General features: G+C 41.5%; 3 protein-coding genes across 3 annotated transcripts; 1 reads left to right on the top strand and 2 right to left on the bottom strand.

Moving 5' to 3' along the window:
- Positions 1 to 715: 715 nt before the first annotated feature.
- On the top strand, positions 716 to 7,494 carry Pydc2 (pyrin domain containing 2). The gene is made up of 3 exons (XM_076564622.1): positions 716 to 814; positions 3,175 to 3,466; positions 7,442 to 7,494. The coding sequence occupies exons 1-3, from the start codon at positions 806 to 808 to the stop codon at positions 7,450 to 7,452; spliced, it is 312 nt and encodes a 103-aa protein (XP_076420737.1). The 5' UTR covers positions 716 to 805; the 3' UTR covers positions 7,453 to 7,494.
- Positions 7,495 to 26,668: 19,174 nt separating this feature from the next.
- On the bottom strand, positions 26,669 to 33,296 carry LOC143273375 (natural cytotoxicity triggering receptor 1-like). The gene is made up of 5 exons (XM_076572689.1): positions 33,202 to 33,296; positions 33,091 to 33,126; positions 29,921 to 30,348; positions 29,045 to 29,189; positions 26,669 to 28,917 (listed from the first exon to the last, which is right to left on the bottom strand). The coding sequence occupies exons 1-5, from the start codon at positions 33,233 to 33,235 to the stop codon at positions 28,667 to 28,669; spliced, it is 894 nt and encodes a 297-aa protein (XP_076428804.1). The 5' UTR covers positions 33,236 to 33,296; the 3' UTR covers positions 26,669 to 28,666.
- A 4,896-nt stretch (positions 33,297 to 38,192) lies between these two features.
- Positions 38,193 to 53,672, bottom strand: LOC143271919 (immunoglobulin alpha Fc receptor-like). Its single transcript, XM_076564616.1, has 5 exons — positions 53,609 to 53,672; positions 52,647 to 52,682; positions 45,347 to 45,628; positions 40,944 to 41,231; positions 38,193 to 39,252 (listed from the first exon to the last, which is right to left on the bottom strand). Exons 1-5 carry the CDS (start codon positions 53,640 to 53,642, stop codon positions 39,089 to 39,091), a joined length of 804 nt encoding a protein of 267 aa, XP_076420731.1. The 5' UTR covers positions 53,643 to 53,672; the 3' UTR covers positions 38,193 to 39,088.
- Between the last annotated feature and the right edge of the window lie 18,417 nt (positions 53,673 to 72,089).

Below are 72,089 nucleotides of genomic sequence, written 5' to 3'. Positions count from 1 at the left end.
CTTGGGTTGAGACCAGGCTGGTCTTTATGTTATTTTCTTAATGTGTTGTTCAGGGTGCAAGAGTGTTTACCAAGATTCTTCCCTCCATTGATTCATCAGAGAAATTGGTCCATGGGCCTTAAGTTTGTTGTGCCCTTGTTTAGTTTTCATGTCTGGATAAGGTTTTGAAGATTGAGTTGGTCTTGTTCTTTTCCTTCCTGGCTTGTGGCCCTATCTATCTATCTATCTATCTATCTATCTATCTATCTATCTATCTATCTATCTATCTATCTACATGTGTGTGTATGTATCTATATATGTGTGTGTGTATATGTATAATTTAAATTTGTTCTTTGACATGTTTATATATATAAACATGCATTCTGATTACCGTCCACCCTCTTGTCCCTCATATCCCTCCCACACACATCCTTTTTTCTTTTTTTAAAATTAAATTTATTTATTTTACAGCCTAACCAGTTTCCCTCCCTCCTCTCCTTCCATTCCCTCTCCCCAACCTCTCTTCCACCCCCATCCATTCTTCCTCTGTTTCTGTTCAGGGAGGGGCAGGCCTCCCATGGGTGTCAACAAAGCATGGCAAATCAAGTTGAGGTAGGACTGAGCTCCTCTCCTTGTATTAAGGGTGAGGAAATCCAGTATGAGGAATAGGTTCCCCAAGCCAGCGAAATCATTAGGAACAGGCCCTGCTCCCACTGGTAGGAATCCCACAAGTAGACCAAGTCACACAATTGTCACACATACGTAGAAGGCCAAGGTCGGTCCCATGCAGGCTCCCTGGTTGTCGATTCCGACTCTATGAGCTCCTATGAACCAGGTTAGTTGTTTCTGTGGGTTTTCTTGTGATGTCCTGGACCCATCTGGCTTCTACAACTCTTCTTCCCTTGAGTTCAGCCTAATGGTTGGCTATGGATCTCTGCATCTGTGTCCATCAATTGTTGGATAAAGGATCTCTGACAATTGGGGTAGTCACTAATGTGATCACTCTTTTTCCTTCTTACAAGTCCCTTTTTCATATCCATGTGTTTTTTAAAATTGCTGCTTTGATTGATATGGATCAATTTGTTGAACTTCTCAGTTTAACGTTGGTAGATCATAAGTAGCTAGGAATTTATCCATTTATATTGGAAATTTTAGTTCCTTTAAAATATAACTAGAAGGTCATAACTTGGTTTTTCTGATTTTTAATTGTGTTATTTGACAATTTCATGCACATCTATAATGTTCTGATTATTCTCCCACCCCTGACCAATATTCCTTCATCACTCTCAGTACTTTTTCTAGGTTAAGGACTTTGACTTCTTCTCTTTTTAAGTTTTCTATGTCTTCTATAATGATCCTCTGTATCTTATTGGACTCTGTATGCCTTTCCTCTTTAAAAGTTGGTAGTGGGTTAGGGAGGATTGGGAGGAGCTGGGAGAGGGAAACGTCTTCAGTTCTATTAATTGAATCTTCTTTATTTTGGTCAGTTTGGCTAGGCATTTGTCAGTCTCCTCACTACCCCCAAAGAATCAGTTCTGTTGTATAGTTTTCATCTCATTAATTCCTGCCTTGAACTTTGTTGCTTGTTATTGTATATTGCTTTGGGGTTGAACTTCTTTTTTTTTTTTTTTGAAAATTTTGAGGTATGTTATGTTGAAATATTTCTGGTTTTTAAATGTAAGCATTCATTACTATAAACTTTATTAAATTTCTTTATCAATAGTACAGAGGATAAAAAGTAGAGCCCTCTGAGCCCTGTCCCTTCCCTGACTGTTGTTTGGGCTGGTTTTATGTGGGTCCAGTGCAGGTAACTATAATGGTTAGTTAATGATAGCAGTTTTGTTGAGCCTAGAGAATGGCAGTGTGTAGCCCATCTGCCCTATCTTCTGGCTCTTACACACTTCCTGCCCCCTGCCAAACACTGCTAGAAAAAAAGAGTTGTTCCTTGGTACTCATAGGGCGCTGTCTCCTGGACCTGCCAAGACACGAAATTGGTGGCTGCTCAGGGCCTTTAAATGAGATGGCATGGCATTTGCATATAGCTGTATAATGCCCACTCATCATATTTAAGTTATCTCCTGCCTTCTCCTAGACACCCTCCTAGCATGGTTAGGATAACAGGTTGTGGCCCCACAGTCAGATAAAGCCTCTTTGTGAAGTTTCTTTTATAGCTGTGTTTTGGGAACATGATGAATAAAGGTGTTAACATACCTGTATCTTTTATTCAAGAAAACAATGACTCATTTAGGTACATACTTGGGAAAACAGTCAATGTCGATGTGTATAATTTACAACAGATGAAAAAAGATTTGGTGATGAGCCCTCACCATGTGTAACAATGTAAGAAGTCTTGAGTATTCAGCATCTGATTTTATTTTTAGCCTTAAGAATGTAATCACCATGGTAGGCAAGTGCTTAATATTCAGCCACATCCCTGTTCTAGATAGTTCTTAAATTAAAAAAAAATGAGTGTCAGAGTATGTATGCACACATACTGTGTGTAGGTGTCCACAGGGGCCAGAATATCCAATCCCCTAGAGGTAGAGTTACAAGTGGTTATGAGCCCCCACCTGATATGGGTGCTGGGATTTGGACTTGGGTCCTCTGGCAGAGCAGCAAGTACTCTTAACTACTGAATCATCTCTCTAGTTTTTAAAATAAATTTTTATTTATTGATATTTTTTTCAAGACAAGGTTTCTCTGTGTAACAGTTCTGGTTATCCTGGACCTTGTTTTGTAAACCTGGCTGGCCTAGAACTTGGAGATCTGCCTGCTTCTGCATGTTGTGATTAAAGGTGTGTACCACCACCGCCAAGCATATTTTTTATTTTTATTCATGTAAATGTATGTGCATCTCTCTGTATATATACGATGTCTAGTTCTATGCCCATAGTGGCCAGAAGAAGGCACTAGATCATCTGGAGCTGGAGTTACAGGCGGTTGAGAACTGCCTGATGTGGGTACTGGGAACTGAACTCAGATTCTCTGGAGGAGAATCAATCACTCTTAACCTGCCAAGCTTCACTCCAGCCCATATTTTCTTAATTTGGTTTTTATGACATGTTGCTATCCTTGGTACATCAATGAAATCTGGTAAGTTCTTGCTACAAGACCATTGATGTTTTATCCAATGATACTTATTTGATAACTGGCAACTCTTTTTTCTTTCTATTACCAACTTACCCTTTAATGCAGGAATCTGAGGTCCCATTCTTTGGCAATCTACAATTTCGTCAGCCAGAGTTTAATGTGAAGGCCTTTCTGGCAAACCTGAAGATTGATGAATTAAAGAAATTTAAATTTCAACTAAAGACCTTTCCAGAATTCAGAGAAGACTTACAAAAGTCCTCATGTTGTGAGGTAGATGAGGCTGATAATGTGAAACTGGCAGATATTCTGATCAAGAAATTACCAAGTGAAAGGCTAAAGTTTGTGACCCTGTCCATCTTGGACAAGATAAAGAACACTGAATTGCCTCAACCCTCAGGTGAGTGTGTTGATTGGTTGTGACAAGGGTTAAGAGTTCATGAGGATTTTCTTTAGAGATTTAGATTTATCCCTTATAGACCATAGGGTCTTTTTCATAACCATAATTTTTTTATTCTTAACTTTAGCATTGTCTTCAATTATTTCTATCCATAGTAAGTCAGTGAACATTTTTCAAAAATCTGTACTTCCTTGATTGACTTTCTTTTTAATTAAGAAAAATATTTCTATTCCTTTTTACACATCAATCAAAGATCCCCCTCTTCCCTTCTATCATGGTCTCTCTTTCATTGCTTCCCACTCCATCCCTGTTCCAACTCAACCATCCATTCCCTTATGTTCTCATCCCCTGTCCCCTACCCTCCATTGCCCACCCCTCACCCCCAGTTTACTCATGGAGATCTCCTCTATTTTCCCTTCCCAGGGTGATCCATGAGTTCCATTTTGGGTCTTATTAGCTAGCTTCTCTGGAGTTGTGGGTTGTTTTCTGGCATAATCATAAATTTTAAAAACTGGCACAATTATACAATTTTGGATCATAGCAATTGCACACCTTTCTAATTTGAAAATGGCCATTTGATGATGATATATGATGCATGTGACTTTGTTACATTAAAACCTTATTGTAGGCATTTAGTGCTATACATTTCCTGCTTAGTACTGCTTTTAATGTGTCCCAGACATTGTTATATTTTTACTTAAGTACAGGAATGCTTTGATTTCTTTATTCCCATTTATATTATGCAATTTATTTTAAAAATATCTGTTCTTTGAGAATCTCATACAGTGCATTTTGATCATATTTATCACCCCAAACTCCTCACATATTCTACCCATGCCTTTGATCACAGCACTTGAGAGTCAGAGGTAGGTAGATCTCTGAGTTCAAAGCCAGCCTGTTCCATATAAGTTCCAGGCCAGCTAGGGCTACATAGTAAGATCCTTTGTCAAATTGTTTCTTTATTCTTGAATATCATATATGTTTATGAGATAAAATCACACCACATTTCCTGCCTTCACCTCCCCTGTATCCTTTCTACCTTTCAGCTTCATGTATTTTTCTTTTTTCAATAGCCTACTAAGTCCAATTAATGTTGTCCATATGTGCATGGGTGTGGAGCCATTTTCTTTCATAAAATTCTTCCAATTCTTTGGGACTGGAGGGTTTTTTGCCTGCTTTTCAAAGTTTGGGAGGGCCTAGTGGTCTGATAGCCTCTTCATATTTCTCTTGTTGTAGTTTCATTTTCTTGCTGAAAATGAGATATAATAATGCCTCCTCCCCAGAGAAGGTATTGCCTAGCTATCCATAAACATGTTCTTTATATCTTATAAACAACTGGCCACATAGCCAGATTATAAAGCACTATAATCCTAGTACTTGGGAGGTTGAAGCCTGCCAGTTCAAGGCCAGCCTGAGCTACATAGGAAGATCCTTTCTCAAAATAAATTGATCATGTAACATGTAATGTACTTCTCATCCCTTTAGGGCCACTGATCCTATATTCTCAATTCATAGCAATTTTATCTCTCCATAAAGCCTGGGAAGATAATCCATGAGACTGGTTTCTCCTTTGGCATCAAGTACATACATATTATGAGCTGCATGGGATTTTCTTTATAACTTCAAGTAATATGTAACCTTGAAATAGCAACCTACTATACTTGCCTTTTGATCTTCAGTATGTCATTATTTTGTTAACTAAATAAAGACTTAACTATTGTGATTTTTATGCTGTGATGAAACACATCTGAAATGCCAACTCTTGTGGCTTCGAGAGCTGAGGATTGCAAGTTGAAAGGTAACACTAGGTTTACATAGGATACTATATCAACAAAAGATGATAGATGTGCTGTGACTGGGCTCCCATCTCTGTTCAGCATCCCCCAATTCATATAATGAAACTTAATTGTCAAAGAGATGGAACCTTCATAGAGATAAGTCATGACTGTGCAATACTTATGAATGGGGTAGCTACTTAGAAAAGAGGATGCAGGATGTCTCCCTTTGTTCAATCTGAAGCATCATGAGGCACCAAGAGGTCCATCTTTGCTCTCACCAAATAATTATGAAGTTATGGTTGTGCTATATTGTATTTTCTAGTCTCTAGAACTGAGAAAATTTTATATTCTCCATAAATTATCCAGCCTCAGGGAGTTTGGCATAGGAACGTGAATAGGCTAACATCCCCACAACCTCAAAGCTGAATTCAAAATATCTAGAGCTCTCTTTGACTTTATGGTATATGCCTTCAAGATAAAACTACATAAGAACATAACTACCTTCATTTTCAGAGTTCACATGGTTCCAAAAAAATTGGAAATACACATGAACAGAGAATAAAGAATCCAGAAAGGGGGAAACGGACTGGTATCAGCATCGCTAGGTGCTGAAATAATAGAAGGGTTTGGCTGCAATGGGCCATTTGCTCCAGTTACATCCCTTTCTGCACACCATCCATTGTGTCACCAAGAATGGCTTCTCAATGATGTCAGGAGCCTTTACAAGAGAAAGAACTTGGCCTCCTGGAAACCTAACAGTCTACTGTAGTGTGCTTGGGTCCAAGCACATGACATGTGTTATGGTGGTAGAAGCATATGAGCTAGAGCAGTCCTTGCCATAGCTGCTGTAAGACAATGCCCCAGGCCAGTGCCTTAGACTATGGAATTTTAAGCTCTTGCTGCTAAGAAGACTGGCAATGTAAGATCGGGTGTTAACAGGGTTGGTTTCTTCTGATACTGGCCTTGAGACTCAGAAGTAGGCTGCCTTGCCTTCTTGCTGTCTCCTCATATGGCCTTTTCTTTGTATGTGCGTGTAATGGCTTTAGTCTTCTTTGTTTATAGGTCCTATTGGCTCCATTCTTACACCCTTGTCTCATCACGGGTTCTTGTCAATACATCCTCCTGGAGGACTTAGTGCTTACTGTAGAGGTGGTCAGATTATCCTTGTTTTTAAAATGTTTGTTTTACGTATGCATGTGTGGGCCCATGTGTGTGCACACACATGCCTATGTTGGTGTGCACTTGCTGCAGTGTGCCTGTGGTCAGAGGACAGTTTGAAGTTGATCCTCATCTTCTATCTTGTGGTTTCTAGAGATTGAACTCAGGTCATTAGTCTTGGTGGCAAGTACCTTCACCCGCTGAGCCCTCTTGCCAGCACAAGACATAGCCCAGGTTGGTCATGAGCTTGTGATCCTCCTGCTTCAACCTCTTAGCACATCTTATTGATATGTACTACCACAACTGGCTCCATCCCCTTAAATAGCATGTTTCCTAATGGTTCAGAGTTTTTTTTAAACAAAATTACCATATACCTTAACCAATCTCCTAGGATGTAAGTCATCCCTGCCCCCCAAAACCTGAAAGACAGGTGTGAATCAAGAACTTGTCTATGGATATTTATTTAGGAGTGAGATTATTTGGCAGTGTGTAGGTAGATATAACCAATGATTATTATCCAATGACAAAAGGGAATGGACCACTAATGTGTGCTAAACCATGAACAAAAGCCAAAGATGGCCATCAAAAGGAAATTAGTCATAAAAGGTTTTGTGTTTTTAGAATTCCATTTGTACAAAGTATCCTGAATAAACGAATTTACAGAGACGGGATGGTGCTTCTTAGCTTCATGAAGGTGTAGAAAAAATGTATTACAATCACTGTATCTAGTGGGTTGCAAGCATTGGAACTAAACATTGATAAAGCATATTGTTGATGCACAAATACTATGGAATTACATGTTATTTTCCTTTTCAGTGTTGGGGATTAAACTCGGCTCCTTGCTCATGCTAGGCAGGCACTTTATTACTGAGCTACACCCAATTCAATGGTTGAATTCCAACCTTTAAAATACTACATCTTGTATGTGTTTACTGTAACCAAAGAGACTGTGCTAGAAGCTGCCTTTATTTAGAATAATGGCCGGTATAGGAGGTAAAGGAAACCTCATATGTCAAGCTTACATCTCTTTATTTTTCAGAGCATTTATAGACATTGGAAACAGACAACTCAGTGTTGGGAGATATAAGACGTTAGAGACAGAAGAGCTAGGTAGGTGTACAGAGTCTGTTATTATGGAACATACAAGGTTAAGCCCCTTCCTGCTTTTTTCATGTCTGGATCTGTATACTATTTTCTTGTAATTTATTTTTTTATTTTTTTCCTTTTATTTTACAATACCATTCAGTTCTACATAACAGCCACAGATTCCCTTGTAATTTTTATTTTTGAGAATTTCATAGCTGTATACAATGCATGTTGATCATATACGTTCCCCACACCCCCTCCAATTCTTATATCCTCCAGGGTGTCTCCCTCCCAGCTTCATTTCTTATTTTTAGTTACCTATTTAGTCCAATTAGTGATGTCCATATATGTACAGGTGTAGGGGAACCCGCTGGCTATTGGACAAGCTACTCGTGGCCATGGCCCCATCCCCAAAATGTGGCTCTCCTTCCTCAGCAGCCATTACAACTTGCCAATACTGCCTCAGCAAGGGGCAGGGCCTCGGCAAGGAGTGGGGCCTCATTGGCTTGTTCCCCATCCATTCTGAAATGTGGACTGGCTTGATCTTGTACAAGTAACTACAGTTGCTGTGAGTTCATGAGTGCAATGGCCCTGTCATGTCCAGAAGACACTGTTTCACACTGATTTCCCCAAATTCTGGCTCTTATAGTCTTTGTGCCGTAACTTCTGAGATGTTATCTGAGATTTTTCAGGAGAGAGGAGTATGATATAGATGTCAAGTTTATGGCTTAGCACCCCACCATAATGTATTCTCTGCATTTTGACCACTTGAGAGTCTATGTATTAACCTCTGTCCATTGTAAAAAAGCTTTTTGTGCTGAGAGCTGTACCAATCTACAGGTATTAAGATAAATGTTAAGAAGGCAGTTTGATGCTATGCCCGTATGACAAAATATCTTCTCCCTATGATTGTCCTCAAAATAGCTGCTTTCCCAGGTTTACATTACCAAGCATTAGTTCTGTCCTGTATGACAGGCCTTAAATCCCACCAGAAAGTCATTGGTTGCTCCAATAACATTCATGCCATTATTGCCACTATTGTGCCAATGGACATATTTTGTAGCGTGTTTTTAAGAGGATGCCAAGTCAACCAGCAACCCATTTTTTCCTATTGAATATCAAGGAGAAAAAGATGCTACAGCTGATGCTTCTGGGTGAGATGGTGAAGCACAACAGATACACACTGCAGTTCCTGAGGTAAGCTGCACAGTCACTGCTGTCCCCCAGGGTAACTCATTGTGGTGCTCTATGGTTGAACACATGGTGTTTTCTGTTCTCTGAGGAAAAACTCATGGTCTGTACTGTCCCATGGGGGTACAACCCATGGTCCATGCTGCCCTCAGGAGTAGAACTCATGGTTGGTGCTGCCCCCTGGGGGGTAGAACCCATGGTCAGTGTTGCTTGCCCCTGGGGCGTAGAACCCATGGTCAGTGCTGGCCCCCCTGGGGGATAGAACCCATGGTCAGTGCTGGCGCCCCTGGGGGGTAGAACCCATGGTCAGTGTTGCTTGCCCCCGGGCCGTAGAACCCATGGTCAGTGCTGGCCCCCCTGGGGGATAGAACCCATGGTCAGTGCTGGCCCCCCTGGGGGTAGAACCCATGGTCAGTGCTGCCTGCCCCTGGGGGGGTAGAACCCATGGTCAGTGCTGGCCCCCCTGGGGCGTAGAACCCATGGTCAGTGCTGGCCCCCCTGGGGGTAGAACCCATGGTCAGTGCTGGCCCCCCTGGGGGATAGAACCCATGGTCAGTGCTGGCCCCTCTGGGGGATAGAACCCATGGTCAATGTTGCCTGCCCCTGGGGCATAGAACCCATGGTCAGTGCTGCCCCCCTGGGGGGTAGAACCCATGGTCAGTGCTGCCTGCCCCCGGGGGGTAGAACCCATGGTCAGTTCTGCCCCCCTGGGGGGTAGAACCCATGGTCAGTGCTGCCTGCCCCTGGGGGGGGGGGTAGAACCTATGGCCAGTGCTGCCCCCCTCCCAGGGTAGAACTCATAGCTATTTCTAGAACTTTTAAACTGGACTGGTATTGTGTACGTAACTAAAGCTGCTATTTCATGTGTGTAGTAGCAGCCACATATATCCAGAGGACAGTATTTCACAGGATTCCTTCCTATCCTCTGGCACTTAGATTATTTATGCCCATCCCTCTTCCAAGATGTTCTGACCCTTGTATTGGAAAGATATTTGACCCATCTACAGTCTTGATAAAACCATGTTTCTTAATACATTGAGACTCCATAAGGATAGATGGCTGAAATAGAATTTCCTATCTCTGCTCATTTTTTGAGACAATTAAAATTACATCTTATAATTACTGGAGCAGATTTACAATTCCATTATAATAGATTAAGGCACAATTGGAGAAAGGTACTAATTTTGAAGAACTCCACTCTCAAATAGCCAATGGTCCACTAGGCACAGACATGAAGGGATTATAATCACCTCAATCACCTCAATCACCTCAATCACCAATAGGAATAACTTAATATCGAAAAGGTTAGGTGACTTGTGAAGAGTTTTGAACCCAAGAGGTAGAGCCATGGTTTCTAATTATGACCTTCAGTACACACTTGAAGATTTTAAATGTATGTTTGCCAAAATACCTAGATTCTAGAGCCAAATGTAATAAGTTAGAAATATTAAATTGATAACAAATAACAACATATCAAATATTAACATGACATTTTCATTTCCAACAACAGGGCAAGTCCCCAATTCCTTGTATCCTTACAACACCCAAACTGGATGTACTTTCAGACCTGGCTGCTTAAGCATCAATTTTCGTGTTTCTTGAATTTTGAAATTTCAAAATTCAACTTTTAAGGCTAGCTCTTTGAGAGTTGGAGCTTTTTGGCAGTCCATGGAATGGAATCGAGGGTTTCACAAATGTTAGAAAAGTGTCTCAATACTGAGCTACACTCCCATCACTGAGAATTACTCATTTTGGTCATAGAAGAGAATTGTATTCAAGATTAGTTTTTATTATGCTTGGAGATGAGGTTGTATGTTGATCAAATACCCTGGGAGTATTTTTTATTTAAAAATTTTAAATTCATTTTATATACCAACCACAGATCCCCCTCTCATCCCTCTTCCCACTCCCCCTGCTTCCTTCCCCCTGACCAACCCTGCATCCCCTTCTCTGAAAGTGTAAGGCATGGGAAGTCGAGAAAAGCCTGGTGCATTTAGTTGAGGCAGGACCAAGCCCCTCCCCCCTGCATTAAGGCTGAGCAAGGGCGTCCCACCATAGGTAATGGGCTCCCTTGGGAGTATTTAAATAGATGTATTTGAATAGGGAGCATTGGAAAGTATTTAAAGTTATCTTTAATAATGAAGGGTAGGGGTGGACATGTGAATTATAAGGAATGAAGATATGGTCTTCAGGGGATGGAGTCATAGTGAGCAGTTTACCCTTTATGTCCTCTGAGAATGCCTTGCTTCTGTTTATGTCACAGGCTAGGATCTTGTTCTGCCTCCATTCATCAATGGAATGACTTCTTGTTTCTCCATAAGAACCAGTTCCTGACATGTGTGGACTTCTCGGGCAACAAGCTCCTGGATGGGGGTGCCATGTTGCTGTGTATGACTCTGAAGTATCCCAGGTGCTTCCTGAAAAGTATTTTAAAAGTGCTGTATTTTCTCTGTTTGTCTTTAGACATGAGGCATAGTGACATCAGACTTGCTGAGTAACCAATATGGATCCAGCCACTGACACAGATACCTGCTCATGTTCAGTCTGTGGAAAGTGGTTCATGGATCTTCTTATTCTATCCCAACTATGTGATAAAGGATATGGGAATCAACAATGGCTTGAGCTTCTTTCATTAGGAGGCAGCTGAGAAGGCTATGCATTGGAAGGTGTTTTTCATCTGACCAGCTGTTTTATTCTTTTGAAGGATGGAAAACTGTCAACTCACAGAAACCTATAGCAAGGAGCTCTTTTCCTTTTTAATGGTCAGCCAGAAGCTGACACATCTGAGCCTGGCCAGGAAAAACCTCGGAGATGGTGGAGTGAAAATACTGTGTGAAGGCTTGTGCTCCCCTGATTGTAAACTACATGTGCTGGTGTAAGTCTTCATGTCTAGTTTCTTCCCCTACACCCACCCCCTACACCTGCCCCTCTCCCTGCCCTCCCTCCACGCTTGCATCCTAGGAAACCCCATATTCAGGAGCCGTGTGTTTCTTCATAGCAGAAAAATTTGATTTGATCCTCTATCACTTAGAGATAATTGTGCAGTCAATTTGCATGCTAGCATGTACAAATAAACCTGGTAGCATAAAGCTTGATGTTTTAAAGTTATTTAAAATAACTTCCCAGAGGTTATCGAGTGTTTCTTATTTTCTTGTTCTGCGGGATAAAGCACAACAACACAACCGCTCATGGAATCAAGCATATGTCAGGTGCTCTGTGGAGACTCTAACTTAACACAGTTGAACCTGGGTCTGAATATCATAGCTGCTGGACAGATGGTGTTCTGTAACACTTTAAAAATCCAAAATGCAGTCTAAAATGCCTAGGGTAGGTTTTGGTGTTTATTTTATTTTTTTTATTTTTTATTTTTTTTTTCGAGACAGGGTTTCTCTGTGTAGCTTTGCGCCTTTCCTGGAACTCACTTGGTAGCCCAGGCTGGCCTTGAACTCACAGAGATCCGCCTGCCTCTGCCTCCCGAGTGCTGGGATTAAAGGCGTGCACCACCACCGCCCGGCCTTTGGTGTTTATTTTTAGAGAGTTTGGAATCTTTAATTTCTTCTAGAATATCTCAGATTGCAGAAATATTATTCCTTTTAGATAAACTCCTCTGGGACTCAGTATAGGTAACTGACTGGGCGCTCACAACATTGTTCAGGGGCATTGAGGACATGGGTTGGGAACAGTTTACAGTGAGGTGAGTTTCTGGAAAACACTATTTCTGTTGGGATGCAATGACCAGGAAGCCTAGGTCCTGCCCCTGTTCAGTAATTGGGCAACCGAATGTTATACCACACCCAGAAAATGCAGTGGTCCCATAAAGAGCATGATAAACCTCATTTCCCTTCTGTCTTCCAAGTCTCAGCTAAACACAATTCAATGATGCAGCCTACTTTGAAGCCAGGGTTCTGGGAAAGAGAACCTGGGTGGTGAAATCATTTCATGACTGCAGAGATGAGAAAAGAAAAACAACACTAAAATTATAGATGCTTCTGTTCTGTTTTGACTGTGACTGGGAATTATTAACAACTTCTGTCAGGGTTTATATAGATCTAGGGGTGGACTGGCAGAATGATGTTTGTGTAAATAGCAACCTCCCTTGCCTAATAAGAGCAAAGGCAGCATGGAGTTGATAAGGGGGATCCATTCCCCTTTCCCTGCCTACCCAACTTTGTGATCATTAAGTTAAATTTGTGCAACTGATTTGTGCCAACTGTATACTCTTAGATGTATGGTCATTCACTGGAGTATGGTCAACCCTACATAAATTGGATGTATATATCACAATGCCTCATCCTAAGGTTCCAGGATCATTTTGAAAGAGGGTGCATATGAACTCAAACTGATCATTACAGTATGTACAAGACCAGGTAAAGCTCAAATCAGACAAAATCCAAGCATTGGAGACTATGGTTAGGGCTACTATTGCTGTGGTTAAACAGCATGACCAAAAAGCAAGTTGGGGGAGGGGAAGGGTGTGTCTGGTTAACACTTCTACATCACTGTTCATCACTGAAGGAAGTCAGGACAGGAACTCACACCAAGGCTGCGGGATCCTGGAGGCAGGGGCTGAAGTGGAGGCCATGAGGGTTGCTGCTTACTGGCTTGTTCCTCACAGATTGATCACCCTGCTTTCTTATAGAACCCAAGACCACCAGTTCAGGGATGGCGCCACCAACAGTGGGCTGAGTCATTCCCATCAACCACTAAGAAAATGCCCCACAGTCTTGTCTACAGCCAGATCTTCTGGAGGCATTTTTTCCCAGTTGAGGCTCCCTCTTCTCTGACTCTAGCTTCTGTCAAGTTGACATAAACCTAACCAGTACAGAGGGAGATGTGGTCATGAAGTCCCACCTCAAGTTGAGGATCAATTGACTATTGGTATCTTCTAGAAGGAAGAGTCGGTTTTCTTAAGTGAACCTTTTACTAGTTATGAGCCAAACACTTTATTGGCATGCACTTTCAGTTTGTGTTTTTTTTTAAATAGTTGGGTGTGAAACCTCTCATCACCTTGTGCATACTAGATAGCCACTCTGCCACTGAGCCATAACCCCAGCTTCTCACTAATTTCTCTATTGCTAAGACATGACTCTACCCCTTACTTGTGGATTCTAGGCAAGTGTTTCATCACTGAGTTACACTCTTAGCCCCTGAGCAAAACATTTTTTTTGAGATAGCACCTTAAGTAGCTCTGGTCTGGTTCCACATTTCTTTACTGCAGGATCCCTAGAAATACTATACAAGGCCTCAGCAGGAGATTACCAAGGAGTAAATGCTGTTTTTTTCCTTCAAGGCTCTGTGGATGCTCCATCAGTCCATTGCATCAGGAACTTGCCACTGCCATTGCTAGCAACCTGAAGCTGGAAACTCTCGACCTGGGCCAGAATATCTTGGGGAAAAATGGAGTAACAGTGACCTTGGATGCTTTAAAAGATAATACTGTGCACTTGAAGACAATCAGGTATGGCCTTTCTGTTTGACCTGGTGAATTTTCCATGAAGAGATTAATGTCTTGGGGAGCTTTAAGTGGGAGTACACACTATGGGATCCAAGTTAAGGCACCTTCCAATAGAATCAGTCAAGTTAGCCTTCTGATGATATCCTCTTACTTAGGAGAAGTTGATTACCTACTCTCCAAATGTAAAAAATATTCAATTCCAAGGAAAGAACATTTCCCAGAATACTCAGTGTTAAGAATACACAGATTGATGCCTTCCAGGGGTGTCCACCCTTTTGACATAGCAGTTGACAAGGTCATGTTGCAAACTTTATACTTAAGAACTGTACAATCAAATTACAAAATCACAAAATGTCTCAATATCCTAAGTTTATGATGTTTTTAAATGGACTTATTTTTATTTTATGCGAATGGGTGTTTTTGTCTGTATGTCTGTGCACCATGTGTATGTAGTGCCAGTGAAGGCCAGCAGAGAGCATGAGATACCCTGAAAATGGGAATCATGGATGGTTGTGAGCCACCATGTGGGTCCTGGGAATTGAATCTGGGTCCTCTAGAAGAACAGTCAGTGCTCTTAACTGTAGAACCATCTCTGCAGCCCCAAATTTATGATTTTTTGTATTGGCCTGTGTTTATAACATTCCTGAGGCACATCCTACAGAGTAGAAGCCTGAGTGTGCAGATACACACAAGTTCACATAGGTATTACATCATATACCAATGTGACTATGCAGTTATCCCCAAGGGAGCTCTAGGTTTCTGACTTTAAGAAACTTGTCCTACAGATGGACTGTCAACCTCATCTTATTTAAATATTCACTTTTGCATTATTTGGTTATATGCAGAGAACCCTAATATCATTATTTACCGTATTTTAGTGAGACAAATCTAAATTTAACATTTTAAGAAGACTGTGGGTGTCTATCTGCCTTTCCATTCAGACAGTATCTCATACTGTATTGCAGGCTGTTCTAGAGCTCACTATGTAGCTAGTGCAGGCTGGCTTTGAACTTATGGCAGTTCTCTCACTTCAATCTTCCAAGGGCTGACATTACAGCTTTGCATCATCATGCTTGGCTTTAAAATTTCCAAGGACCAGGCAGTAAAGAGAATAGGCTACTTCATGGGCAATATGTGGGCATTATGTTTTTCATAAAGCTTTTCTTAAAAACAAACAAATAAAACCAGGTAGGTTGCTGGCTTTCACCAGTCTTGCTGGCCTCTGCTCTGGTCCTTCATCACCTCTGCTTCCATTATTTCCAGATGGAGCACTAGTAGTGATGTGAGCCCAGGATTCTGTTGTATTTCTTACTACTCATGAAGCATTTCTGACGAACAGACCATTGTCATAGCTACTCAAAAATTTCATCACTCAATTTCTTGAATGTTAAAAGTGGCCTTAACTGGTTGCACTACTTTTCAGTTGCTGTGATAAAACACTGTGGCCAAGGAAACTTATAGAAAGAGTTTATTTGGATATAGGTTCCAGAGAAATAAGGGTCTATCATGGTGAGAGGCATGGCACTAATCCACAGGATAGCAAAGAGCCAAAGAGCAAGAAGCTGAGAGCTCACATTGCAACTATGTGCAGGGAGCAGAGAGTGAGTTGGAGATGTCATGGTGCCATGAGGCTGTTTTTTTTTTTGTGGTGCCCTTGACTCTACTGGCTCCCCAAGCTCTGCCTAAGCCTGATGTTTGGCTGTGGGTCTCTGTCTCTGTTTTCATCAGTTGCTGGGTAAAGCCTCTCTGACAGTTGGGCTAGGTACTGATGCATGAGGATAGCAGAATATCATTAGGAATCATTTAATTGATTTCGAAAAATTAATTTTGTTTTATTCATTTATTTTTTTTACATCCCCAAATTTCCCTTCTTTTCTCCCCAGTTTCTCTCCCAATCTTCTCTCCCCCCATCCACCCCTCCTCTGTTTCTTTTCAGATATGGACAGGCCTCCCATGGATATCCTCTAGCTGTGGTATATCAAATTTCAGTGAAATTATGAATCTCTTCTTCTATTAAGTTTGAATGAGGCAATCTGGTAGGAGGAATGGGTCCCCAAAGCAGGCAACACAGTCAGACAGCCCCTGCTCCCTCGTCTAGGAGCCCCACAGGAAGACCAAGTTACACAACTGTGACAAATGTGCAGAGGGCTGAGGTCAGTCCTGTGCAGGCTCCCTGGTTTCAGTTCATTCTCTGTGCGCTCCTATGAGCCCAGGTTAGTTGGTTCTGTGGGTTTTCTTGAGGCATCTTTGACCCCACTGGAGCCTATAATCTTTCCTCCCTCTCTTCTCCAGGATTACTGAAACTCGACCTAATGTTTGATTCACCTCCCCATGTTTGATTCTATCCTAGGTCTGTCTCTGGGGTATCCTGCCTCTGAGTCCTGGCCCTCAGTGGTGAGCTCCATCTCAGGGTATGGGTCTCCAATTAGGCCAGTCATTAGTTGGCCCCTCCCACAATTTCTGTGCCATCTTTACCCCAGCACATCTTGTAGGCAGGACAGATTGTAGGCAGACACGTTAGTGGCTGGGTGGTTGTCCTAATCTCTCCACTGGAAGCCTTGTCTTGTCAAATCGGGAGTGTAGCCCACCCAACAGAGATGACTGGAATAGCTGATTAAGAGAACAAATAGCACATACAACTTTTCTTACTGTTTGCAAATTTCATACATAAGTGTCTTGACCAAATTCAATGCCCCCATTCTCCCCTTTCCACTTCTCCTGTGCCCACCCATACCCCACCCACCACTCTTCTTTCTCATGCCGTGTGCTCCCTTTACACTCAGTGAGCCCACTCTGTGCTGCCAATGTGTGCCTAGGGTCATCCACTGGGAGTCTATCAGGGTCAAATCCTGGAAGCAATATGATCCCTCCCCACCCCCTGCAGCCATCTATTTCCTATAACTCTTCAGTTAGGGGCCAGAGCTTCCTGAGAAAACATCAAGTTTTCTGCCATCCTGAAACAGATTCTTTTCTTTGGTGGGAGCAGTTAGGAATGAATGTCTTAAAGACAACATGACTTATGCTCCCTGGGAACATTAATGCTCTGTGGTCTTACAGGTTGAAGATAGATAATTCGAGCCTGGATAATGGAGAAACTGTTGGAGAAAATAAAAGAGAGCAAACCCAGCTTGAGGACTGACAATGCCACCAGCACAACTGCACCATCGCCTTGTGACCCCATCTCTGAGTATGCCGAAACTGTTCCTCTGACAGCTTAGGGAAGGCAATCTGGGCTGGAAGACATCCGGAGCACCGAGTGATACGACTTGACACTCATTGACTAAGACACTGACTTTTTCTCTCTGCTTAATGGTAAATTCTGCACACATCACACATCCACTTTTGTCCACCATGTGTTCTCACCAGCATAATAAAAGTTTTAAGTCACTCCATTTAATGCTTCACTTATTTTACTTTTTTTCACATACTGACCACTGTTTCCCCTTCTCTCTTCCTGTTCCCTCCCCACACCTCCCTTCTACCCTTGTCCCATCCACTCCACCCCCATCTCCATTCAGAAAGGGGCAGGCCTCCCACGGGAGTCAACCAAGTGTGACACATCAAGTTGAGGCAGGACCAAGCTCCTCCCCCTGCATCAAGGTTGGGTGAGGCAATCCAGCATGGGGAATGGGTTTTCAAAAGCCAGCCAAAGTGCCAGGGACAGGTCCTGATCCCATTGCTAGGAGCCCTATAAACAGATCAAGCTACACAACTCTCACACACATACAGAGGGCCTATATTGGTCCCATGCAGGCTCCTTAGGTGTTGGTCCAGAGTCGTGAGCTCCTGCCAGCTCAAGTCGGTCATCTCTGTGGGTTCCCATCATGACCCTGACCCCCTTGCCCATACAGTCATTCCTCTCTTCAATAGGGCTCACAGAGTTCAGCCCAGTGGTTGGCTGTGGATCTCTGCAACGTAAAGCTTCATTTATTAACAATCTCAGAGCCCATTTGGCAATAAATTTCATGATGGACATACTTAGGAAGTTCCCAGGAATCCACAAGGATGACCCCAGCTTAGATTAGCAGTAGTGGAGAGGGTGCCTGAACTGGCCTACCCTGGTAAGCAGATTGGTGAATACCCTCACTGTCCTCATAGAGCCTTCATCCAGTAACTGATAGAAGCAGATGCAGAGATCTGCAGCCAAGCACCAGGCTGAGCTCCAGGAGTCTAGTGGTCTCGAACTCCAGCTGCATACTGAAGAGGTGAGGTGAGTGCATTTCACCACGTCAGTTTTTAAACTTTCACTGCTGTCTCTGTCAATCTCTGTACCTCTTTATATAAGCCTGTTCTCTCCACCCCTCACTTTTTTGGTGGGAAACATACTTTCCCCTGTGTTGCCAAGAATCATTTCTATTAATTGAAAATTCAGGTCAACTTATGAATTTTTCTTAGGGAAATAGTTCAAAGTTACTATTTAATTGAGCATTTGTTCCCAGGCATTGACACAAGGTAATTGGTCTGCAACCTCCCATGATTTTTTCCACCAAACTCAAGTAGACAATCACTACTTTGAGTCAGCGTTCCTACATTCATATTCTTATCACTGATTATGTAGGATGAAAGTATAAGGGACAGCTTTAAAATCATCTTTGAGAATTTCTGAGTCTACAATGTATTTTGGTTATATATATTCCTCCACTCCCCTCCGTCTTCCCATGGACCACATCCCTAAAGAAAACTGACTCTTCCCTAGCAGTCATCAAAGGTCTGTATCTCTTCAGGGGGAGGTTGGGGGCACATTATGAGCCTCTCCCCCACCCACACTGGAACGTTGGCTGGCTTGATCTTATGCAGCCTTGTCCCACCCAGGAGACACTGTTTTGCATTGGTCATCCCTGATCTCCTGACTCTTAACAATCTTTCCTCACTCTTCAGTGTTCCCTGAGCCTTGAGCAGTCTGTACTATAGATGTCCAATTTTAAATTACTTTCATATGGCACCTCCATTTTCGATGGCTCCATGGTAGTAAGTCTTGCCAAATATTCAAGATTTCTGTAGTATTTGGGATTGTGCTTGGCTGGTGTTAACTCAGGCTTTGGGGCAACTATAGTGGGATGAAGCTAGGCAAAGAAGTCTGGTACATAGTTCACAATAATAGAAAATATGTTGGAGAAATTAAGAATTGAGATTTCAATAAGTTATTAGATGGTGGACTGAGTCAAACATTTGGGTAAAAGTGATCTCATTAGAGAGTCTACATTGAAATATATAGTTTAAATATTTTTCTTTTGCCATGCTAAGGGGTTTATTTCATGGTCTTGTACAGGCTGGATGGGTCTTGGGGATATACCCCCCAGTACTTTTAAATTTCATTGAGAACGTCATACATGTATACAATGTATTTTGTTCATATCTGTACTCATTTCCACTCCAACTCCACCCAGACTCTCCTATAGCCCCCCTTCTCTCTCGTTTGTGTGTGTGTGTGTGTGTGTGTGTGTGTGTGTGTGTGTGTGTGTGTGTATTGATAGCCCACTTGAGTCCAGTTAGTACTTCCAGTATGCTATGGGTCTAGGGCTGACCACTGAAGTATGGGCAATCTACCAGGTATGAGCCATGCCACTAAGGAAAACTGACTCTTCCTCAGCAGCCATCAATAGCTCCTCAGCTATGGGAGAAGTCTTGTGAATCCCTCCCACGTCCATGCTAGAATGTTTACTGGCTTGGTCGTTTGTAGGCAACCACAGCTGTTGTGAGTTCACAAGTGCACCGGTCCTGTCATGACTTATAGACAGTATTTCACAGCAGACCTCCCCATCCTTTGGCCTCTTCCATGATGTCATCTGACCCATGGCAAAAAGGGATGTGATATTAGAGTGGAGCACCCCACAGTCACGTGTTCTCTGCATCTTGACCAGTTGAGTCTCTATATTAACCTCTACCCACAGCAAAACGCTTATGGAGCTATCACATAATGTTTGTACACATTTCTGCTTGTCACAACTAGGAGGTGCTGTTAGCACTAATGGATGGAGATCAGGGTTCTTCTCATAACATCCAACTTATCAACACAGAGGACAGCATCCTCTACTTCTGGCAAAGAAAAATCCTGGTCCAAATGTCAGTACTACAGAAACCCTGCAGTTCTGGTCTCAAAGAAACACAGATGTGGGAAGTGGGGACCATCGGGTACCCCAGAGATAAATTTCTTCACCCAGTATTAATACTGAGGTAGGTGTGTGTGTGTGTGTGTGTGTGTGTGTGTGTGTGTGTGTGTGTGCGCAAAATCCTGAAGAGTTTTCAGGTAGGAAACCCTAAGCTATTTATTCTCTATTTCTGAGGTTTTAACATCAGTATGGTTGACATTAAGGGCCAGATTCTTCACTGAGTGGGTAGTATACATTGTAAGATTTTATTAGTCTTGCAGTTTCTGCTCATCAGAAGCTTATAGAACCAGCAAGACAGATTTTTTTTAATAGTTAGATGCATAGATGCCAATTAATGGTTGCCAGGGGCTAGAGGAGAAATTTGGAATAACTTGTTCACTGGATGTAGCATTCTTGTTAAATATTTTTCTATTACACTTTTAATTGTATGCATTTGTGTGTTGGTGTGCACATGTCATAGCACCATTGTGGAGGTCAGGAGAACTTTCTAGAGTGTGCTCTCTCCTTTTACCTTAGGGGTCACAGAGTTTGAACTCAGGTTTTTGGTCTTGGCAGTAGATCTTTTTACCTGCTGGGTCATCTGACCAGCTCTCTCGAATTACCTATTTGGCTGATATAAAAGTGTAGGAAGTAGCTAGCAGTGATGGTCACACACAACGGTGAGTGCAAAAAGACACTGGGCAGCAAAGGGTTGAAATGTTTTTAAATTTGTAGGGTGGTGATAGTGTGTGGGGGTGGTGGGTGGCAGGGTGGGCAGAATATCCCTCAGTTGATGATCGACATCTTAGTCAAACATGAATATATAGTGTGGCATCTATACATAATGTGCTATAAGTGATAATTGATTTTTGAAATAGAAAAAATTGAAAAGATTTAAAAACATCCTACACAAAGCTCAAGTCAGTAAGTTTCCAGCATGGATGGCTATGAAGGCCCCACCTGCAAGCTGAGGAACTATTTGCAGTTAATAGGTGATGGGGGTTATTTTTTCTTTGAGAGTGTAGCCACTGGTAAGTTCTCTGGCAGGTTATCCTACATCAATCCACATATGCACAGCCAGTGGTTTAAGAAATGATTTTTTACAAAAATTCTCACTGAGGCTGATGAGATGGCTCAGTGGGTAAAGGTGATTTCAGACAAGCCTGATGTCCTGGGTTCAGTCCCCAGGACCCACAGGATGATGGGAGAGAACCTCCACATGTGTGCTGTGGAGTGTGAGTGTGTGTGCACGCACACGCACACACACACACAGTTAATAACTTCAAAAACTTATTTTAAGTAGTTGTATGAGTTTTAAAGTTAGCATACAGGAGGCTGGAGAGATGGGGAAGTGGCTGAGTGCATGTTGCTCTTCCAAATGACCTGGATTCAGTTCCCAGCACCTGTATCAGGCAGTTAGCAATTATCTGTAGCTCTAGTTTGGAGGAGTCTGATTCCCTCTTCTGGATTCCATGGGTACTTCATGCATGCAACGCATATACAGACATTTGCGCGCACGCGTACGTACACACACACACACACACACACACACACACACACACACACAAAATTAGCATAGAAATCAATGAGTTTCGTTATGGCCCCTTCATTCATTGTTTTTGTTGACTGTCTTGCCCCCATCTGTTCACAGAGCTTGCTGACATGGCTTGTCTTCTAGCTGCTTGCTCTAGGGACTCTCTGTGCCCACCTTCTGAGGTTGGAATTACAGGTGGGCTTCTATGTACAGCTAACATTTACATAGGTTCTGAAGTTTTATACTCAGGTCCTCATACTTTTATGGCAAACATTTTAAACACTGAACCATCTCTCCAGACCCCAAACTTTATAATTTAGGCACGATAAGAGATTAACAATAAAGTAAAAATAATTATGAAATAGGGTGCCTCTCCCTCAATGTCCCAAATCCTCACTGCACTGTGGTAATATTTTTGGAGACAGTGCCTCACTATATAGCTATGAGCTGGCCTGGAACTAACAAAGATCCACCCAGCTTTGCCTCCTGAATGCTGGAATTAAAGGCTTGATGTTTTTGGATGATGGTTGATCATGTGTAACTGAGACTGAAAATAGAAGTTGAGGATGAAGGAGACTATTGCGTAAGGTGGAGGGTAGAACAAGGGAGATGCTGTATAGTCTTGTCTTTATAATTGGCTTTTCATAAAGAAGAAAAGAAAATGAATTTAGGAAGGGTGGTTTTCATGATATAATTCTCCACTTGGAAGGTGGGGGCTGGAAGATCAGAAGTTTAAGGTCATCCTGAACTAATAGTAAGTTTAAGGCCAGCCTGGGCTATATGAGGCCACTCTCAAAACAACGATGCAAATAACTTTTGCAATACAAATGATATATTTGATAAAATAGGTTACCTGAAGAAAATCAAGTTTAACAAGAAATATAAAAGCACTGTGGTATCAGAGACCCTTTATTTTTTATTTTGATTGTTTTTAGTATGATAATATCCAGACTTTTATTTTTTTCTCTTTTTGTTCTTTTCTTCTACTGAATGGTCTGGCTTGTGACTATCAAGAGTAATGCAATTGGAACTGAGCACCTTATTTTTTTAATCTCATTTTTTTAATTTAATTTTTTTAATTTTACATACTAACCACAGTTCTCCCTCCCTCCCCTCCTCTACTATCCTTCACCTCCCCCAACTCTACTCCCCAGCCTCTCCTTAGAGAGGGTAAGGCTTCCCATGGGGAGCCAACAAAGTCTGGCATATCAAGTTGAGGCAGGATTCTCCGCGGACCCCCCCCCCCCTATCAAGGCTGAGCAGGCTATCTTTCCATAGGGAATGTGTTCCAAAAAGCCAATTCATGCACCAGGGATAAATCCTGGTCCCACCGCTAGAGGCTCCACAAACAGACCAAACCACACAGCTGTCACCCACATTCAGAGGGCCTCTTTCGGTCCCCAGCAGGTATGAGAGACCTTTTAAGTGTATTGCCAGAACACAAGTGAAAAAAGAGTAATGGCGGAAAGACAGACAAATACGTTTTCTCGTATTTGGGATGTAGATTTATCCCAAATGACATGAAAGTAGAGGAAGATTATTTATGGGAAAAAGGGAATAAAGCGGGCCCTGGCAGGGTGACTATGAGCCAAGCACAATGATTTGCTTGCATGAATGTGTTACAAGTTTATTTTATCATGCCTCCACCAGTGGCGAGGGTCTGATGATTCATGTTAGCTGATTTGTGGGTTTTTCTGCACATGTGTCAGTATGAGTGACTGTGTATGGGGTTAAGGTTTTTTCAAACTTGGAGGAACAATTTTGACTATGAGAAAGTGGTGGATCTAGGGAATGGAGTGACGACTCAGTGGTTAAGAGCGTGTGTTGCTTTTTTTTTTTTTTTGGTCTTTTTGGGATAGGGTTTCTCTGTGTAGCTTTGTGCCTTTCCTGGATCTCACTCTGTAGACCAGGCTGGCCTCGAACTCACAGAGATCCACCTGCCTCTGCCTCCCGAGTGCTAGGATTAAAGGCATGCACCACAGCCCAGCTGTGTTTGTTGCTTTTACAGAGGACCAGAGTTCAGTTCCAGAACGAAGCTTGGATACTTCACGACTGCTTGCCATTCCAGCTCCATTGATTGTGACATCCCTATTCTTGACTCCATGGGCACTTGCATGCACATATTACGTGCAAATAAAAATTTAAAAAGAAAATTATGAACCCTAGTTTAATGGAAGAAGCTGATAAAAATGATCTGAAGTTCTGAGGCTATAGTTCAGAGAAATAGATTTGGGCATTAATCTGAGGAAAATTGAAGCAATATGCTTGGCCAGCATCAACCCAGGCTTTCATCTATGGACAGGGCATATTATCACAGAAGGTGAAAGATCTGGCACTGGACTGAAAGAATCTGCCAGCTTACCTTATCAGCTACTTTTCTCATTCTTGTGCCCAGATATATGACAAGATGCAAATTTGGGGAGGAGAGGTTTACTTTGAGTCATGGTTTGTGGGTGTATAGTCCATCAGAGAGGGGAAGGCATGCCAGCAGGTGTTTCTGTGATTGCATCTGTAGCTTAGTGATGAAAAGCAGTTCACAACCATAACTCCTGCTCCAGGGGATGTGATTCCACCCTTTGGCCTCCACAGGCACCTCTCTCTCTCTCTCTCTCTCTCTCTCTCTCTCTCTCTCTCTCTCTCTCTCTCTCTCTCTCTCTCTCTCTCTCTCACACACACACACACACACAGCCCTCACATAAATAAAATATTAAATTAATAAGAACATGTTAAGTGGAACTGGTGTTGGAGAAACTTGAAAACACGATAATATTATAACCATTTGAAGATAAGCAGTGAGATGATGAGAGAAACCAGAGCAATGACAATTTCAGGGAAGAAGTGGACAACGTATCAGATATAACCAACAAGAGGTGAAGAGCACATTGTGTGTTACCTTACCAGAAACTTGTTAGTGATTATTACAATAGCAGCTTGAGAGGAAACAGTGGTGGAGAGAAGATGATTTCCAGGACTTGGGGAGTCACGTGAAGAAAGAGAAGGTAGCCAAAGAGAGGCGTCTCATGAGAAACCCTGTCCACATGTCGATCTTAAAAATTAAATTATTTTTAGACAAATTTGCACATGTACACCTTGCATGGTGGTCACTACCACCCCCACCTTTCCACTACTCCTGCCCATGCCCTCATCCCCACAAATCTCTTATGTTCATTTTGTTTTGTGACCCACTGAGGTTAACCAGGTCCATCTGTGTGACGGTGGGTTTGGAGCTATGCTCTGGAGCCTGTAGAGGGCAGATACCTAAAGACGGTGATTTCCTCTCTCTCACAGAGTCTATCAATAGTCAGTATCTCAGAGCATATCATGATCTTGAGGTAATAAATTTCTATTATGTTACCAGTCCTGCAGTATTTTGTTGTGGTATTTCTAACAGACAATATGCACCATCTGTGTTTAAGATTTTGATACTTTGTCCATTATGGAAGTTGTGTTCATTTTGAATTTTTAAAATAGTGCTTTTATATATAATTTAACTTAGCAACTGAAGGTTTTGTTTTCTCTGCATCCTTCTTTTTGATGTTTAAGATACCATGTTCAGTATTTCAAAAATTGTAAATACAATACAGAACCCTTGGATCTTGCTTGTGATCTGTTTGAGAGATTTGATTAGAATGAGTTAAGAATACAGAGTTAGGGCTGGTCAGGACCAGTTCCTCATTTCCTCGAGGAGGCGCCTTTACCAAGACCAAGTTCTGACTCTAGGTATAGGGATATAAAATATTTCTAACTTGCATGATATTTTGCTTAAGATGACAGTTTTCTTGCCATAAACTAGAATAGGGAAGATTCAACATGTCATAAACTCACTCTAAACCAATCCATTTAATCTTGGGTTGAATAGGGTGTTGGGAGATTATAATTTTATAGTAAGTTAGAAAGTTCTGCCAATAGGAAAAGAGAAAATAAAATTCAATTTGGAGCCCCGCCCCAGCAATGGGTACAACCATCAGTTGCCTACAGTGCAGTGAGTGACATGTATGTCAGAGTTTAGTCTAGTTTCTCGATATTATTCCCCATTAAATCTTTGTATTAAACCAGGCATGGCAGCACATGCCTGGAATCCCAACTCTTGGGAGGCTGAAGATGGAGGACCAAGAGTTTGAGGGTATCTTGGGCATGTAGTGAGACTCTGACTCACAAAACAACAACAACAAAAAAACAGCCCCAACCAACCAACCAACCAACCAACCAACCAACCAACCAACCCACCAAGCAAACAAACAAACAAACAAAAAATAACAGTAAAAAACCTTATAGCATTTGTTTGGGTTTAGGAATATTCCTTGATACTTAACAGGACATTTAGCTTTAGAGATGGATTTAACCTGCCTGATGTGTCTGTATAGAACAGATGGTGATCCATATTAGTATATTAATGGGGCAATCAAATAGTTCAAAGCAGAAAAAGCTGCTGGACTCTATACCCTATATCAAGACTCAGGAGTGTCAAGTTCTGTGTTGTATTCATGTACCCATTCATCAGTGGGTTTCCTGATATCTCACTGATGACTAAGAACATAATCATCAAGCTAATAGACTCAATTCACATGAAACCCATATTACAGTTGGGAACATAGAGATGTGAACACTGACAGGATTCTGGTGCTATTATAGGAAATATCAAGGGCAGGTTCAGTGGCTCAGCTAGAAAAAACACTTGCCACCAAGCCTGATCATGAGTTCAATCCCCAGGACCCACATAGTGTATAGACAGGGAAACCAATGTTTGGCTGAGATCCAGCTAGGACACACCTATGTCTCTGGACTATTTGTTCATAGTTTGCATTTTTACAGGTTGGTTGTGGCTACAATGGTTTTTGAACAATTTCATAATGTTTTGGTTAAGGTTTCTAATGTGATAAAACACCATGACCAAAAGTAACTTTGGGGGAAAAGGGTTTATTTCAGCTTACAATTCCATACCACAGTCCAGCACTGAGAGAAATCAAGACAGGAACCTAGAGGCAGAAGCTGATGCAGAGACCAGGAAGGGGTGCTGCTTACTGGCCTTTTCCTCATGGCTTGCTCAGCACACTTTCTTATAGAACCCAGGACCACCAGCCTAGGGATGATGCTGCCCACAGTGGACTGGGCCCTCTACATCACTTATCATCCAATAACTTGCACTGTAGGTTTTCCTACAGGCCAATATTGTGGGGACATTTTCTCAACTGATGTTCCCTCTTCCAAAATGACTCTAACTTCTATCAAGTTGACATACTACTAGCCAAGCAGTACATGTATACTTATTGGTATTGTTGTTTGGCACTTATTTTGAATGGGATTCTTGCAGACAAAGGAAAGAAGAAAGAAATAGGGATAGGCTAGCAAGGAGAAGGCTCAGTAGGTTAAAAACAATTGCTGCATATGTCTAACCTGTATTCAATTTTTGGAACCCACATAAAATTTATGTATTTAGGAACATATATGTATACACATATACATATATGTGTAGCAACAGTTAATGAAAAAAGAGGCCATGCATTTGAAAGGGGGCAAGGAGGGGTATATGGGAGTGCTTGAAGAGAAGAAAGGGAAGGGAGGAAGATATATTAATCTCAAAAAATAACAGAAATAATTTTTAAAGAAATGAAAGGAGAAAACTGACTGCACAAAGGTATCCTCTGACCTCATATGAGTGACATGACATATGTGTGCATGTGTGCACACACATCACACATGGACACACAATATAAAAAATGAATTGAGGGTAGAGCTGAAGATATGACTCATTGTAGCCAGTCTTTCTTTGGACCAGCTCTCAAATAACATGGAGACATTATTAATTATAAAGCTTGGCCTTAGCTTAGGCTTTTCTCCAACTAGCTTTTATAACTTAAATTAACCTGCTTTTACTAATCTATATTTTGCCATGTGGCCTTTACCTCTCTCCCAATATGTATTTCTGACTGTTGGAGACCGACTCTGGACAGCTGTGTCTTGAACCTTGTGTTACCTGCCACGATTTATCAAGCCTCGTGTAAATAAGAGGCTTTTAGTCTAACCTAGGAATGTAGGATTAAATAAACCTCTTTAAATCAGCTAGCTGCAGGGGCCTGGGACCAAAGAGACCTCCTGCTGACCCTCCTTAGGAATTTTCTTTGTCCTCTCCTCACTCCTGCTCCCCCTCCCTACCTGAAGCCCTGTTTATAAGCTCTAACACCAGTCAATAAACCGAGGCCTTGACGCAACTCAGACTGCTTTGTCTTTCTTCACGCGCTTGGTCTCCTTTCCCTCTCGCCCCCCATTGATTCACAGGTGGTCCCTCCTCGAGACCCTCGAATAACCTGGCCTGCTGGACGGGACATCTGACTTGTTTCATGTCTTGCTGGAATCTCTAGCAAGCCTATATTCATCCCGAGTTTCTCTCTTTGCTGGGAAGCTCTACCTATTCTCTCCTGCCTAGCTATTGGCTATGGAGCTCTTTATTAAACCAATCACAGTGACACATCTTTACACGGTATAAAACAAATATTGTGCAGCGCTGCAGTGGTTCAGAGCACTTGGGTTCAATTCCAGGCACCCACATGGCAGCTCACAGCCATCTGTAACTCCAGTCTCTGGGGATCTGACACTAGGTACACACATGGTACACAGACATACATGCCTGAAAAACACCCATCCACATAAAATAAATAAAATTAGAGAAAAAAAGACCAAAGTAATAAGGAAATATTCCCACGACCAGCACATTGGAAGGTAGCTATTTCTAGGAAAGACCAGAGTGGTTAAAAGTATGGCTTTCAGTAAATAAGCATTAAAATATGCAAAGCTTGACAGAGACAGCAAGAATTTGCCTACAGTAGAAACTTAGAGGCTTCATCTCACCAGTGACACTACCCCTTCATTCCTGCAATGACCTCTTCCTTCCTCCAGGGGGCAGCATAAAGCTCATATGGTCCCAGGTCCAGGAGTTGCCTTCACTTCGCTCATAGATATCGCATCCCTTTGTTCCTCTTCAAGGGAACGTTGTGCTCTCCATCTTCTCCTGCATTCCCAACTTGCTGATCTGTTGGTCCCCTCTTGATCCCTTTTCCTGCTGAGCCAGTCTTCAGCCAAAAGCCATACTATAGCCATCAGGACTACACATGCCAGACCAATCCGAATGAGATTCTGGGTAGTATGATCCCAGAAGGCAGAGTCTAGAGTCAGAAGACAAGGATGACTGCTGACAGAGGCTACACCCACCCCATCCCCCCTCTTCTGCTTTTCACTCCCGCTTTGTCTTGCACCTTTCCTCAGAGTCTACGTGTCTAGCTGTTTGCTTACCCTCCTGTAATCCTGATTCTTCAGTCGTAGAGTCGAACACCAAATAATCTGAGGATAAGGAAAAGAAGAAGGGATGAGTGAACAGAGGATAGTGTTGGATCCTTCCTTTGAAACATTCTTTTTTCTGTATATGGCCCATGGCATCCTATGGCTGGCTTTCCAATGTTGGTCCTCACCCAGAATTCCAAGTCCTAGGGGCTTTATATGGCAATAGAGTAGACTAGTGAAGAGATGGACATACTCAAGTTTGGATTCACCCATAGCACTAATACATGTGTCTCCATGCCAGATGGAAACTCTGGGGAAGCCTCATTTTCCTCATCTATTCAATGTAATTTTCTTCTCACAGGAAGACAAATTCTTCATCTGAAGTGAGCTGCCCCCCCACTCCCCATCATCATTTCTGTGATGCTTAGGTTTAAATGTCAATTTGCCATACTCTATAGTTGTCTGAAAAGCAAGTTCAAGTTCAAATCTAATTATTGAGATCAGGTTGGCTTATGAGCACGTCTGTGTAGGATTGCTTTAATTATTAATTGATGTGTGAAGACCTAGTTCATTGTGGATGTCACCATTCTCTGGACATGGTTGTATGAACAGCATAGGACAGGAGAACACTTGATGAGATCAGAAACAGGTAGCATGGATGTGTTTGTTTCTCTCTGTGCTTGACTGTGGATCCAACTTGAGTCATCAAGCTTATGTGGTGAGCACTTCACCAATAGCCAATTCCCAGGTCCTTTCTGGTGAATTTGGAAGTGGCTCACCAAGAGAATAAGCAGGGCCTGTGGGTGCAAGGCTGGTGTTCTCAACATCTAGAAATAGAAAATAATTCATTTTTTAAAAAGAATTTTAGGTCTCCTCCAGTATCCTTTATTCCTTCATCTTTCTCTGCCCCTCTGGTGTTTCCAAGTGGCTGGTTGGATCTTTAAGAAGCAGGGAACTCTTGGCTATCTTTTTAAAACAGTCACTGTCAAGGGTATCCTCTAGGGCTGTGGTTAAGACACAGGTGAAAGGGTCCTTACCTGAGATGAGGAGTGTCACAGGCTCACTGGGGGAAGACCATGTATAGTCACTGTAAGAGCCAAAACATCTGTATGTCCCTCTGTGGGCTCTAGTCATAGGGCCCATGGGGAACTCTGCTTGCCTGTTCCCATATCTTTGCTGGACTTGGTTGGATCGTCCTTCCTTGAGCAGAAAGAATTTGCTTGTCCCAGACACCAGATGGCAGAAGAAGGTCACATTCTCCCCCAAGGTTACTTCGTGCCCTGGGTGAACCTGGAGTTTGGGTGTGTCATACAGACCTGTGGGAGAAGGAGAGCTGGTATATAGAGAGCATTATCACACCCTGACTCCTCAATCTACTGCTTCCTTGTCCCTGTGACCAAATATCACTCCTTGGAATCTGGGCTGCTTCTGCTTCCTAAACTTGTGCTTGTCACAGATAGATCCATTATCCTTTAGGACTGAGGGACTTAGGCCATAGCTTCTGCATCTCTACTCTTTGGCTTTGAATTTGTTCCTCAGGACCCAAACCACTCACATTACCTAGAAGTCTGAAGATGCTCTGCCCCTACCCAGAACCATTGCTTCAGAAACTCTAGGACAGCCTTTTACATTTTAAAAATTATCATTTTTTGATATTATAATTACACCATTCCCCCTTTCCCTTTATCTCTCCCAAACCTCCTATATACCCTCCCTTGCTCCCTTTCAAACTGGTGGTCTCCCTTTTTTCAGTAATTGTTGTTACATATATATCTGTATATGTATACATATATATACACACATATATACTTACACACACACACACACACACACACACAAACACATATGATTATACACGTTCCTGAATACATGAGTACAACCTGTTCAGTCAGTATACTGTTACTTGTTGGTATGTTTTCAGAGTTGACCATTGGGTATGGGCTACCCAATTGGTGTAGTCTTTGCTGGATAAGACTGTCTCCTGCTGTCAGCCTTCCTTAGTTGCCTTTAGTTCTGTGTGTAGGGTTGAGGCCTCCTGGGCTTTCCCCTGCCCTAAAGAAATCATTTTGAGGGAGGGACTTGGGGAGGTAACTCGGTGAAGACCTGAGTTTGATCCTCAGCTCTGGACTTGATCTCCAGTATCCACACAGAAAGCCAGCATGGTGGTGCCTGCTTGGGATCCCACTTCTGGAGAGGGTCCGCTGGCCTAGTCTATGTACTTGGTGAGTCCCAGACTCTCTCAAAAACTAAGGTGAAGAGTTCCTGGAAAATGGCATCTGCAGTTGTCCTCTGGATTGCACACACACACACACACACACACACACACACACACACACACACTTACACTCACACACTCACACACTCACACACACACACACACACACCCCTGTGAACACATGGACTGGCACACACTTGTGCAGAGGCAGTCAACACATGACACCGCTACAAAGCATTTGTATCCCTCACCTCTGGAACTTTTTCTTCTCAAAACCAGAACACTTTACACTATTAAACAACTCCCTTTCTGCCTTCCCAAGATCTGGCAACCTCCCTTCTACATTCTTGGTCTCTGTGAATCCGACTGTTCCAGGTAACTCAGTTAAGTGCAGCCAGACAGTATTTGTCTCCATTAGCATAATGTCCTTGGTGTTCAGTCACATCATAGTGTGTGCCAGAATTTTCTTCCTTTGCAAGGTAGAGTAATATTCCACTGTATGAATGTACCATGTTTTGTTCATCCATTTATTCACCAAGAGACAGTAGTGTTATTACTTCCTTTTGGTATTATTTAGTTTCTCTATTTTTTCCTCTGTGTGATTGTGTATGGCATATGTAGTGTATGCTCCCGTGTGTGTATCAATGTGTGCACCTGTATGCTCATGTGTGGAGGCCAGAGTTGGGTGTCCTGCTCTTTCACTCTTCATCTTATTCCCTTGAGACAGGGTCTATTGAACCTTCAGCTAGGCTGGTGGCTATGAAGCCACAGCAAACTGGTGTTGGTCCCGGCCCAGTTCTAGTGTTACAGACACACCTGACTTTTTATGTGGTTTCTGGGGATTTGAATTCGGTTTCTCATACTTGAACAGCAAGCTCTCTTATTCATGCACCATCTAACCAGTCACCTCTTAGCTATTGTGACTAATGCTCCCATGAACATGCATGTGCGAGAGCTATCTGTGCTTTTACAAGGTCTCTAGATAGTTTTTTTTACTATATCTAGATAGTTTTTAAGCTTGGATAAAACCATGTGTGTGGCTACATTTTCTGATGAAACTCCATCACAGGCCAACCTCTTCCTGCCCAGCTTTGGTTCTCTTGTCTATCAGTCCTTAGTCTTACCCCAGCACACAGTGGCCTACTTTAGAAACATCTTTCAGAGATCTTGACCTAAGACACATTTGATGCCAGGACAGAGAGCTGACCCTTGTTGTTTACCCTTGTAGGAAGTAGCTGCAATTGGACACATCCCCTGACTTCCAGCCAAGATAAGCAGTGTCAGAGCAGTGGGGCTTTGTGAACACAGGCACTCCCCATGATTCATACCAACATGGCTCTCTCTATAAAAACCAAGACACTCACCAGTAACTACCAGATCCAGAGGATCGCTGGGTTCTGATTGAAGCTCCCCACTCCGATAGAAGCAAGCATACTCCCCTGCAGTGTGTAAGTTCATTTGTGGAATGAAGACGTTTACTTTACTCCTTGATCTATGTGACTCTGCTTTCTTCAAGTCCAAAATGCTTCCTCTAAAGAACAGTTGATACTCAGAGGCACTCTGAGGCCCCTGGCACCAGATGTACACAGGGGTTCCTTTTGGGACCCTGGTACTGGGTTGGGCCCAGATGATGGGTTTCGGGAGATTCTCTGAAAAGGAACCAAAAGCAGAAGTCCCAGGTGAACCATTTCCTATCTACTCTACTTACCCTCAGCCACCAGCTTGAGGCCATCCATCATAGTGAGGCAGAATGCTCATCTCTGTTTCTGGGATGTTCTCAGATAGACTCTGAGATGAACCTGAGATGAACGATCCCGAGGCTCTCAAGGGAGGAAGGACTTACATTCTTCTGTGTTGATCCTCTGGCTCAGACATAGCTCTAGAAAACAACAACGATACAATGTCTTCCCCCATCCCTACTCTTGATTCCACCCCCCTTTTATGAAGGACTTACGGAGGCAGAGTAGGGCAGTGAGTGTGGACAGCATACCACTGGCAAGACTAATGCTGAACCGTGTGTGTGTGTGTGTGTGTGTGTGTGTGTGTGTGTGTGTGTGTGTGTTTGGACTGAGTCCAGTGTGTGAGGGAGATGCACAGGATGTGGTAGGTGAGCTCCAACACCAATCACCATGGGACTTTCACACTTTTTTTTTTTTAAACAGAAAGGGTCACAGATCTCCACTGACCTTGGGCTTCAGGCAAAGTTGTGGTTCACACAACACATTTAACCACATTTTGAGTCTAAAAGGTTCCCTTGACCATCATCTGTCCAGTCTGAAACTCATTTCTTGGTCAACCTTTAATTCATTTGGGGAAGGCAAGGGGGAGATTTACAGAGCAAAATGTCTGAGGATTTCCCAAAATGGGAATTTTAACTGTGTGCAACATGCATGTGTTTGGATTTGATGATTGGTTTAATCAGAAAGCAATACTAATGCGTTATTAAAATTTTTGCTATTTTATTTCAGTAAAATGCTCTTATTCTATTATTTTTATTTTCATGTGCATGTGTGGTGTGTATATGTATGTGTATGTATGTTTTCATGTATATAGAAACATCTGTGTGCATGTGTGCATGTAGAGAGGCCTGTGGTTGGTGCCATGGATCATCTTTGATTGCTCTTCCACCTTATTCACCGAGGCAGGGTCTCTCAATCAAACTCAGAGCTTACCAATATCTCCCTAGATAAGTGGTCCTGGGGATTCCTTGCCTCTGCATTCCCAGGCTGGAACTACAAGTGGGCTTCCATGTCCATGTGGTGTTTTATGTGGGTTTTAGGGAGCTAGACTCAGGTCTTTACTCTAGCCTTGCAAACATTTTAATCACTGAGCTATCTCCCCAAACCTATTAGGTGTGTGTGTGTGTGTGTGTGTGTGTGTGTGTGTGTGTGTGTATGTGTGTGTGTACATATCTGTGTATTTTTGGATACAATGTTCCTCAAGAGCCAGGAACTTGCCAATAGGCTAGGCTAGCTGACCCATAAGCCCTAGGTATCCATGTCTTGCCTCCCCAGCACAGTGATCATGAGCATGTGTTACCACCCTTGGTTTTTATGTTTTAGAGATTTCATTTTAAATTATATGTGTCCATGTGTGGGTATGTGCACGTGAGGTAGTGCCTGTGGAGGCCTCAAAAGGATTCCATAGAGCTGGAATTACAGGTGGTCGTGAGCCTCCTGATGTGGATGATCTTCACTGTTGAGCCATCCTCCCAGGTTCTACCTGGCTTTGGGTGATTGAACTGAGGTCCTCATAGCTGTAAGGTGAGCATTTTACTGACTTGTTGGTCAGTTTGCTTTCTCTTCCTTTCTCCTCCATTAATGTTGGGGTTTGTTGGTTTACTATGTTGGACACCATGGATTCCTTCTTCCTGTCTCGCTTACCTCCTTCTCTCATGAAATTTATTATTTCCTGTACCCTTGTGACTGAGAGCATCTTTCTTCCTCCTATGTGCATGATATTAATTTTGTCATCTTCTGTGAGGCTTGCTTGGTGATCATGACCAGCCTCAGTTTGTGTTTATCTTAAAATATCCTTACTTCCTTGTCAACTTCATGGCAAAACTCTTCCTGGATATAGCAGCATTAGTTGAGTTAATTGATTTCAAGTCTTGAAATACATCATCCCACACTTTTCTGCTTTTTGGGTTGCTGAGAGAGCTTACATTATTCTGATATATGTGCCTTTATAAATGAGCTGGTGTCTTTCCCTTATGACTAAAAGACTATTAAAAATAGTCTTTCTTTGTCTTGTGTTTTTGATATCTTGACTGTATTATGTCATGCAGAGTTCTACTCTGATTATGTCTATTTGGAGTTCAAGATAACTCTTGTGTTTGGATGTCTAGGTCTTTCGCTCGACTTGGGAAACTTTCTGCTCTAAGTTGATTTTATAGATTATCTAGACCTGTGATGCATTTGACAACATTCTTGCCATCTGGTGGGGTCTCAGATTTTGTCTTTTAATCACCGTTCTACTTTCATTCTCATTGCTGTGATAAGTTACCCTGGCAAAGGAAACCTAGGGGAGAAATGGTTTATTTAGCTAACACTTCCACATTAACATCTGCCACAACTGGAGCGTCAAGTCAGAATTCACACCCCATTTTCTCAAACTCACAATTTCTTACATTGTTGGCTGTGAGCATAGCCATCTTTCCAGCCCTCATGATTTCTTCAATCCTATGAATGTTTACATAATTTCTTTGAGATTTCCCCAATTTTATTAGCATAAATAAAGCTTTTTGTGTGACATTTAGCATAAATATGTTAATTGCATAAATAAAGCTTTTGGTGTGACATTTCCTTATAGGCATGAACTGTTTTGTGGTCCTGAAGATATCCATCCTCTCTGTTACTTTTTATTACCCCCTCCCATCTTCTCCTTCCACATCTCTAATAATCCCCATTTTACTTTTATGTCCTTTCCCCACTCCAAATACATATATAATAGAAAATATATGTTTCTGGTGTTTGTGAGACTGGTTTATTTCTTCTAACTTTTTCAATTATTGGTCCAATGGTGTCAAATACATTGGCACTGTGACAAGTCAGAATGGCTAGCATCTTTCAAAGTTGTAAATGTCAACTTTGTGCCCCAAATGAAGTTGTCATTTAATACAGTTTCATATTTCCCAAATAGGATTGGATTGTGACCTTCATTTGTTCTTGTGTTTATGTATTTAATTTACATTTAGACAAAACCAATACCTTAAAGACAAAGGAGGGGACTTACTATTGCAGCAAGCCTACCAGTTGTTTATAATTGGTGGATACACATTTAAAAATATCCAAATCCCTGTGTAGATGTGGAATGGGTGTCACAAAGTCCCACCCCTGGCTGAGGAACTGTTTAAGCCATTGATGGCTGCTGGGAGAGGGAGTCAGTATTTCCCCATAGGGTGCAGTCATTGAGAGGCAGCCCATGTTCCAGGGCATGGCTCTATCAACCAGGCACATACTGGTCATACTAACTAGGTTCAGTGAGTTTTAAAATACAGCATATGAATTAAGTGGGGGGTGGGGGTGTGGGAGTGGTGGTATGGAGAAGGAAGGAATTGAAGGAGATGGGAGTGGATTTTATCAAAATATATTCACATATGGAATTCTTGAACAGTAAAAATAAAAATATAAAGAAGAACTATAAAAAATAAAGAAGAAAACCCGAGAAGTAAAAGAGAGGTCCTAGCCTGGTGGTGTAGACCTGTTATCCTAGCTACCCAAGAGGCTGAGTCAGGAGGATTGTGGCGATGCTACATAAAAGAAGAAAGACTCTTGGTTTCGGTTACTCAAGAGTGGGCCTGATATGCTCAGAAGGGTTTCTCTCTCTTGTGTTCTAATCTAATATTTGTTTAATCTAAAAGAAGCCTAGTGTAAAAGACAACTTTGTAATCTAAGAAGCAGTGTGAATATCCAGAGGGCCTGATGCAGTTGGTGGCTCCTCAGCTATTGGTTCATAGTTCATGTGTTTCCATTCGTTTGGCTATTTGTCCCTGTGCTTTTTCCAATCTTGATCTCAACAATTCTCGCTCATACAAACCCTCCTCTTTCTTGCCAAATGGACTCCTCCACCTGGGGCCTGGCCGTGGATCTCTGCATCCACTTCCCTCAGTCTTTGGATGAGATTTCTAGCACGACAATTAGGGTGTTTGGCCATCCTATCACCAGAGTTGGTCAGTTTGGGCTTTCTCTCAACCATTGCCAGTAGTCTATTGTGGAGTGTCTGAGACAGTTGATTAGCTTGAACTGTTTGGGAGACATCCAGGCAGTGGGACCAGGACCTATCCTCAGTGCATGAGCTGGCCGTTTGGAACCTGGGGCTTATGCAGGGACACTTTGCTTAGCCTGGGAGGAGGGGACTGGACCTGCCTGGACTGAATCTACCAGGTTGAACTTAATCCCCAGGGGAGTCTTTGCCCTGGAGGAGATGGGAATGGGGGGTGGGCTGGGAGGAAGACGGGGGGGGGGGGGGCGCAGGAGGGGGGAGGACAAGGGAATCTGTGGCTGATATGTAAAATTAAATTAAATTATAAAATAAAAAATTATAAAAAATGAAGTAGTGTGAATAAAGGTCATACTCTGTATATACCAAACAGCACAGCAAATACAATAACAAAAAAGAATGAGGAACTGTTGTCTTAATTTACAGGAGTCTCATAAGGTAGAAAATTATGTTCCTGGCCATACTTACTCAGAACAGCACACAAAGCCATAACCACATATCATCATTCTGTACCCACATGAGGTTTCCAACATATTTTGTGTGGGGGTCATTGATTTCAACACCTTGATGATTCCAGCACATAGTCTTAGACCTGGTCACCACATCTCCCTTCCTCCGACCCCCCCCCCCCCCCCCCGCCACATTCACACACTTCTTGAGTCAAGGCATAAATGTGTCACACAGGTGAAATAGGAAATGTGGTAAAACTGAGGTTGTGCATTCAGCTGAGCTTGAAGGCATGACTTACATTGTATGTCCAAAGTATAATATGATTGATTGTAAGCTTTTCCTAGAGGTCAGCTAATTTTGAACAGGCTGAGTATATAGGATGTCAGAAGAATTAGTACATAGCTCTGAAGATCTCAAAGCACATAATTGATTATAAATTGGATGAGAGTTTGATGTGTAAAGGCAAACTGTAAATAGCATTTCTTAAAAAAGAATTCTTACAGAGGATCACAAGTTTGATGTTAGACTGGGCCACAAAGTGAGTTCAAGTCTAGCCTGGACAACTCTATGAAAACTCTTAAAATGAAAAGAGGGCTGGGGATGCAACTCAGTTGTAGAAAACTCATCGACCATGCGTGAGACCATCAGTTCAGCCTCCAGTATCACAAAAGGAGGAACACAAAAAGGATGTTAAAAAGATGGAAAATTATAATTATAATCAATGGTCTCGGTTTGCTTTCTACAGCTGTGGTAAAACACCATGACAGAAGCAACTTGGGGAGGAAAAGATTTATTTGGCTTATAGGTTACAGTCTGTCATCAGGGGAAGCCGAGGTAGGAAATCAAGGCAGGAACATGGATGCAGGAACATGGATGCAGGAACTGAAGCAGAGGCCATGGAAGAGTGGTGTGTACTAGCTTTCTCAGTTTGCATTTTATAAAACCCTGAACCACCTGCCCAAGGTGGCACCACCCACAGTGATCTGTGGTCCCCCACATCAATCATTAATCAAGAAAATGTCCCACAGATTTGCCTACAGGACAATCTGATTGAGACATTTTCTCAATGGACATCTCCTCTTCCCAGATAACCCTAGCTTGTGTCTAGTTGACTGCTCCCTTCCCAAAAAACACAACCAAGAAAAAAAACAACTAACTAAGGGAAGGGGAAAATGATGTAGTTATATTATAATCTCACAAATAAAAGAAAAAATATATTAAAAAAACTAACCCTCATACTAACCAGTAGAGAAGAAATAGCATCAGATCCACCTAGGACCACACCGTCTGATAGCTCTGTGTACTATGGATTTTTTTGTCTTGAAAGAAAGGAAGACAAGGCTGATTCTGGCCCATGTTTTCAAAGAGAGTATTCTATTATGGCAGGAGAGCATGCAATAGGAGCAGCTCCATGGGAGTGACAGTGGCAGAGAGCTAGATGGGAACCCAAAGTGAGCATCACCTTCAAAGAGTAGCCTCCAGTGGCCTACATATATCACATCTCCCCGCACAGCGCCCTCTGCTGGGGAGTAAGTGTTCAAACACATGAGCCTGTGATGGACACTTTACACTCGAGCCTTACGTTCTGCAGATGGATCCAGGCTTCTAATGGCTTTTCCTTTTTGCAAGATGCATCCCCACCTGCAGTTCCCAGTGTTTACCCACAGCCACTATTTGCTCCATCTCTGTGCAGCCAATTCCTGAAAGTCTTCCTTGTGTGATACCCTGCGGCTGTTCCAATCTTCAGCTAGTATCACCAAGAGAACCAAAAGGACCAGCCCTGCCATACCCATCCGGATTGAATTCTCCATCATGGAATTTTGCTTGCTGGAGTCTAGAGACATAAGGGAAAGAAATGGGTAATTATTGGCCATGATCCGTTCTATCTCAGTTCTATATCCCTGAAGTAGGGACTCTTTGCCCTATACATTGCCAAAACCCAGTCCTAGCCCTTTTTAATGAGCTCACATATTCACAGTCACCACAATTCTAGGGTGTGTGAGATAGAGGAAGACCAAGGGTGAGAAATTGTGGTTCCAGGGAAAGGAGGAGTTGTGCTTTATTTTCTCACCTCATTTGGTCAATACCTCCCTGCGTCAGGAGCTCTGAATTTTTTCCTTCATACTTTCCTCACATGACAATTTATGTTCCTCTCAAATGTGGCAAAATACACACACCATCACTGCAAGATTTAAGATAAGTTTAGCTAAAACGTATCTCTACTTAAAAATGACCGTTGTGATGATGATGGAGCCAATTGCCTTATGCATGCTAGTCAGGTGCTCTGTCGCTCAATTTCATTCCAACTTCTCATTTCCAATTATTGCATGATGTTTGTAGACAATGATGCTCAAGTGAGCTACTTTTTTTAAAAATTTTTTCACAGGTTAGTTGGTCTTTATCTTTATAAACCTGTTTCCCCCGCTCCCATGGCTGTAATGTAATATATGAGGGGACAATGTTCAGAAAAATTGAATGTTCAATAATATTCTCCTGTTAAACGAGGGTTTCTCTAGCATGCATAAGTTTGTGAGACTCTATCTCAGAAAAACAAATAGATTCCATGACCTAGTCAATTATATGAAATGTGATTTTTTTCCTTTTATCATTATCATGAACATGCATTTTAAGATTTAGTTTGGTTGAGTTCGTTATTTCTTTTCTTTAGAGCAAGCACGTCCTGTATCTTGTTTTAGAAGCCATTTCCAATGTCAGGGTCAAGGTAATTCTCTTCTGTGATCTCCCACAGGATATACTTGGCAGTTAAGCCTCTAATCCATCAGCAATGTGTTCTTGTTTAATTGAACTTTTTTAATTGAACTCTAATTCTTCTGCAGGGAAATCCAGGTGTCTCTCTGCCACTCATTGGAAAGACCCATCTAGCTTTATAACCTTGTGATACACGGTTACCACACTGCAGAGCTCACAGCATCGCTGGGGTGATGATACTTTTCTCAAAAGATGGGCAGGAGAAGCAGAATGTGGTCAACCCACTCAGCTACCAGCAACTAGTTTCCTCTACCAGAAATCTCACCTTTTTTTTTGCTCCTTCAAGTGCAGTTTTATATGTCAACAACAAAATAGATGAGTCTTATCATTCAATCTTTATAGTCAATCACTCCCAGTGGATTCTCAAAGTGAATTTAAAGATTACTAGCTACTAAAATAAGTGACCCTGAATGTGATTCTCTCCTTTATCAATAGACTGAGAAGATGGATGGATGGTGCAGTGGTTAAAAGCATTTGCTGCACTTGCCGAGGTTCTGTACCCACACTGGATGGTTCAGTGTCACCTGTAAATTCAGCTCCAGGGAATCAATCACCCTCTTCTTGTGCATACACACACACACACACACACACACACACACACACACACACACACACACACACAAGCCCCTTTCTCCTCATGCTCCTCGGGAGAGTGAGTCTTTACTGCCATACGCCTCTTTCTCAGAACACCTCTTCACACTCCCACCTACAGGCAGCATTGGTGGAAAACACAGAGCCGGGCTGTGATGCATCTACCTGTGACAATGATCTCCAGGGCATTACTGGGGGCTGACCACACATGGGGGCTGCTGCTGTGCCAACCATAGCACCTGTAGTTCCCAGAGAAGCCAGCGTTCACAGGACCAAGACTGAAGTTGCCCTGATACTCTTCAGGTTGGTGCCATGGCGATGAAGTGTCTCCCTCCTTGGCCAGTGAAAATCTGCTGAACAGGGTGTGTGCTGAACTGCACTGGAAAGAAATGTTCCCTCCTGGTATCAGCACAGGGCTTTGATCTGTGGAGAGGACAGGTTTGTTGTATAAGCCTGAAAGAGAAGACATTGAGCTATTAGCAAAATTTTGTTCTTTAAAGCATTATTTTCAGGGGCTGGGGGGCAGTGGGTTTGCAGTTAAAAGCACTGGCTGCTCTATCAGAGTAACAACAGCTTGTAACTTCAGTTCTAGGGGATTTGATGCCCTCTTCTGGCTTCCAAGTGCACTGCATTCACATGGTCCACTGGCAGGCAAAAAATCCATATACAGAAAATAAAAAATTCAGTTGATGGTGCTGGAGAGAAGGATCAGCTGTTAAGAGCACTGGCTGCTCTTTCAGGGGTCCTGAGTTCAATTCCCAGACCCCACATGGTGGCTCACAACCATCTATAATTGCAGTTCCATGGGATCTGATGCACTCTTCTGATGTGCAGATATACATTCAGACAACACACTCATATACAGAAATAAATAAATCTTTTAACAAGAAAAACAATTCAGTTGAGTAAATTGACTAGAAGATGTTCTCCTCTTGCTATTTTAAAAAAGTTATTTGCAGCCAGGCATTATGGTTTGTGGATGTAACCTCAGCAATCCAGGGGGGGGGCGTGAGGTAGGAAAGTCACGAGTAAAGGTTCGTGTGGGATACTGAGTGAGACTCTGTCTCACAAGTAGAAATTTTATGGAATCAACTCCATGTCTGTCTGGGGCATGTGATGTACAACAGGGTTGTTTCCAACCATGAAGACAAAAATGGATATAACTGGAGATTATTATATTAAGTAAATTTAGTCAGACTCAGAAAAATCATGTTTTCTCTCAGTTGTGGATCATAGACTTTTATATAGATATATAAATTAATGCATGACTATATGACGTGAAAAGAGAAGCAGTAATAAACACACACACACACACACACACACACACACACACACACACACCGACAAGAACAAAAGCAAACTTATTATTTGTTATGGGGATGGAATCCAGGGCTTCATGTATAAGAGGCAAACACCATACTACTTTTCCTTATTCACCTTTTCCCCCTAATTTTTAAAGATTAAAAAAAATTAAATATCTTTTATTGATTCTTTGGGAAATTGACATAGTGCGCTGCAATCCCACTCATTTCCCTGTCCTTCCATATGTGCTGTTCCCCCTTGCAGCTCCCCCCAAAGAAAAAAAACATTAACAAACAAACAACCCCCCCCAAACACCTCACTCCTTTGTCCTTCCCACCTCTCCAACACCTCTTGGCTCATCTTAGTGGCACTGGGAGCTGCGGTGTGTCACACAGTAGACCCTTTTGTCCCAATGGCTTTACTTGCAGTTGTCCATGGTAATAAGTTGTTGGTCTGGTTCAAGGCCTCTCTGGCTTTTGGTACACCATCAATACTGACCCCTCACAAAACTCCTTTTAAGTATCCCACTGTTGCCCGGAGTCATGGAGATGCAGCAGCTCTGGTTCCACAGGACCAGTCCCTTCATGTGCTCCATAGATGGGGTAGATGTTGGGGTAGGCCAACTCAAAGCACTGGATGTGATACCTGTGTAGTCGCTGAGCTAGTCATTCCTATCCTCTGCTGGGACCACACCCCTCCGGCAAGGAGCAGAGCTAGCTCTCCTGCGTTCCCCACCATCGGGGTCAGCTCTCCTGTGCCCACGGTGAGGGTTGTGGCCAGATCTCCTAGGGCCAAGGCCGTCAGGGCCAGCTCTCCCATGTGGGGTGGGGCCAAGTCTCCTGCTGCAGCAGCAGGGGGAGGGGGCAGGGCCAGTCAAGGGTGGGACCAGCTCAGCATCAACATGCGTGATTTGCATTCTCTCCTCCCCCAGGTGGTAACATGGGCCACAGACATCAACACAGACCACAGCTGCAGAAGGACCATGGATCCAGACATGGCCCTTGGCAGTAGCTCAGCCTCAGATGTCACTCTGGTTCTGGGGCAGGACAGGCCACACAGATCAGTATGGCCCTGACAGCAGCATGGCCACAAATGGCCACTCAGACCCCTGGCAGCCATAGTCTTTGATGCTAATAGGAGCTGCAGACATCCACACAGACCCTGGCTGAGGCAGGCCACAGATGCAGACATGGCGCTCTGTAGCAGTTCGGGCCTGGACATCACCATGGCTCTGGGTGGCAGCACAGGCCAAGATCAGTATGATCTGGGGGCAGCATGGCACTCAGACACCAACACGGTCCCAGGTGGTGACCCAGATGCTCGGCATCTGCACGGCCTTTAGTGGTGACAGGAGCCATGGACATCCACACAGATCCTGGCTGCTGTAGGGTCACAGACCCAGACATGGTTCTTGGTAGAAGCCTGGTTGAATATCACATCAGCCTCTTCCTCACTGCCTTTGCTTCCTCGGTTCTGCCTCTCTCTCAGCACATGATCGGCTCTGCTTCTCTTTCTCTCCTGTTTCTCCACCATAGAGTTGCCTTGAGGTGCTGGGAGGGACTGTGGGTGAATTCCACCCACCCAGGCTGAGCAGGGCCAGGCAGGCTTGTGGGTCGATTTTTTTTATTTATTTAAATTTTGAGACAGGGTCTTGAAATGTAACTCAGATTCGCTTTGAACTTATGATCCTTCTGTCTCACCTTGAGTGCTGGGACTACTGGTGTGTACCAAACACACCCAATTTTTCATCCCTTCTTGTTCCCTGTCCTTCTCTCTCCTCCTCTCCCTTCCCCTCCTCTCCCATTTCCACTCTCTCTCCTCCCATCATCTTCTCACCCCTTCCCTTCCTCTGCCCCTTCTCTGTTTCTGTCAAAAGGCTCTCATGTAGCCGGGGCTGACCTGAAATTAACTACAGAGCAATGGATGACCTAGAACGTCTGCTTCTCCTGCCTCTACCTCTGGGATCATTGGGTTACTAGTGTGCATCATCACATCTGGCTTATTTTTAAAACTAAAAAGGTTTTGTGTGTTTATCATGTACACTATGATGTTGTATATCTATCATGCAAGCCATGACGTTTGATACATGTATACATTTTGTAATGGCTAATTGGAGTGAATAGCACATATATCACCTGACACAGTTATGTTTTTTTGTGGTAAAGAACAGTTGAAATACAACATGCATAGCCTCTGGTTTTCTTGTAATGACCCATGACCCAGTGTAGTCATGAGAAAAGGAGAAAAGTATTAGTCAATTTCTAAGAATGGAAAGTCCCAGAAAATACTTACCCGTGCTCTTCAAAACTGTCAAGGCTATCAAAAGCAAGAGAGAGAACTAAATACAATGTGAGATCTTGGATGGGGTCCTGGAGTAGATAAAGGCCATTAGATAGCAACTAAGGAACTCTGAATATACTTGAGATACCAGCTAAGAGAGAGATCAATATTTATTCATTCATTCTTGATCTTCTCAGTCTTCAACATCTTTTTAGTTTTTCTGAACCTAAAGCTATCCTAAAAATATGTGAGGTGGGGAGGATCTGGGAAGAATTGCGGGAGGGAAAAGAATATGATAAAAATATATTGTATGAAAACAATTTAAATAAAAATTAAAAAAGTATGAGCATCATCGAATGCAGAGACTCACAGCTGCCCAAGATATAGAGAAAAAAGATGCCTGTGGTCCCAAACATAAACAAGACATTTATACCATCCCTGTCTAAGACTCAGGGAACACTGTCCAAAGGTGAATGGGAAGTATTCAAGAGTCAGAGGACAGGGTGAGAGCTAGTAAATGTCATTCTCTAGACTTGACAGACCCATCACAATTATTAACATACAACCATAATTACCTGCATTCGGTCCACACAAGAGCAACCCTGTCAACAGTAGGTCAAGGAAGCAGGGGACTTGGGGGATGAGGGAGTAATCAGGGGCTCCTGCCCTTTATGATGGGATTACTGGCTCTTGACAGACTCTGGGAGAGGGGTAATCTTTGCCTTTAGTTGTGTACCTACTGAGGTGCCTGCCAGGCTCCAGACATTATCTACAAACCCTTAGTAATGGGAATGACTCTGGTTAATCTCAGTGGGTCACAAAACAAAAATGAATAGAAGTGGGGGCGAGAGTGGTTAGTGTGCACTGCGTACACTGTGTGAAGTTACCTACTAACAATTGTAATGAACAAAAATAAAGACAAAAACCAAAGTCTGCTCATTAAGACAAAACCATCTGAAGGCCAGGTTCCCAAGATGTCTCCTTACCTGTCACCACCACCTCCAGGGGTTTGCTCCACTCTGACCAGTGGTACTTCTTCTTATACTGACACTGATAACCTCCTGCCATGGTTGTATTCATGTGGTTGATGATGAATTCAGCCTTCTTCTGAAATCCTAATTTCTTCTCGATGACTGTGTGCGTGGAGTTTTTCATCAGGGACAACTGATACAGAAAGGCTTCGGGTATTCCCTGGCAGAGAATCCTCACAGAACCATTCCAGGGAACCACAGGACTTGTGGCAGCAGATATGGTAGGAATGGGAAGTTCTGAAAGGAAACGGAGCCTAGGCTCAGATGGCTTGCAGAAGCTATTTTATTTCATCTGTGTTGGGGGCCATGAGTTAAACTGCAAAGGACCTATAACCATTTCAATTTGAAACAGTATTGTGTCTGGAGATAAATCTCAGTTGCTAAAGTGCTTGACCTGCAAGCTCTGTGTTTCAATTAATTTCTTTTTCTTTTATATGTATTGGCGTGTTGCCTGCATGTGTGTCTGTGTAAGGTGTCAGATCTTGGAGTTACAGACAGTTGTGAGATGCCACGTGGGTGCTGGGAATTGAACCAGGGTCCTTTGGAAGAGCAGCCGGCACTCTTAACCATTGAGGCATCTCTCTAGCCCCCTTGATTTGCAAGAATGAGCACCTAACTTGCCTCTCCAGAACTCACACCAACAACCAGAAGTGGTGAGGTGCACTTATAAACCCATTGTGGAGGCAGAGGCAAGCAAATTTCAGGGCTTTCGGGCCAGTCAGGCTAGCTTAATCAGTGAGCCCCAGGCCAGTGAGAGATTCTGCTTCAAAGAACAGCAGTGAATGCAGACTCATGGTTTCCTGTGATGCTGATAATTTGTGAAGGCTGAGTGTACAGCCCTAAATGGGAGACTTAAACCACCTCCTCTAAGTCTCAGGGAACATAATTGGAAAGTGTGTGGAGAGTAGGTAAGAGATGGAAGACAGGGAGACGAGCTGTCAAATGTCATCCTTAGGGGCTGACATAGCCAATGCAAACATATTTCACAGCAGCAACAGCAGCTGCCAGCAAAGAGCCTGCAGAAGACAGCTTGTCAATAACTAATGATAGATGGGAGAAGAGCCCACCTGGCCTCACCCCTCTTTGCTGAATTATTGATTACTAATGGATTCTGAGGAAGGGGTAGGCATTATCTTGAGTATGTACCCATTAGTGAGTCCTTCAGGCTCCAGTGGATGCCTGTAAAGCCATGGTTACTCAGGAGGCCCTGGTTAAACTCATTGGGCCAAATACACACACACACACACACACACACACACACACACACACACACACACACACCCCTCACACACACAAACCAAAAAGGCATGGACATGTTAAAGAGACTTGTAGGGAAGAAGTGGAGGGTAAGGAGTGTAGGAGGGAGGTAAGAGAAAGTGTGAGAGTGTTATCAATAAGAATTCACTGTATACAGGTATGAACTTGTCAAAGAACAAGTGTAATTAATTATTTTTAAAAGAACAAGAAGGTGGACATCACCTGAAGGGGAACAACAGCAATTTTGTCCTGTGTCCACTATATGCACACAGATGTGCATGCTCACCTGCACATACATGAACAACCCTCCCAAAGGAAGTAGTTGTTTTGGGTATATTTCATACATTGAAATATATACATGGTTTTACTATGCAGTTTCAAACTCACAACCATTTTGCCTCCCAAGAATTTGGGTTACAGATGTGTACCGCCATTGCTAGGCTTTTTCAAAAATGACTGTTCGTGTTAATTTAGTTGCACTGATTGCTTTATCATGCTGTACACTCATCATCACCATTTATGATGGTTTCACAACCTCAGATAGAAACCCTGTAACCATGAAGCAGTAAATTGTCACTCTCCCTTAGTCAGCATCTGGACTTCAAACCCATTTCTTGTCTCCAAGTACCAAAAATAAAAAAAAATTGTAAAAGAGATATGTGTGTGTGATTGCATGCATATTTGTGTATATTTTATAATAATACATACACACATACATGTATAAATACACACACATGTGTATGTATGTATGTATCTGATAGAGGAATGAAGAGTTCTGAGGGCCAGGGCCAGGTGATCTGGAACCAGAATGGGCAGATCCTGGTGCTGAGTCCAGGACCTCACAGGGAGCCAGAACATGTTAGTTATCTTCCTGGCTTTACTGTTGATTGCCTTGAGCAAGCGATTTTTTTGCATCTTTAAGACTTTATTCTCAGCTTTTAATCATTGTATGGAATAGGCAATGGGGCACTCAAAGCCCTCAGATTCTCTTCGTCGTGGGTGTCTGCTCCGTGGGTGCAGCTGAGTTGGTGTAATGCTTCCCATCACACAGGAAGTCATGGGTGTGACCTTTGGTATCACAAAGCCAAACCAAAACTAAAATGTAAGTACTACGTGTTCACTCTCATATGTGGATGTTTAGAAATGTGATTTTAAAATGCTTTTTCATTTTCACATGTGCACTTAAAATACACTTTGGTCATTTTCACCACCCCCATTTCTCTCTCTGATCTTCCTGCTCTGTTGCCAAATTCACCCTTGTCAAAAAGCCCTTTAGATGTCTACTTTTTTCCCTTCACCATGTGGGTTTTTTTCATTTTTAATTATTTTTTTTTCATTTATTTTACATACTGACCACAGTTTTCCCTCCCTCCTCTCCTCCCATTCTCTCCCCACCTCCTATCCACTCCCTCCCAATTCACTCCTCCTCCATCATCTTCATTCAGAAAAGGCCAGGCCTCCCATGGGGATGCACAAAACATGGCACATCAAGTTGAGGCAAGATCAAGCCCTATGCCAAGGCTGGGTGAGGTAATCCAGCATGGGGAACAGGTTCCCCTAAACCTGATAAGCACCAGCTGATGAACACCTTCGGTAATATTGTAGGATACAAGATTAACTAAAAATTCAGTAGTCCTTCTACAGACAAATGGTAAATGGGATAAGAAAAAATCAGAGAAACAACACTCTTCACAACAGCCACAAGTAACAGAAAATATCCTGGGGGTAACTCTAGCCAAACAAGTGAAAGACCTATATGACAAGAACTTTATGTCTTTGAAGAAAGAAATTGAAGAAGATATCAAAAAATGAGAAGATCTCTCACACTCATGGATAGGTAGGATTAACATATTAATAATGGCAATCTTACCAAAAGCAATCTACAGATTCAACACAATTTTAATCAAAACCCCAACACAATTCTTCACAGACCTTGAAAGAACAATACTCAACTTCATATGGAAAAACAAATAATCCAGGATAGCTAAAACAATCTTGTACAATAAAGAAACTTCCAGAGGTATCATCATCCCTCACTTCAAGCTGTACTATAGAGGTATAGTTACAAAACCAGCTTGGTATTGGCATAAAAACCGACATGTGGATCAATGGAATAGAACTGAAGACCCTGACATTAATCCACACACCTCTGAACACCTGATTTTTTGACAAAGAAGCCAAAACTGTACAATAGAAAAAAAAATAGCATCTTCAACAAATGGTGCTGGTGTAACTGGAAGTCCACATGTAGAAGAATGCAAATAGATCCATATGTATTGCCCTGTGCAAAACTCAAGTCCAAGTGGATAAAAGACCTCAACAGTTAACAAATCCATTTACACTGAACCTGATAGAAGAGGAAGTGGGAAGTAGCTTGAATCTGTCGGTACAGGAGGCAACTTCCTGAATATAACACCAGCAGCACAGACACTGAGATAGACAACTAACAAATGGGATCTCCTGAAAATGAAAAACTTCTGTAAGGAAAAGAACACCGTCAATAAGACAAAATGGTAGCTTACAGAATGGGAAAAGATCTTCACTAACCTCACATCTGACAGGGGTGATCTCCAAAATATACAAAGAAATCAAGGAGTGAAACATAAAAAAACCAAATAATCTAATTAAAAATGGGTACAGATATAAACAGAATTCTCAACAGAAGAATCTCAAATGATTGGAAGACACTTAAGAACTGTTCAACATCCTCACTCAGGATGATATTTTCTAGTTCCCTTCATTTGCCTGAAAATTTCATGATTTTTTTCACATCCAAGTAATACACTACTGTGTATATGTACCACATTTTCTTTATCCATTCTTCAGTTGAAGGGAATTTAGGTTGTTTCCATGTTATGGCTATTATGAATAATGTGGCTATGAACACAGTTGAGCAAGTGTCCTTGTGGTATGATTGAGCATCCTTTGGGTATATGCCCAAGAGTGCTATCTTGGGCATATACCCAAAGGTTTTGAGGTAGATCAATTCCCAATTTTCTGAGACACCACTATACTGATTTGCAAAGTGGCCATGTGGGGGTCTTGCCCCACTGGAAACTTAGGTCACCCCTGAAGAGGTGGCCTAGAACTAAGGAAAGGTAAGTGCACCGCTCACCCATTTCCCAGCCTTCCTCTTAGTCAGAGACAATCAGATGCAGTGGGGAGTCAAGCAAGAACTTGTTTATTGTTAGGCAGTAAGCCCCTTTTATAGATGAAAAACCTCAGACCCCTAGGAGGAAGTGGAAGGAACCAACCAATTTTTTTAAAGTTTACCCTATACTCATTTCCTTGTTTAGGAGTTGTTTATGCACTGACATTATCTCCTGATCTTTGTATCTTATCTCAGCATAAAGAACTTGAGCAAACTTCCTTTCAGCATCATTTGTATCTAATCTCTGCATAAACAACTTGGGCTAACTTCCTCTCAGCACCATTTCTGTAGCTCATGTATGTCCCACGGTGGCTGTATCAGTCTGCACTCCCACCAACAGTGGAGGAGAGTTCCCCTTGCTCCACATCCTCTCCAACATAAGCTGTCTTCAGTGTTTTTGATCTTAGCCTTTCTTACAGAATAGTCACTAGGGAAATGCAAATCAAAACAACTCTGAGATACCATCTTATACCTTTCAGAATGGCTAAGATAAAGAAACAGTAATGACAGCTTATGTTAGAGAGGATGTAGAGTAAGGAGAACACTCCTCCACTGCTGGTGGGAGTGAAAACTTTTACAGCTATTTTGGAAATCAATATGGCGGTTTCTCAGAAAATTGGAAATCAATCTACCTCCAGGCCCAGCTTTACCAATCTTGAGCATATACCTACAGGATGCTCAGTCATACATACAACAAGGACACTTGCTCAACTGTGTTCATAGCAGCATTATTTGTAATACCCAGAACTTGAAAACAACCTAGATTCTCCTCAACCAAAAAATGGATAAAGTAATTTGGTACATTGACACAATGGAATATTATTCAGATGTAAAAAACAATGACCTCATGAAACTAGCAGGCAAATAGAGGAATTAGAAAAAAAATTATTCTGAGTGAGGTAATCCAGACTCAGAAAGACAAACATGGTATGTACCCACTCATAAGTGGATATTAGGAGTAAAGTAAAGGATAACCAGCCTACAATCCACAGCCACAGAGAGGCTAGATAATAAAGAGGGCCCCAAAAGAGATGCACGGATTTCCCTGAGAAGGGGAAATAGAACAGATCTCCTGGGTAAACTGGGGTTGGGGTTGGGGGTCGGGTGGGGGGATGGGCACATGAGGGATTAGGTTGGGTGGGCTTGGCATGGGAGGTAGTTGGGGGCAGGATGGAGTGAGAGAGTAATGAAAGAGAAGCTTAATAGAGGGGACATTTGGGGGTTAGGGAGAAACCTGGTGATGTCTTATTTGACCCACCAGTTTTCATCAGAGTTTATTGGATGTGTGTGGGATGCTATTTAATGGCATGTAGGCTACACTACTGATGAAAATGACAATCCCTTCCCCAGAACCCATTAACTGCCCATAGACCCCCCAATGAGGTTTGTGACTACCTTCATGATTTCATATAGTTAAAACAGCTGAGTAATTTCACACCTGATCCTAACACTCAATCAATCAGTCATTTAGAAGACATTGAAAGAATAGTTAACATATACCCGACATCACATTTTGCCCTGTAGATACAAGATTAAATAAACAATAATTGATGATGACAATAAATTTGACCTGAATATAGAATAATTGTCACTAGAGGCTGGGAAGTACGAAGGAGTGGGGACAGGCACAGGCTGAAAAATAGGCAGTTCAATAAATGTTAGTTCTCTAGATAACTACAGTTTTCAATAACCTATTTTGTGAATAAACAGGAGAGAGGAATTTGAAAAGCCCTAAATATGATATTCTAAGGTAAAAGGCAAGGGCAGATATTCAAGGTTGTCCTCTGACCTCCAGATGCATGCTGTGACATTTTCACATATATGGAGATATAAATATTAATTAATCTGGTTTGGTTAGCACATGTGGTCTGAATACACTGAGTATTTCATCCCATTGTACCCTGTAAATTTGTGCAGTTGAGATCCCAAGTGCACACGTGTGGCTCTGTGATCGACAGTGTCAAGTTGTAGAAAAGGAGATCAGGCGACTGGTGTGGAAGTTCAGACAGGGAAGTGGAGGGACTGTGTGGGAGGTGTGCCTAGGTGGGATGGAGCACTGTAGAGAGAAGGGGCACTACAGGAAAGGCTGAGGGTTGATAAAGGCACAAAGTGAAAGATAAACTCAATGAAGGTAAGCATGGGTGAAGAGGGGAAGAGACAGACACTCTGGAGGAGCAGATACAAGCCAGGAAAAGGAAGGTGGGAGGCAACTTAGAGCACTGCACCTAAGACAGCTCTGAGGAGCTATCTGAGGGAGATGCCTAGAACTGTGTCTTAAGCATACAAATAACTCAGTCTTTGGAAGGATTCTGGAGAGAGAAGACATGGTAGGTGAGGTGTTCACATGTACTAGGAGACCAAAACAGGAGTCAGAGTGACAAAATATGCAGAATTTAACCTGATTACCGCTTCCTTCAGTTTAAGTCAATGCTTCCCTCAGTACTACTTAGGGTTCAACATTGTGGTAGAGTACATGGCTGTACAATAGAGCTAGAGTAGACCGACTTCCTCTAAACAGGTGAAGTAAACAAACCTTGGTTTTGGAGAAAAAAGGAATCAACACTCAGGAGGATGTTAGACAAAACCAACTCTTATGCTTCCTCTTATGACTATTCAGTAGAACACAGGTCTTTGTTAGACACGCAGCTAGCAGAGGACAAGGCTGTATCTACAGAAGGGCCTGGGGTCCCCTTAATGAGATAACACAGTGATGGAAAAGAAAACAATAGAATGGGAGTAGAAGGGGAGTTTACTTGGGCTTCAGACTATCTTTCCAACATTCTACTCCACAGCTGTCATGAGTAGCATTTAAGGTGTTGTGATGGACAGGACTTAGAGGGCACTTACCTTCTTGTGCCCAAATTGTCTGGCCCAGGAAGACTGCTGGAAGAGAACCATTGATAAAAATTTAACCTTCCAATATCCAAACTCTGGTACAAGTCTCCCTGAATAATGAGTTATGGAGTAAATCTGTATGTATGTAAGTATGTATGTATGTGTATATGTGTCTGTCTACCTATCTATTCATTTATCTACAACCTATTATTTATATAGCTATTATCTATAGTAATTTCAGTTATCTCTCTATAATCTATTATCTATCTATTATGTATGTATGTATGCGAAAATGTATGTGTTGATCATCTCTACCTACCCATATAGGAATTATTTATTAATTGATAATCCTTTATCAATTATGTGCAATCTATCAATCAATCTGCCAGTCAGTTTCAATCACTGATTTTTCACCTCTATAGATAATCTAGTTTTGTCTGTGTTGTATCATTTCTTCTGTCTAGCTCTAGCTTTCAAATGTATGTCTGTATATCCACAAGAATATTTTTTCCAGGGCTGGAGAGATGGCTCAGAGGTTAAGAGCACTGACTGCTCTTCCAGAGGTCCTGAGTTCAATTCCCAGCAACCACATGGTGGCTCACAATCATCTGGTGCCCTCTTCCGACCTGTAGTCATACATGCTGCATACAAAATAAATAAATGAATCTTTAAAAAAAAAGAATATTTTTTCCAAAAACATACACACCTTGAGGATCACCCTTACATTTTCAGTCTCTCTGTCTCTACCCTGCAGTCATCAAAAAACCCAGACAGTATGAAATGTATTGAATAGAGGCAAGCAAGCCCCACAAGATTCTAACAGAGACCCAGTTACTACCACCTCAGCAGAATGATAAGGAGATTAAACTATCCTTGGCTGCTACTAAAATCAGCTAGCTTTTGTGTTAAGAGAGGTTCTAGCTTTTGTGGAAGCTCTGTCTTTCTTGTTAACCCAGTTTCATTTCAGGACTCACCGAGACACAGGAAGGTGGTGTCCTGTGGAGCCATGATGTTGATATGTCCTCAACTTCCTGTCTGTGTGCATTCATAGACAACAGATACTTTTGAGACTGTAGGACTCACAGGATGTGTGAGGTCTGAGTTCCTGACCACAGGATTTCTACATCTTTTGCTCCATAGGCAAATGGAACAGTTCCTTTTTGAAAAGTTCTCAGCTGCTCTTGGGTGGACTTTTAGAAGAGACCAAGAATCCTGTTTATATTTCAGACATGAAAGGAGGGTTTTTCTCAATGCAATGTTGATTGGTGCTCAAATTCCTGTTTCTTTTTGCACCTGAAATTTCTTTTTAATTTTTGCTGGCAGTCTTTATTATGCATCCCAGTGTATCTTATAACTCACTTATGAGGCATAGCCTGAACTCAAAATGAGTTCCTTCTCCTTCACCTTGCCAAATGAGGGAGTACAAGTGTGCACAACCATATTTGTTTTTAACCATTTTTATTCTGATTTTTAAGGGAGTAAAGGTTTATTTGACTAACAGTTCCATCATTATGGATGAGTTACAGAGACAGTCACTTGAACAGGTCACATTGCATCCATAGTTAGAATAGAGATAAGGGAATACATGCTTATGCTCAGCTTGCTTTGTTTACTCTTAGACAATCCAGAACTTCCCGCTTAGTAAATGGTGGCATTCCCTAAATATCAGGAAGATCTCTTCACAATAATTATCCTAAATAGGAGAAATTTCCTGAGACATGCCCATACACCAACTCTCTGATTTAGGCAAACTCTCTGCCACACTCTATTTTAAAGTGATTCTAGATTGTGGCAGGATGACATTTAAAACTAAAAATCACAATAGCAATAATGCCAAGATAATACTACCTTTTACAATTGCCTAAAAGATTTAGACAGGAGTCTCACCACTTTATCCAGCTATACCACTCTTGAGAATATACCTGAGGGACTTTCAGTCATTAGCATACCATGAACACAGCCTCTCACAGCACCCTTCCCATCCTCTTACATTTGTTTCACTGGCCCTTGTTTTATAATGTTCCCTGAGTCCTGTAAGAAGTTGATATGCTTTACAAGACAGCCATTTGTGGGAGAGGAATCAGCATTGAATATGATCAAAGTACATTGAATGCACATGTGTAATTTCCTTAAAATTAAAGAAGTCTTATATTAAGAAGAGTTCTTCATTTTTTTCTCATTCTTTTTCTAGGTTTGTCACACACACAAGCTATGAGAAATATGTATAAAAATGTCATAATGAAACCTAATACTTTGTGTGATAATGTAAAAAGTCAATACAAAATTAAAAAGTAAAAATATAATTAAAATCTAGTTTCTATATATAAAGTTATATGTGTGTTTATTTTTCTGAATCTGGCTTATTTTGATTCACATAATGATTTCAAGTTGCATCTATTTTCCTGCAAATGTTCTATTTGACTTTTCTTTATTAATACAGAAATTTTGTTGTCACTTGAACCTAAAATCATTTCTCTGCTTCATTCTTGGAAAGGAACTTGGATTAAAGAGACGTCAAATTAAATTCCATCTTCATGATGTTCACAGTCCCTGTAATCTTAACTTTGGGAGGCCGAGGCAGGAAGATGGCAAGTTGGAGGCAAGCAGACAGACAGACAAACAGAGATGCCTCTCATAGTCCATGCAGGATGGACTGAAAATGCAAAAATCCAAAAGAAAAACATGCAAAAGAAAATATATGGGGTAGTTTCACACCTTGGCAGGTCATCCTAAATCGTATAAGAAAGCAGGCTGAGCAAGGCATGAGGAACAATCTAGTGTGTGGTGTATCTCCATGGTGTCTGCTTCAGGTCCAGCCTCCAGGTTCCTGCTTTTGCTCCATGAATGGATTTTGTCCTGGGATTGTGTAATATGTGTAGTCTAAATTGTTATGGTCCTGGAGAAGTCCCACAAAAGACCACCATCCACCTATGCAATCAACAAGAGTGTTTATTATCTCAAGAAAATTTCAGCATTACCTTTACAAAGGTAAAATAGCTATGACCCTGAGTGGGATGTGTGGGCTTCTTCTAAGACAGCTAAGGGGAGTTCTTAGGGAGGTTAGGTTATTTTAGATATTATTGGCTCAAGCAAGTGGTAATCGTATTAGTACATTCTAATTGGCTAGGGCTGGTCAGGGCTGGCTGGTTAAGACTATAGTTTTTCCATTTTGGGGCAGGCCTGGACAAGTTCCAGGATTTGCCCTTATTATGGTTATAACCTTGTGCTGTTGTGACTGAGGTCTGGTACTGCATGCACCAGGCTCCTTGTCCTTGCTGTTGAAGGTGTTGGAAATTGATTGTCCTTTGTTCATGGCTCTTTCTCAGAAACTGCCTGCTCAGTTCCAAGAAGTAGGGACTGAGGCCTAGTTCTTAACTGAGTTATTAGGGCAGGTTGTCATGATATTTGCCTAGCACTCTCACAAATAAACCTATTACCCCAAATAGATTTGGTCATGGGGTTTTATCACAGCAATATAAAACATATAAACGATTGGTAGTGTGTACATAGATTGTGTGGCTCTTTCTGGAGAGATATGAGAAAATATCTGTTGATCCCAGGTATGGCACCAATGACATGTCAGAAAATGATCCACCCAGGTCTATTTCACTGAATTAATGAGTTTATTAGATTTAATTACAGGATCATGGATGGTAGGATAATTATTGGAGCATGGGTGCCTCAAAGGTGGCTGCATCTGAAAAAGCCCATGCCAGCAGGGGTGAAGACTCATGAAATCTGCATTCCTGGAGCTACCTGAATGAGTTGCTGGCAGCTTGATTAATTGGAAGATCTCCTCTCCTCAGCTAGTGTTATTGCACATAGAACCTTATGTGTTTCAGGTTCTTCCTGAGACTTGTGAGATTTTGTTTAATGAGTTCTCTTCCAAAGGCAATGATTCAGTTCAGAGGAACTAAGTTTTCAAAATCATAGTAATAGAAACATGTGAGAAGGAGGAGATTTCTTACCTCCATTACATCCTAGAAAATGTTTCTCAATAGAGAAGTCTTCATTGAAATATTAAAGAAATATATAGATGCTACTGTTGAGAGAAGACTGTGACAAACACCATTTGCTATACACAGAACAGTATATGATAAAGTCCAGTCTTAAGAGTGAGATTCTTGTGGTTGTTTGGCTCCAACTGTTTTGGGGGCACCCAGGCAGGGGGATTGGGATATGTCCCTGGTGCATGGGCAGGCTTCTGGAATCCGGTGCCTGTGGTGTGACACCTTTCACAGCCTTGGTGCAGTTGGAAGGGGCTTGGACCTGCCTAGGTTCAGTGTGCTGGGCTCTGCTGACTCCCCATGGGAGACCTTGATTTGGGGGATGTGGGGATGAGGGGTGGCTTTGGAAAGAGGGCTAGGGGGTGGGAGGAAGGTGGAGGGGAGATCTGTGGATAGTATGTAGAGTGAGTAGAAAATTTCTTAATAAAGAAAAATGAAAAAAACAAAATAAAATAAAATATGTGATTTTTTTAACCATTAAAAAAGAGTGAGATTCTTGAATATCAGCAGGAATAGAAGAAAGTCAGTAATTGTGTATAAATAGGATCAAAATACAGATACATATACAGCATGCTGTATAACATCATTACATATTAGAAATATATACTAATAAAATAGTAGAGCCTCTTGTTGATAGGGAATTGTGAAATACTCAACATGGTTATAGCTTCAAGTAGGTCCTGATTTAAAGCTAGTCAGGTTGCAGAGTTCCCCAGAGTGAAATGATATAGAGACCCATGGAATAAGAAATAGAGTTAGATTTCTGTCCAGTGGACAGTGAGGGACATAACATTTGTAAGCAAAGGAAAGCCACTCTCAGAACTATATTGGAATAAAGAAGGATGGTCCCGAAGTTAGAGACCCATGTCTTCAGATTCTAACTTTTGTTCCACTGCAAATATCAGTCTTGTTAGAGAAAGGGCCGTGGTTACCACAGAAAACTTCCTCAGACCATTCTTTGGGAAGTCATGGAGTGTGGACAATCTTTGATCTCAGCTTATTGTTTCTTGATTTCCGTGTACACAATGGGATCTGTGGAAAATTCCTTGTGAATCTGGGAAATGCGAGTGGTCATTTTTTGTTTGAAGATCATCTGCTTAAATTTTAAGTATGTTACCTCCCACACTTCTTGTCTTTCAGGGTCCCAGAAAGAGGTAAATGTTGAGTCCTGTTTACATATAATCTTGAAGAAAATAAAGGATTATTAGACTGTATGGAAGAGAGCAGACTCAGGAGGACCTACCTGTCTGTTCAGTGTTGTTCTCACTTCAGAATCTTGTTCCATGATGGCTGCATTTTAGAGGACAGAATTATTCAAACCCATGTAATAAAGTACTTCTGTACTCTCATTTCAAATGCAAAGTACTAGTGAGAGATATGGTAAAACCCAAGGTTGCTCACCTGCTCCAAATTAGAATCAGATGTCCTGCCTCTGTATAGTCACAGCCACATTTCATACATGCTGCACCCTGGTAATTCTTTCTTCAAAATACTCTTTCTCTCTCTCTTGCTGCCCACCCGTCTTGTAAAACATCCTCCTAGATATTATTTGGATGTGGAGATGCAAAAGATACTGCGAGAAATTAGTCAGTAGTCTGAGAGCTGAGGGGAAGTACAAGCGCTCTGGTGCACTCTTCAGAAAGCCCTGCCTCAGTTTCCATGTCTTGGCCCAAGTATCCAAGAAAAAATGTAAATTAAGAATACATACCTGCATTTCTCTGCTCTTGTTTTCACACTATTCAGATGACATTCACTGGATTGTTCCTGAGACTTACTCTTTTTGGCAGGGCAACAAGAATAAAGAAGGGTGATGAGGAAGACAAGGATCATGGTCACTGATAGCCCAATCAGAATATGCAGGTTCCTGTGGTTATCTGGAGGAAGATGTGAACCCAATAAGAGGTACATCTTAGGATCCTCATTTTGATAAATTGCATAATATTTATTAATTGAAGGATACTTAATACAATATTGACAAGTCTTGATCAAGAACCTACTATTAATATTCTACTCAATAGAAATAGTATTAAACTGACCCCTAATGACTTATTCCCATATATGAATGCAAGTCTCAACTGTCAGCAGAGGATCTTATATTTGTGATAGATGGTGGATGGTCAAGTTGCAGAGGAGAAGAGACTATAGAATTCTTGGTACTAAATGAGATGCTTCAATCTCAAATCCTCCAAATGTTCAACGTCATTGTGAAAGAGATGGAAGAAGAGCTTGAAAGAGAGGCTATGGGTAACCATAGGGACACTGTCTTCGGTACACTGCAGGGCAGTTGAATATACGCACTTCACACCAGGTTGAGATAGCATGCCCAAGAACAGTGCAGTCTCAAGCTAGACAAAATCCTTGCATGGTGGAAGTGAACATGAAGTCCCATCCCTAGTCCAGGGGCTCTACATAATTGATAACTGTTGGGAGAAGGAGTGTCAGTTTCAGGAGAATTGTTACTAGTAAGTTGACCATGCTCCCGCAGAAGCCCACACATTCAAGTGTATGTGGACATTATGCCAGTTGCAGAAAAGTTCAGGACACCAGGTAGAGGTCGTGTAATCACGATCTTAATCTGAGTTTGATGAGTGCTCACTAAATATACTTAGCAATTTCTACATCTACAACTCCCTTGAACCAAACAAAAAGTTCTCCCAAAGGGCAAAAGTAAAGTCACGTCTATTCCATCACAGGCAATTTTTTTTGAGACAGGGTTTTTGTGCCTGTCCTGGATCTCGCACTGTAGACCAGGCTAGCCTTGAACTTTCAGAGATCTGCCTGGCTCTGCCTCCTGAGTGCTGGGATTAAAGGCGTGCTCCACCACCGCCCGGCCACAGGTAATATTTTTATAAAATCTTCCCTTCTGCTTGTTTGCTTCCTTTTTTTAGGGCCCTATCACCTCCTCTCCAGAAGGAACTGAGCTACAATGAGCACTTCATTGCTCCTGGGAAGGGAGTAAAATCTGCTCTCCTTTTCACTTGTAGGGGGTCTCAAGTACAGTTCCCATGCTGCTCCTAAAAATCTTCTGATGTTGCACAGTTTTAGAATCAGAGATGGGAGATGATGATGTTAACACCACCGAGCTGTGAGGGAGCTGAGCCAAAACAGGAACCCAAGAGTTTTTGGTCTCTATGTTTCCACAATAGTGAAGAGGAATTATTTACTTACTAGTTTTGGAGTCTGGTTCTGTGCAAGAAGTGCAGTTTCTTGATGAGTTTACTATGGAAGGGGACAGGAGAGGGATAGACTTCATCAAGAGGTCCTTTCAGTTTGGATGGTGACCAGCACTCACTCCATCTCTTAGTGCTGAGCTTTCAGTGCCATTATATGGTTTGCTATGAGGTATTGACTCTCTACTTGGATTTCAAGTTGTGTGAGTCAATAGGAATACTGTAGAGAGATCTATGTAAGTGAGAGCTCAGGAGGGCTGCTTCCTCTCTGATTTGCCAAAACTGATTGTGACCTTATCCCTAATGAGTCTGTCCTGACCTTTTTCTAACTCTCCTTGGTAATACATGTTCCAGTGTGGCTGGCCAAGTAAGATAAGGGATGTTTGAGTGGCTTCTTGTCTATTATTTTGTAATCTGATATCCATTTTTTATTAAGAAAATATTTTCATTCATTTTACATACCAATAAAAGATCCTCCTCTTCCCTCTTCCCACCCCACAACCTCCCTTCCCCACCCATCCTCCACTCCTCCCCACAAGAAGGCAAGGCCTCCTATATGGAGACACATTCAGTAGAGGCAAGTTCAAGCCCTTCCCACTGTCTCAAGCCTGCGCGAAGTGCCCCATCACAGGTAGTGGGCTCCACAAAGCCTGCTCATTTACCAGAGATGGATTCTGATCCCATCGCCAGGGGCCCTCCGAAGCTGATCAAGCTACATAACTGTCTCACCATGAAAAGGGCCTAGTTCAGTCCCATGTAGGCTCCACAGCCATTGATCCAACTTTCATGAGTCCCCTCTAGTTTGGCTTGGTTGTCCCTGCAAGTTTCCCCATCATGATCCTGATGCACTTGATCATAGAATCCATCTTCTCTCTCTTTGCTCTGTCTAGTGATTGGCTGTGGATCTCTCTGATACCCATTTTCAAACTCCATATCTTTTTTTTTTTTTTAAAAAAAGTTCTTAAATGAAGTATAATTATCTCTCTTTCCCTCTCCCTTTCATCTCTCCATTCCCTCTGAGGTAATCTTCCTCCAAGCTTTTTCATATACTCCTTTAAGTTGATAGCCTTTTTTCTTTGATTACTATTAAGTGTGTATACACAGGGCTGGAGAGATGGCTCAGGGGTTAAGAACACTTGATTGTTCTTCCAGAGATCCTGGGTTCAATTCCTAACAACCACACAGTGGCTTACAACCATCTGTAATGAGATCTGGTGCCCTCTTTTGGCCTGCAGTCATACATGCAGACAGAACATTGTATACATAATAAATAAATAAATCTTTTAAAAATGTGTGTATACACACATATTTATACATATGTTTATGTATATCTTACTGAGACCTTGCTTGTATATCTATATATGTCTGTCTATGTATCTATCTATGTATCTATCTATCATCTATCTTGCAAAATAACTCCCAGAAACCCTTCTCTGTAGCTGCCTAAGATACTTTTTCTTTACCATCAGTAGAGACATGGCTTTAATATATCATTTGTCACAGACATGATATCTATATCTATATCTATCTATCTATCTATCTATCTATCTATCTATCTATCTATCTATCTATATCAAGTTTACTATGGAAGGGACAGGGGAGGGAGAGACTTCATCAAGAGGTTCTTTCAGTTTGGACAGTGACCAAGTAAATATATATATCATGAGGCTCTCTTACATGTATCAGGAAGGTACAAGAGGTCACTTGGGGATGACGACACATGGGAAGAGTTACTGTAAGAGCCTTAGCATCTATAGTTCCCTTTCTGGATCACAGGACCGAGAAGGAAGTTGGCCTTGAATGTCTCACTGTGGCTCTGCACTGCAGGCAGCCCATGCCCCTGAGGCACCCCTTCTATGGACAGATGGAACATGTCAAACTGATGGTTAGAGATGTAGGACAAGGTCACGTTCTCTCCTGACATCACCACAGGGCCCATCAGAGATGACAAAGAAGGTTTCTTGTATAAACCTGGAAGAAAAGAGGCTGAGACAGTTAGAGGGGCAGCTCCTTCCCAGTGTTCATTCACTCATCAGTTCTCTATCTCTGCTTCCTTTTCTGTGATTTTTCTCTCTCTCTGTCCCACCTTTAACTCTTCTTCTTTCTACTTCTTCCCATCTCCCTCTTTTCTTTTATATTATCTTACTAAATCTCTGACTTCAATCCTGTAACCATATATTTTACCCAAGGTTTTGTTTTTTGACAGTTTCTGTCTTTATATGCATTGGGTCATTCCAAATGCCTTTAAAGTTTGTTTTTATAAACATTTATTAATTTTGTATGGCAATTGAGTTCATTATGAAATATTAAAATATATAATGTATTTTTAGATTTGTCTTCATTGAAAATTTGAAATTAAAATATAACTACATCATTTCATGGCCTCTTTTTCTTGAAGTGTTTTTGCATATAATTTATATGTGTAATCTTGATCATATTTATGTGATCATTCTTCTTTTCCATCAACTTCTACTGATTCTATTCCTTTTCCCAATTGTTCTATTTTGTGTAGGGAAAAGGGTCTGTCTATAGAAACCCACCCTGACCCTGGAGCCCAGAACTAGGGAAAGATGGCTTCGATCAGGGCAGAAAAAAACACAGTTTGGCTGAGTCAGATGAGAACCATCTCTGCCCCTGGCCAACTGACTTGTGAAACTAACCAATCACTGAGCAGGACAGTAGAACCCTGGGCCCAAGCCAACCCCTGGTTGACTCCACCCCCAAAACATCCCGGGTAAGCTGCTCTGCCTAGTCAGTTAGAAAAAAAGGTTGCTCTTTCCACCCTAGAAGTGGCAGCTACTCTCCTGGACTCCTCCTCCCCAAATAAATCTATTTCTCAAAAGAGTTTTGGGTGTGAAGATCTTCATTCACTGGTATAGAGAAGATTCTTGCTGACATGTCCCTCAGTGGACAAAACAAGGGAGAGCTGAAAGAGCAGAGCTGAACAGAAGATCTTTGCTGAAATGTCCCTCCGTGGACAGAACAAGAGAGATGAAAAAGTAACGCTTTTCTCTGGAGCCAGAGGAGATTGCTACATTTCTGCAGGGGTTTCCCCTTTTGCAGAGTGAAGCAAAAGAAGCAACATCTTAGGCTGGAGAAGCAGAGCTCTGTTAGAAATCTCCCTTAAGTGGGGGCTGAGTAAAGCTCAGCTGTAGTGGCTCTCCAGGAGAAAAGCAGGATTGCTATATCCTGCGAGGAGACCATCCCCCATCACATCAGGTACACCCTGACTTTCCCAAACAGTCAGGATACCCTTCCCTGCTGAAGCAGTTCCAGGCATGACTTTCCTGAGAAGTTAGAAAAATTTCCCTTCCAGGATTGGGTTGCTTCTTTGTAGTTTCAGCTGTGAGAGCTGAACACCTTCAGGGCAGAGCTGTTGTTCTGAGCAGCTCAAGGTGTCTAGAATACCTTGCCTTCCAGGGCTGGACTGTCTCCTTGCAGTTCCAGCCATCAGAGCTGTCCTAAGCAGCTCAAGATGTTGCCTGACTCCCTAGGTAGTCAGGACACCTTTCCCCAGAGTTGTTGCAACAAATTTACTTATATTGTTGGTGCCAAAACCCAGGACCCAACCCAAATAGTTGCAACCAATTTACTTACATTTTGTACATTCAGCTTTTCCAAAAGTTTAGTCAATCAATGTGTTTAATTACAGGTACTTATTGTTTTTAATTTGCATACAAAGTAATGGACTTCATTAAGACATCCTCATACAGTTCATTTTGTCCATTTTTGCCCATCCCCTCCCTTGTACTAGCTTTACTGTTCCCTTTTCCATTCCACCCATTTCTTCTTCCATGGCATCTGTATTCCACCTCTTTCCCCACTACTCTTTGTTAATCTCCTTTTCACTCTCATGGTTAGTTTTCCTGACCTAGAACTTCCTCATCCTATGTACATTGAAAATCTAGAATCTGATTTCATTCTAAGTTATTCATTTTCTATATTGTCTCTTTTTACATATTTGTGTTAAATAATCTCACTTTTCTAAGTAGAGAATATTTGAGGATTGTGCTTGTTTCCCTCAAACAGTGGCCACAATGATTTCCCCTTTCTTGTTCCTCTTCGTGTGTGTACTGCACAAGTGTGATCTATCATCTGCCTTCCTAGCTCTGTTTTGAAGTACCCAACTTCTGCTATTATCTTTACTTTCAAATGTTCCATTCAAGCTTAAGGCTTTTGCAAATTTTTTCTTCCCTCACATACTGTTTACCATGTACTCATCCATTTCTATCTCTGAGTCTTTCTCCCAGTCCCTCTGTCTGACTTACTGTCTGTATATATTTCCATGTCACTGCTTTATTTGTTTCTGTTTATCATAGGAGGAAAGCCTGTAGGATTTTTTTTTTCAGCCATCCCAGAATGTCTGAGTTACTTTGGAACATGTACTGACAACAGTTTGGAGATGTAGACTGTAGCAGGGTCCTTGCTGTTGTTCCCTTTGGGGGCGGGGGCCAAGTAGGCGCAGAGTCAAACCACTCAGACTCCAGGAGAATGTAGAAACAACAAGCTCAGTTTATTTAGGAAGAGGCAAGCCTTATATACCTCCCACCCCACCCTGGGGGGAGGTCTGATGAATATGCATCAGCTCATGTGACATGGCTGCCTCTCATTGGTCCAGGTCATCTCCAGATCATGTGTCAGCTGCTGTTGCTAAGACCATGAGGCAGACCCAGGATGGCTTTCAGAAAGTACCTGTTTTACTTGTTTGGGCTGTCTGGCCCACAAGCCCATTAGGGATGAGTCATCCCACATATAATTGGTGGTCCCCTCATTACCCAGGGTTCTGTTATTCTAGGATGAATGATTGGTTAACCACAAGAATTCTATCAGTGACATCTGCACCAAAGCCTCAGGACTCATGAAGAACCAGCCCCACTCAATATATAAATTGATGTCAGACACATGTTGTGTCTAGGACTTCTGGCAGACGTCTTGTAGAGGTAAAAGCCAAACAAAATTTTGAACCGTCCAGGTCTCTGAACATTAGTAGAAGGACGCCATTGTCTCAGATTCATATGAAGCTAGGCAAGCCGTCCCTTTCTTTTTACCTCTAGTTGTGACTCCTTTGACCTCTCTGTATCTGTGGTTCACATTACAACCAATGGTCTGTTTTTGTGTCTCTGTTTTCATTGTCTATGTCAGTAATATATGCAACAAGGCTACTTTTCTCTAAGTTTCACATTCTTCATGACCTCCCAGGACTTGAAGTCTATAGAATAACTGCTCTATATCACAAAAAGGATGATGAGCAGGTAACACCCTCTTACCTGTGATCTTTATGTCAACAGGGTCACTGGATTCGGACCACTCATATGGTGTGTGATTGTAAGAACCATAGCATGTGTAAGTCTCAGCATGGTCAAGTGTCACAGGACTTATTGAGAAGTTGGCATGGGAACCCCCAAGATGAGATTCCACAGAAAGCTGGAAAGAATCATTGATTATCTTATTTATTTATTTATTTATTTTTTTTTGCAGAGCCAAAATGAAGTTGTCAAACATAATCACTGAGTGACACTTCAGGGTCACCTTGTCTTCTGAATTTACCAGGGGATTTGGTAGGGCCAAGAGGAAAGGCTTCCTGTACATTCCTACAATAAAGAGATTGTGAATATGAACCTGACTCCAGTCTATGAATCCCAGGAAACCTATGTTTTTTCCCTTTAGCCTGTTCTTCCTGTCAGTGCCCCAGTGTTTCTGTCACTGTTTATGCCAACTTTGTACACAGATTCCTTCATCTTTCTTTGACCATTTTCCACTTCCATGACTCTTCTAACAGCACAATATTTTCCCACTGGCCTGGTGCAAGACTGCATCTGTTGAATCTGTCTACTCTAACAATTATTGTCCCCTTCTAAGTTGGAGAAGGCAGAAAACATGGCAAACTTTATGCCAGGTTTCTTCATGGTCCCTTTAATGATACTTTGGACTAAGTACAATCATTGGCAAGATAAGAGGAACTCTGCAACTCCCCTGGTTCTGTTTCCAAAGACCCAGTATGCTTCCATCCCTTCCTGGTCCCAAACGCAGAAAATCTTTCTTAGATTGAGAAAATAAGATATTCCATTATATAGTCAGATTCAAACAATATCTATGTACAAATTTAACCCTACAGAAGATACTAGAAAGACAACTCCAATGCAAGGAGATTAGCTACCCCTATGAAAACACAGGAAATAAATAATCCCACACAAACAAAACCAAAAGAATGGAAGATCACACACACCCACATCATCACCACTATCAATAAAAAAGAACAGGAACTAACAATCATTGGTCATTAATAGCTCTTGCTAACAAGGGACTCAATTCCTCAATAAAAAGACACAGACTAATACAATGAATGTGAAAATAGGATTCAACCTTTTGTTTCATACAAGAAACACACCTCAATCTCAAAGATAGACATTACTTCAGAGTCAAGGATTGGAAAAAGTTTTCCCAAGCAATGAAAAAGTTTTCCTAAGAATCAAGCTGTTGTAGCAATTCTAATATCTAACAAAATAGACTTCAAACCACAATTAACCAAAAGACATGGGGAAGGAAGCATCATACTCATTAAGGGAATAATCCAACAAGATGACATTTCAATTCTTAAATTAAATTAAATTTGTCTCAAATTAAAGGCACCCACATTTGTTAAGGAAAATTTAATAAAGTTTAAATCACACACACACACACACACATTAATAGTAGGAAAATTCAATACCTGACTTTTACCAATGGGCAAGTAATGAAGACAAAAACTAAACAGGGAAATACTGGAACAATCTCGTGTTCTATTACCAAAGGGACCCAACAGATATACATAACAGTTCACCCAAATGCCAAGGAATATATCTTCTTTCTAGTACCACACTGAACTTTTTTCCAAAATTGACCACATACTCAGTCACAAAGCAGTTCTCAACAGGTACAGGATAATTGAAATAAGGCCTACATCATATCAGTTCACCATGTATTGAAGCTGGAATTCCAAAGCAACAGAAACAAAAGAAAACCTGAAAACTTAGGACAACTGAAGAACTGTTTAGTGAATGAAAACTGGGTCAAGATAGAAATGAAGAAAGAAGTTAAATACATTATAGAATTGAATGGAAATGAATGCACAACATAACCAAACTTATAGGAACAGAAAATTTCATGGAACTAAGTACCTACATAAAGAAATTGGAGAGATTGCATACTAGCAACTTAACAGCACACCTTAAATCTCTAGAACAAAAAGAAACAAGCACACCCAAAGGAGCAGAAGGCAGGAAATAATCAAACTGAGGGCTGAAATCAATAAAATAGAAACAACAACAACAACAAAAAAGAATTGTTTCCTTGATGAAATAAAAAAAGATTGACAAACCCCTAGAAAATCAACTAAAAGACAGAGAGTGACTATCCAAATTATGAAAATCAGAAACAAAAATGAGGGCATAAGAACAGACAACGAGGATGTCCACAGAATCATCAGGGCTTATGTTAAAAACCTGTACTCATTAAAATTTTAAAATCTAAAAGAAATGGACAATTTTCTTGATAAAATAAAATAAAGATCATATAAACAATTTAGATAGACTCATAACCCTTAAGGAAATAAAAGCACTCATTAAAAGCCAATACAAAAAAAATCACAGGGTCAGAGGGCTTTAATGAAGAATTTTACAAGACTTTGAAAAAGATTTTGCAGGAAGAGCAAATGCCAATATTCCTCACATTACTCAAATTATTCCACAAGATAGAAACAGAAGGAACATTTCCACATTGTTTTTAGGAGGACATAGTCACTATGATATTCAAACCTTGTAAAAATTCAACAAAAAAGAGAATAATAGATCAGTTTTCCTCATGAACATTGATGCAAAATACTCAGTTAATTCTCATGAACCTCATCCAAGAACACATCAAATAGATCACAGACCCTAGTCAACTAGTTTCAATCATAGAGATGCAGACAAACATAAGTGACCCTAAAAATTCTACCTGGGAATTCCAACAGTTGATAGACACCTTCAGTGAAGTGGATGTGTGCAAGATTATCTAAAAAAATTAGTAGCTTTCCTATATACATATGATGATCAGAATAAGAAAGAAATCAGGGATAGAATACCCTTCACAATAGCCACAAATAATATAAAATATATTGGGGATAACTCTAACCAAACAAGTGAAAGACTTTTTTGACAATAACTTTGTCTTTGAGGAAAGTAATTGAAGACAATATCAGAAGATGGAATGATCTCACATGCTTTTGAACTTGTAGAATTAAAACAATAAAAATGGCCATCCTATCCCAAACAATGTACAGATTCAACATGCTCTCCCTAAAAATCCCAACATCATCTAAGTGGTCCATTTTTAAAAAAATATCAGGCAGTGTGTGATCTTATTTTTCAAGTAAGTGTGTCTGTGAAAGGGTGGTGGGTTGTTGTTCCTGGTCTTGTTTTTCATATTTTCACAAATTCCCTTGTGATGCTTGTTATCAAGCCTGGCTTGGATGTCAGTAATTAGTCAGGGATACATTTGATCCTCATGTGTCAGCTTCTTGAGTACAAGTCCAAGGGTAGAAGATGTACCCCAAATGTGTGCTATTTTGTCAACCTGTTTTTAACAATGTTAATGTTAAAGTACTTAATAGAAGAGAATATAAGAAACAGTAAATAAATACCTCATGTGTGTATACAAAGCAGCATTTTCATCTATCTGGTAGAGATGTAATATAGTAGAATAATCAGCAATTAACTCTGTATCTCATAACATAGCTTTTGCTATGGATATGTATATATTATTTGATGATCCATGTTTCTTTATGTCCCCATTAGTTATTCAGTTGGCTTTTCATCTTAAGATGATTATCCAGAGATGCTGGATAACATAATGGCAATGATGTGTGTGTCCAAATTGTGATTCTGGGTTTCTAGGCCATGGAAGATACGTGGAGAATGGAAGACAATTTTGTAGGATCTTCTTTTGGCCATCTTCATTAGGTGATCAACGTCAGGTTCCAGCCTTCCACACTACAGACATTTCCCACTGAGTTGTCTCACTGGTGCTCAAACAAGATTAGTTGAAATATTACATTAGTAAAATATTGTCTTCTTTTCAGATTGTAAGCATATTGTTGCCTAAGGATGGAGGAAAATATGACAATTTGAGTAATAAATCCTATTTGCAAATGAAAAACAAAAAACAAAAAACAAAAAAACCACCAAAATTCCAACACAAGTCGTTTTGGACCTTGAAAGAACAATACTCAACTTCATATGGAAAAACAAAAAACCCAGGATAGCTAAAACAATCCTGTCCAATAAAACAACTTCTAGAGTTATAATCACCCTAGACTTCAAGCTGTACTATAGAGCTATAGTCATAAAACACAAGATAATGGCATAAAAACAGACAGATTAACAGAATCAAACTGAAGACCCAAATGAAAATTCACACACCCACAGACACCTAATTTTTGAAATGGAAGCCAGAAATATAAAATGGAAAAAAGAAAGCACCCTCAACAATTGGTGCTGGTCTAACTGGATGTCAGCATATAGAAGAATACAAATAGATGCATATCTATCACCCTGCACAAAATTCAAATCCAAAAGAATCCTTTGATTTTACCTCAACCTAAAATCAGGTACAGGGACTGATGGGAATAGGTGCAGATACTTACAGCCAAGCATTAGGCAGAGCTATAGGAACCCCAAATAAGAGGGGGAAGAGCAGCCGTAGGAGGCTCAGGGGTCGAGGACCCCAGAAGAACACCTAAGCAGGATTCATGGGCTACAGTCACAGAGACTGAAGAGACATCAGATAGCTTGTATGGGTCTGACCTATGTCTTCTGCATATATGTTATGGTTGTATAGCTTGCTGTTCTTCTGGGGATCCTAAGAGTGGGAGGTGGGGTTGTCTCTGACTCTTGTTGGGACCCTGTTCCTCCTACTGGATTGTCTTTTCCACCCTTTATATGAGGGTATGTGCCTAATTTTAATTTACTTATATTGTTGTACTTGGTTGATATCACTGGGAGACCTGATGCTTACTGAAAGGAAATGAAGTAGCAGTGGATCTGGGGGAAAGGATGTGTGAGGGGAGGGCCTGGGAGGAGTGGAGGGAGGGGAAATATATGCAAAGAGAATAAAAATACCCTGACAGTTATTTTTGAAAAAAAAAAAAGAATAAAGATTTAGAACTAGGAACCACAGATGAGAAAACACATACCATTTGTTTTCCTGGGTCTGGTTTATCCTACTCAGTACAGTATTTTCCATTTCCAACTATTTCCCTGCTCGTTTCACTGTTTCATTATTCCTTACTGCTGAATAGTATTTCATGGTGTACATGCGACATATTTTTATCATTTCTTCATTAGCTGAAGGAGATTCTGGTTGTTTCCTTGTTCTAGCTATTGTAAACAGAGCAGAAAGGAACACAACTGAGCAAGCATCCATGGCATAGGATGTCAAGTTCACTGGCTATGTGCCAAGGGATGGAAATGATGCAAATATAGTTCTCATGTATGAAGGTGTAAAATAATTCAATTTAAAAAGAAAAAATCTTTTCTAAATGTAAATAGATATGATCTAACTATGGAAAAAAAACTATGGGTAGAAAATTTTTATGAAATTTGGAAATCAATTATTGAACAGTATAAAAATTTTGGCAACATTTCCTGTAAGTAAAGAATACAACTACTGAATTGGAAAAACACATGGCCATGTTGATGTCTCAGTAGGTAAAGGGCCTTGCTGTCAAGCCTGACTCTCTAAATTCCATAGCCAAGACCCACATGGTTAGAGGAGAGAACTGATTCCAGCAGATTGTCCTCTCACTTTCCCACTCATGTCATGGCACATGTTCATGCAACACACACACACACACACACACACACACACACACACACACACACACTCACTAACAAAAATGTCTCAAATAATGAAAAATCAAAATGGTTATGTCCAACACAGTTAAAAGACACAAAAGAAATTTAAACTCAATGTTCAAAGTAGCAGAGTATATAATTATCATCAGAGATCCAGACATCAGAACGACAACAGAGGATAATGACAGAATGTTCTTCAATTACAGATAAGTGTAGACTTCTGGGAAAACATCTACAGGCCACAAGAGACCAGGATGAGTTATTCAATGAAGTGAGTGGAAAAAGGAAAAACATTCCTACAAAGGTCAGCAACACTTTTCTTTGGAAATGAAGATAATAAATTTCTCAGAAAGAAAGCAGACAGAGTTCATGATCTTAAGACCAAGAAATGCTGTGGAGTTCTTCAAGCTGAAAGAAAAGACTGTTAATGAGTTTCATGAAGACCACTTCATGTAGAAAAAGTAAAAGTAGCTCAAATAAAAACAATCCAAAATATGAGGTTCCAAATCATGCTGGTGGCACACAAATTTGATCCATAGCACAGATATCTAAAACAAAAGTTGTAAGCTCAGTGATTTCTCAATAGTCACACATATGTAAAAAATCACAAATTATAACATCAAAATCTCAACATACGTGGTGGTGGTCCACTGTGAGTATAGCAAAAGGAAAGATTTTTTTAATTAAAAAAATTGATTATCTGCCAGGTTTTATGGCCCACACTTTTAATCTCAGCACTTGGGAGGCAGAGGCAGGTGAAAATCTGATTTCACAACCAGCCTGGTCTACAAAGTAAGTTCTAGGACAGTCAGGGCTACAAAGAGAAACCTTTTCTTAAAACACAAAGAAAAAATGTTTATCTAATCAAAGTTGAGGACTGATTCAGCCAAGGGAAGTGTCTTGGACAGTCTGGGAGAGAACTGAGATGCAGGTCTCCAGGGTCCTAATTTCACAGTTCAGAAGACTCACCAACAAGTCACTCACAAAAACCACCATCTAAAACCCTGGTACCCACTCTCCTGCTAAAATGAAACCTATTGGGGTGTGTAGTAACTCAATGTTTTAAGGATGGTCTCACCTGCTTGCACCAATGTCACCAGGACTAGGAAGAAGCCTGGAAAGAAAAAAATTTATGGTGGATGATCTATCTTCTTCCAAGAGCCTGGCCATCTGACCCTCCTCATCCCTGTTGGGCCTCTGTACAGTAGAATAAGAGCTCCCTTAGTTAAGATGAACTCATGCACCAATATTAACATTGGCAGCCAGAGTTTCTGTTGTGAACAGACCCTACCTCACAGGATGATATTTCCACCCTGTTATTCCACACTCTGTATTCCCATCTCGACTCACCTGTACACACAAGCTTTAGGAGCATGGACAGCAGGGTGCTCCTTCAGCTGATACTAG

The sequence above is a fragment of the Peromyscus maniculatus genome, chromosome 1 (genome assembly GCF_049852395.1).
Source record: "Peromyscus maniculatus bairdii isolate BWxNUB_F1_BW_parent chromosome 1, HU_Pman_BW_mat_3.1, whole genome shotgun sequence".
Taxonomy (NCBI): domain Eukaryota; kingdom Metazoa; phylum Chordata; class Mammalia; order Rodentia; family Cricetidae; genus Peromyscus; species Peromyscus maniculatus.
This window is presented reverse-complemented; position numbering and strand designations above follow the sequence as displayed.

Coding starts and splice junctions, on each gene's coding strand:
- LOC143273375 (XM_076572689.1), bottom strand. CDS start 33,235: ATGCTGTCCACACTCACTGCCCTACTCTGCCTCC. Junction 33,127..33,201: donor CACTGCCCTACTCTGCCTCC/GTAAGTCCTTCA, acceptor GTTGTTTTCTAG/AGCTATGTCTGAGCCAGAGG. Junction 29,190..29,920: donor GGCAGAGAAAGATGAAGGAA/TAAAGGATACTG, acceptor AGCCAGCCATAG/GATGCCATGGGCCATATACA.
- LOC143271919 (XM_076564616.1), bottom strand. CDS start 53,642: ATGGCTCCACAGGACACCACCTTCCTGTGTCTCG. Junction 45,629..52,646: donor GACAATTTGGGCACAAGAAG/GTAAGTGCCCTC, acceptor GTTTCCTTTCAG/AACTTCCCATTCCTACCATA. Junction 41,232..45,346: donor CCTGGAGGTGGTGGTGACAG/GTAAGGAGACAT, acceptor CTTCTCTTTCAG/GCTTATACAACAAACCTGTC.